At 44.1% G+C, this 68,645-nt stretch overlaps 1 protein-coding gene across 1 annotated transcript; it reads right to left on the bottom strand.

Moving 5' to 3' along the window:
- Positions 1-4,555: 4,555 nt before the first annotated feature.
- On the bottom strand, positions 4,556-57,837 carry SH3GL1 (SH3 domain containing GRB2 like 1, endophilin A2). The gene is made up of 9 exons (XM_069741380.1): positions 57,452-57,837; positions 39,318-39,386; positions 32,662-32,734; positions 27,710-27,853; positions 23,162-23,295; positions 19,552-19,710; positions 18,522-18,750; positions 5,495-5,551; positions 4,556-5,397 (listed from the first exon to the last, which is right to left on the bottom strand). Exons 1-9 carry the CDS (start codon positions 57,494-57,496, stop codon positions 5,201-5,203), a joined length of 1,107 nt encoding a protein of 368 aa, XP_069597481.1. The 5' UTR covers positions 57,497-57,837; the 3' UTR covers positions 4,556-5,200.
- Between the last annotated feature and the right edge of the window lie 10,808 nt (positions 57,838-68,645).

Consider the following 68,645-nt stretch of genomic DNA (forward strand, 5'->3'; position numbering starts at 1 on the left):
TCATGAGGCAGATGAAGTCACTTTGGACTGGTTTTTGTTCCAGCAGTGTCCTATCATTTTATACGTATTTTTAGCACACAAGTATGGGTGACCAACTGACCAAAGATCTTTGAACGCCTAAAAAGATGGATACCACCTGAGCAGATGCCAAACGGAGTCCAAAGTGCCTCCATCTGCCTCATTATGGTGGGTGGTTCCGTTGGGGGTTTTGTCAGAGTTGCATTTTTTGTGGGATTTACATGGAAAAATATTATGTACCTTAATTTATCCCATACAAAACCAGCCCCCACTCAGGTCAGTCATCTGCCACTGGAAAAATAGGAGGTCCCAATATACTGCTACAACAAAGACTCCAGAAAAATGACAAGGCTCCCGCCCCCTCAAGTAAACTCCAGTGAATTTTTCCTTCTGAGCCTTACTCTGCCTAAACCTCAGTAAGCAGCCATGTTTGGCATTATTGTAATGGAGAGAAGGCACGTACCGTATATACTCGAGTATAAGCCGAGGTTTTCAGCCCATTTTTTTGGGCTGAAAGTCCCCCTCTCAGCTTATACTCGAGTCATACCCAGGGTCGGCAGGGGAGGGGGAGCGGGGGCTGTCTAATTATACTCACCTACTCCTGGCGCGGTCCCTGCACGTCCCTGCTTCTTCCAGTGCTGCATCTTCTTCCTGTAGTGAGCGGTCACATGGTACCCCTCATTACAGTAATGAATATGCGGCTCCACCTCCCATAGGGGTGGAGCCACATATTCATTACTGTAATGAGCGGTAACTGTGATCGCTCAGTACAGGAAGAATATGCAGCGCCGGGAGAAGCAGGGACTGCACCGCGCCAGGAGTAGGTGAGTATATGGGGAGGTGGAGCGCAGTGCTGCACGATATTCCCCTTTCCTCGTTCCAGTGCAACTCAGTCTTCAGCGTCCTCTGGCTGTGACGCTCAGGTCAGAGGGCACGGTGACGTGGTCAGTGCGCGCCCTCTGCTGAACGTCAGTGCTAGACAGTCGCACCCGAACGAGGAGCAGGTGAAAGTGCCGGGGTCCTGAGCGACGGAGAGGTGAGCATGTGATTTTTTTTTTTTTTATTGCAGCCACAGCATATGGGGCAAGTGACTGTATGGAGCATCTTATGGGTTCATAACTATTGTGCAGCATTATATTGGGCAAATGTGTATATGGAGCATCTTATGGGGCCCTTATTACCCTTCATGCAGGATTATATGGGGCATATTTTAATATGGAGCATTTAATGGGGCCCATCAAACTTTATGGAGCATTATATGGGGCTCCTGATTCAATATGGATATTCAAAAACACTTATCCTACTGATGTCTCAATTAATTTTACTTTTATTGGTATCTATTTTTACTTTTGACATTTACCAGTAGCTGCTGCATTTTCCACCCTAGGCTTATACTCGAGTCATTAAATTTTCCCAGTTTTTTGTGGCAAAATTAGGGGGGGGGGGGGGGAGGGGTCGGCTTATACTCTAGTATATACGGTAATTTACGAGTGCGTATTGCCAGACGCACAAGCTGGGTACAACGTATGGGGGCTGTACACTCTATGGGGGCACAATGTATGGACACTAAACTGGCATATTTGCAATTCTCCAGAAAAAAAGCATGGCATGGATGTTACAAAATAATCATTGCAGCCTTATATAAATTTATTGAGAGGTGCAGTTTCTACAATGGGGTCACTTTTGGGGTTTTCCTGCTGTTCTGGCACCTTAAAGGCTCCACAAATGTCACCCGCAAACTATACTAGCAAAATCCTCAAAAATCCAAATAGCGCTCCTTCTTTCTCAGCGCTGCCATGTGGCCAAACAGTAATATCTGACAACATATGGCGCAGCACAGCCTTCATGAGAAAATTGTGCAATAAATTGTGGAGTCTAGTTTCACCTATTAACCCTTGTGTACCTGCCAAATTTGCAGCAAATACAAAAATTACATTTTTACAACTAAAATGTCATATTTCCATGTCTCAATGTTATAAAATTCTGTTAGGCACCTATGGGTTCAAAATATCCACTACACCCCTAGATGAATTCCCTAGGCAGTGAGGTTTCCAATATGGGCAATATGGGGTCACGTGTGTGTGTGTCTGTGTGTTCTACAGTTCTGCCACCTCAGGGTCTCAGCTAATTAAGCCCACACTCTGTTCAAACAGAATCTACATTATAAAAGCCAAGTAGCGCTCCTTCCCATCCGATACCTGCCGTGTGCTCAAACAGTAGTGTACAACCACATATGGGGTACTGCCATATTCGGCATAAATTGTGGGGTCCAATTTCCCAATACCCCTTGTGTAAATTATAAATTTGCGGCTAAAACAGTATTTTAGTGGAAGAAATGTAACTTTTTGTTCTCGCATCTAAATGTTATAAAGTTTTGTGAATCACCTGTAGGTTAAAAATTCTGAGTACAACTCTATATGAATTCCTTGAGGGGTCTAGATTCCAAAATGGGGTCACTTGTGGGGGGTTTCTATTGTTTAGTCACATCAGGGGCTCTCCGAACGCAACATAACTCCCGCAGACCATTCCATCAAATTCTGCGTTTCAAAAAGTCACTCCTTCGGTTCCGAGCCCTACTGTGCGCCCAAACAGTAGTTTTCCTCCACATATGGGGTATCTGCATTCTCAGGAGAAATTGCACAACACATTTTTGGGGTCCATTTTCTTCTGTTACGTTTGTGAAAATAAAAAAAAATGGGCTAAAATATATTGTTGCAAGTAAAATGTGATTTTTTTATTTTTACAGCTCAAGGTGCTCACAACACATCTAGATATATTCTTTGAGGGGTCTAGTTTCCAAAATGGGGTCACTTGCGGAGGTGGGTTCCACTGTTAAGGCACATCATGGACTATCCAAACGCAACATTTTTGTGTTGAAAAAGTCAAATTGCACGCTTTCCCTTCGGAGCCCTGTGCCCAAATAGTAGTATCCCCCCACATATGGGGTATCCGTGTACTCAAGAGAAATTGCACAACAAAGTTTCAGGTTCATTTTCTCCTTTTACCCTTGTGAAAATAAAAAATTTGGGGCCATAGTAAAATTTTTGTGAAAAAAAGTTAATGTTCATTTTTTCCTTCCACATTGCTTTAGTTCCAATGAAGCACCTGAAGGGTTAATAAACTTTTTGAATGTGGTTTTGGGCACCTTGAGGGGTGCAGTTTTTAGAATGGTGTCACTTTTGGGTATTTTCTGTCATATAGGCCCCTCAAAATCACTTGAAATGTGATGTGGTCCCTAAAAAAAAAATGGTTTAGTAAATCTTTTTTTGAAAAAGGAGAAATTGCTGGTCAACTTTTAACCCTTATAACTTTCTAACAAAAAAAATTATGTTTCAAAAACTGTGCTGATGTAAAGTAGACATGTGGGAAATGTTATTTATTAACTATTTTGTGTGATATAACTGATTTAAGGGCATAAAAAATTAAGTTTGAAAATTGCTCAATTTTTGCCTAATTTAATTTTTTTCCACAAATAAAACGCAAGTCATAATGAAGAATATTTACCATTATCATGAAGTACAATATGTCACGAAAAAACAGTCTCAGAATCACCGGGATCCGTTGAAGAGTTCTAACCTCATAAAGTGACAATTGTAAAATTTGCCCTGGTCAGAAAGGTGCTAACAGCCTTGGGGTGTAAAGGGGTTAACCTTGCAGGGAAACCTAACCGCTACGATTGAATGTGTCCTTAAAGTTGTTTTTCACAATGTTGATATTGACGACTTATATTAAGGATAGATCATCAGCATCAGACTGGTGGCAGTCGGACACCCAGCAACCCCACAGATCAGCTGTGACCAGCTCTGGCAGCAGCACTGCGCAGCGTTGTACACTGTTTAATGGCAGTTGCGGAGAATTGCAGCTTAGCTCCTATTTAATTCCTAGCTGCTGTCATAAACCCCTCTCAGCATCTCCTGTAACATCATTCTTTTATCAGGGTTGTTTTTGGCGTCCCACCCTGTATTTTGCAAAGTGCATTGAGGAAGGATGATGTCCAGCTACACAACCATTAAAGGGGTAGTGCACTTTATTTTAACAAATGCATTGGGCACCATTTTGTGGCACTTACTAATATATCAGTCTAACAAATTCTCCTCCTTACATACTGTACTGCTCTGCTGTTCTCAAAATGGCTGCTGACGGAGGAGCATGTGACCAGACCGGTCCATCAGTCTCCACCAATTGAAAAACACGGGATATGGAAAAGCTATTTCTTCATTGAAAATGGGTCATGGACCGGCCTGGTCACATGCTCCTTCATCAGCAGCCATTTTTTTGTGAACAAGAAAGCTGTGCAGTCTGTGAAAGCTCCTATGATAATTACAGAAGCCTGAAATACACGTTTGTAAGAACTAAAACATGTCCTTAGCACGCACATTTGCTTAAAGAAAAAGTGGACGATCCCTTTAAGCTCTTAGGAAAAAGGCACATGAGATTCTGCGCACTTACTGTATGTATAGTTAGTGTGCGATGTGTACACCTTTTTATTTTTTTTTAAGATATCCATTAAAAATACATTCTGAACTCCGAGGAAATATCAGATTTTGGGTTCGATAAAGTATTTATTGCAAGTAAATGGGACACATGAAATGTTGTGTTAGCCCTTTTAGAGTAGAAAATGAAGCATAGATGTTGGTGTTCTTTAATACAAGATTTTAAGTCACATTTTGAAAGCAGTCATCCTATGCTATTGAAAAGGATGAACGTACAAAGAGAATATACGAAAAATAACATTTACAGTAATAATACAAGTAGTAACGTGTATATATAGGCTGCATGCAGTTGTATTTATATAGGTCAGGATAAATTCTTTTTACGAGTAGCAGATTAAAAAGAAATATAAAAAAATACCCTCACATAGAAAATACAAGCCCCTTAGAGGCTATCTTATTGACTGGTCAATACAGTTACTGTGCTAAGTAGTGTTTACGGGTTAGGCCATGAATCTCAAGAGTTGTCCATAAAGGGTTATAACAGAAGTTATATGGGCGGCATCATGGTTATACCTAGTGTTCTGAGGTGAATCCACCATAGCAATAAAGCATTATCAACTTTCTGTTCAAGAAATGGGGGGCATTCTCCTACTCAAAAGAGTTGATGCAGCCAGCACCCCAAGAATTTGGTCCTTCTTTAGGCTAAAGGCTGGATAATGGCTACCACCGCCAAAAGAATAATTCAGTCTTCACTGAGGTAATGGAACCAGAACCTCCACGTAGTTCAGGGGGAAAAATCCAGACATCCCACTGATCATTCCTTCATACCAGTTTTCATCAATCTGATTGGTCAGAGTAATAATATCACCTTCACGAAAGCCAAGCTCTCCATCATTTTCAGGGTCAAAATCATACAAAGCTTTGCAACATGGTTGGTCCAATGGTGCTGCAGGTAGAGATATTGACAGGAAATATAAAAGTTAGCAGAAAAAGATAAAGTTGGACAAAACGGACTATATAGATCAGGCACGTCAAGAACTTACTGGAGCTGCGGTTGCTAGTTGTTCTGGCGGGCTTGTCTGAGCGGAAGGAGGATGAAACTAAGAAAAGAAAAACGGAATATAGGAACAAATAACGGTATTATGGCATGTGTAGTATCCAAAATAGGAGGCATAATACATATTCTAATTTTACCACATCAGTGATCTTTAGAGCAGAATCCTTGCTCTTCGTCACACTACCATCGGTGTATTCATCCAATGATGCTGCTCTGAGTCCTACAGAGACCAATGTCGGCCGACAATATTGTTCCGAGTTTCCAAGAATAAAGGCGTTGAAAACAAAATAAGTGTAACACGCAGCACAGCAGCTTCAACCCAACCATGGGTTTCGCCCAAACTGCTTCCACCTGGGGTGGGCCGACCGGTAACACCCTTCGGGTAGAAGCTGGTGTCGCATGTTTGACAATATTGGTGGTGACTGCTTGTGGGAGGACAGATAGCATCACCACTGGATGAATACACAAATACTCAAAGTGTGATTAAAAAATGGGTGGATTGTGCTCTCGAGATCTGTTATCGGTTTTCAGTGTGAAGCACGTTATACCGCTTTATTGACCTTTGCTTTGATCTCAGCGGTTGCCTTGTAGCGGAAGGAGTGCCCAGTGAAATAATACATGTTTTATTGCGCAGAAGTAGAGTCATATTGGTGGAATATGGGAGAAAGCGCTCTCTTCACATATACAGGTTCTGAAATATTGGGATGTTTTTGCTAGAGGCGGGAACAACAGACTCCAGGGCTGCTTGTCATTTACATACTGAAATATTGCATTTAAAAGGAAAATCAGGCTAAGGCCATGTTCACACAGTGTGTTTTTTACCGCGGAACCGCGGCGGTTTTGCCGCTGCGGTTCCGCAGCTGTTTTCCATGCAGGGTACAGTACACTGTACCCTATGGAAAACAGGACACACTGTGCACATGGTCCGGAAATTGTAAAAAAAAAAAGACGCGCTGAATAGCTCCCGGAAAAAAGAAGGAGCATGTCAATTCTTTTTCCGGAGCCGCAGCGGTTCTGCACCCATAGACCTCCATTGTGAGGTCCAAACCGCAGTAAAACCCGCAGATCAAAAATATATCTGCGGGTTTTACTGCGGTTTGATGTGCAGAACCGCTGCAGCAGGAAGTGCGGGGAGCGGGCGGAAGTGCGTGGGCGGAGTGTGGCTGCCCCCCCCCGTGTTCCGATCCCGCCCCCCCGTGCTCCGATGCCCCCCCCCAGTGCTCTGATGCCCCCCCCGTGCCCTAATCTCCCCCCCTTATACTCACCCGGCGTCCCGGTGTCCGTCCGGCCGTCTTCTCCCTGGGCGCCGCCATCTTGCAAAATGGCGGGCGCATGCGCAGTGCGCCCGCCGAATCTGCCGGCCGGCAGATTCGTTCCAAAGTGCATTTTGATCACTGAGATATAACCTATCTCAGTGATCAAAATAAAAAAATAGTAAATGACACCCCCCCCCCCTTTGTCACCCCCATAGGTAGGGACAATAAAAAAAATAAAGAATTTTTTTTTTTTTTTTTTCACTAAGGTTAGAATAGGGGTAGGGGTAGGGTTAGGGGTAGGGTTAGGGGTAGGGTTAGGGGTAGGGTTAGGGGTAGGGTTAGGGGTAGGGTTAGGGGTAGGGTTAGGGTTAGGGGTAGGGTTAGGGGTAGGGTTAGGGTATTTTCAGCCATTTTAACCCTAAAAAAATTCCTAGAAAACACACAGACTCTGGCTAGAAAACTGCATCAAAAAAACGCATCAAAAAACGCATCAAAAAACGCATCAAAAACGGACCAAAAAAGGACCAAAAAAAGGACCTGCGTTTTCTGCCAAGAGCTGCAGTTTTTTAAAAAACAGTCAGGAAAAAAAAAGGATGGAAATCCTGAACGTGTGAACATACCTTTAGTCTTCCCAATCTGAGAGCAGCATAAAAAAAATGACAGACACCTAATCCTAGCACTATGTCACTTACTGGGATTCTTGCTGTAGTTTTGACACACCTCCTTTTTTTCTGTTATATATCTCTAATCATCTCTATGATAAGTTCTAACTAATGTCACCCACACCATTGATTGATTGATTGATTAACACCACCAAAGCGGCCGATCAATAGTGGTGGTGGGTATAGCTGGAGCTCATGGATTTCAAAGCGTACATAGCAGGAGCTCATCATCGAAAGGACTAGCAGAACTGCAGAAGATAAAACACCTTTATTATCAAAACTACAACAAGCAGCCAAATAAGTGGCACATCATTAGAATCTGAGTGAACTAGAGTCTCTGATTCCCTCAAATGGCTCACGATAAAGCTGGTGACTGATTCTATTGAAATAATGTGAAGAAAATAAGATAAATATTACATCTCATCTTTCACTCCCACAGTGGTGTGCATTGTACACATAGGGCTCAGCAAAGTAAATAGCTTCACACAAAAGGTAAGTCAAGCTAACAATGGGCTTTAAAAAAAAAAAAAAAAAAAAAAAAAGCAAACAATGACCATCATATTGCTTAACCCCTAAGGATAGTTCATCACATTATAAAGTACAGGTCGTTTAGTTTTTCAGATTGTATCCCTGTCTGAGAAAGAAAAATGGTTTTTAAAATTAGCTAAAACGTTTTAAATTGCAGTGTTCACTCTGTCATAGTAACCATTAAAATCCATAATACCTCCAGTGAGGGAGCATTCACCCCCCTCCTCTCACTCACAGAATTGTAGGAGAAAGAACTTACAATCAACAAGCCTCCTTGAAGTAGAACCACACGGTAAAATATGGTTAACATAGGAAAGTAAGGAAATTACGTATGGCTGAGAAGTGATAAAACTAATTTAAAATCCCCTCTGAGGCCAAGAAAGCCTGGGTTGACCAAATAATTAACGCAGGATACATAGTGTGGGAATGGACATGGAGTCTAGGAGAAGCAGGAAATCTAAAAGAGATAGAGGTAACTTTTGTCCCCTTCAGAAGAAATGGGACATCTGCAGCTAGAGACACAGGCACCGGTGGAAAGTTATCAATATTGGGGTTTGTATAGATTCGATACTAATGGGACATGCAGTACAAACCAAAAGTTTGGACACACCTTCTCATTTAAAGATTTTTCTGTATTTTCATGACTATAAAAATTGTACATTCACACTTAAGGCATCAAAACTATGAATTAACACGTGGAATTATATACTTAACAAAAAAGTGTGAAACAACTGAAATTATAGTCTTATATTCTAGGTTCTTCAATGTAGCCACCTTTTGCTTTGATGACGGCTTTGCACACTCTCAGCATTCTCTTAATGAGCTTCAAGAGGTGGTAGTCACGGGAATGGTCTTCCAACAATCTTGAAGGAGTTCCCAGAGATGCTTAGTAGTGATGAGCAAATATACTCGTTACTCAAGATTTCCCAAGCACGCTCGGGTGTCCTCCGAGTATTTTTAGTGCTCGGAGATTTCGTTTTCTTCTCCGCAGCTGAATGATTTACAGCTATTAGCCAGCTTGATTACATGTGGGGATTCCCTTGCAACCAGGCAACCCCCACATGTACTTTGCCTGGCTAATAGCTGTAAATCATTCTGCTGAGGCAATGAAAACTAAATCTCCGAGCACTAAAAAAATATTTGGAGGACACCCGACCTTGCTCGGGAAATCCCGAGTAACGAGCATATTTGCTCATCACTAATGCTTAGCACTTGTTGGCCCTTTTGCCTTCACTCTGCGGTCCAGCTCACCCCAAACCATCTCGATTGGGTTCAGGTCTGGTGACCGGAGGCCAGGTCATCTGGCGTAGCACCCCATCACTCTCCTTCTTGGTCAAATAGCCCTTACACAGCCTGGAGGTGTGTTTGGGGTCATTGTCCTGTTGAAACATAATTGATGGTCCAACAAAACGCAAACCGGATGGAATAGCATGCCACTGCAAGATGCTGTGGTAGCCATGATGGTTCAGTATGCCTTCAATTTGAATAAATCCACAACAGTGTCACCAGCAAAGCACCCCCACACCATCACACCTCCTCCTCCATGCTTCATGGTGGGAACCAGGCATGTAGAGTCCATCCGTTCACCTTTTCTGCGTCGCACAAAAACACGGTGGTTGGACCCAAAGATCTCAAATTTGGACTCATCAGACCAAAGCACAGATTTCCAATGGTCTAATGTCCATTCCTTGTGTTCTTTAGCCCAAACAAGTCTCTTCTGCTTGTTGCCTGTCTTTAGCAGTGGTTTCCTAGCAGCTATTTTACCATGAAGGCCTGCTGCACAAAGTCTCCTCTTAACAGTTGTTGCAAAGATGTGTCTGCTGCTAGAACTCTGTGTGGTATTGACTTGGTCTCTAATCTGAGCTGCTGTTAACCTGCGATTTCTGAGGTTGGCGACTCGGATAAACTTATCCTCAGAAGCAGAGGTGACTCTTGGTCTTCCTTTCCTGGGGCGGTCCTCTGTGAGCCAGTTTCTTTGTAGCGCTTGATGGTTTTTGCCACTGCACTTGGGGACACTTTCAAAGTTTGCCCAATTTTTCGGATTGACTGACCTTCATTTCTTAAAGTAATGATGGCCACTCGTTTTTCTTTACTTAGCTGCTTTTTTCTTGCCATAACACAAATTCTAACAGTCTATTCAGTAGGACTATCAGCTGTGCTGTGTATCCACCAGACTTCTGCACAACACAACTGATGGTCCCAACCCCATTTATAAGGCAAGAAATCCCACTTAATAAACCTGACTGGTCACACCTGTGAAGTGAAAACCATTCCCGGTGACTTGTGAAGCTCATCAAGAGAATGCCAAGAGTGTGCAAAGCAGTCATCAAAGCAAAAGGTGGCTACTTTGAAGAACCTAGAACATAACAAATAAGTGTGAAACAACTGAAATTAAGTATATAATTCCACATGTGTTAATTAATAGAAAAATCTTTAAATGAGAAGGTGTGTCCAAACTTATGGGATATATATATATATATATATATATATATATATATATATATATATATATATATATATATATATATATATATATATATATATATATATATATATATATATATATATATATATATATATACTTGTTCACTGGACGTTTCCAATCGAAGTGCTCTTCTTCACTAAGCTAAGCCATCTCTGTGACTAGGGTAGTACGTTGCTTTTGGTTTATTCTTTTATTTTATGCAATTGTATATGCAGTATTGTTTCGTCCCCTTTATAAAAGAATGCGCAAAAGATTTTACAAACATGCAGGAAAAAGCATATTGTCCTCCAGCGATGAATAATTCAGAAAAAAAAAAAATCTTTATTTCAGTATCTATCTATCTATCTATCTTATACCGTATATACTTGAGTATAAGCTGAGAATTTCAGCCCATTGTTTTAGGCTGAAATTGCCCCTCTCGGCTTATACTCGAGTCATTCCCAGGGGTCGGCAGGGGAGGGGGAGCGTCAGCTGTCTAATCATACTCGCCTGCTACTGGCACGGTCCCTGGTTCTCCGGGCGCTGACAGCTTCTTCCAGCATTGAGCGGTCACATGGTACCGCTCATTACAGTAATGGATATGGACCCGACTCCACTCCCATAGGGGTGGAGCCACATATTCATTACTGTAATGAGCGGTACAGGTGACCGTTCAATACAGGAAGATGCTGCCGGCGCCAGGAGAACCAGGGACGTACAGGGACCGCGCTGGCAGCAGGTGAGTATAACGGGGGCAATGCGTGATATTCACCTGTCCCCCGTCCCACCGTCGGCGCCCCTCCGTCTTCCGCGTCCTCTGCAGTGACGCTCAGGTCAGAGGGCGTGATGACGCGATTAGTGTGCGCGCCGCCCTTTGCCTGAATAGTCAGTGCAGAGGACGTGGAATACACAGTGGTACCCAGCGGTGGAACGCAGACCGGTGACTATAGCAAGTGCCGGGGGCCTGAGCGACGAGAGGAGAGTATGTGATTTTTTTTTTTTTTTTTTTAAATTGCAGCAACAGCATATGGGGCATAATAGTCTATGGAGCCATGTGCAGTGTTATATGGGGCAAATATCTCTGGAGCATCTTATGGGGCCATAATCAGCATTTGTGGAGCATTATACGAGACAAATGTGTCTATGGAGCATCTTATGGGGCCATAATCCGCATTTGTGCAGCATTATATGGGGCATATTTTAATATGGAGCATCTTATGGGGCCCATCATGAACTGTATGGAGCATTACATGGGGCTCCTGATTCAATATGGATATTCAAAAACACAACCTTCTGATGTCTCAATTAATTTTACTTTTATTGGTATATTTTTATTTTTTACATTTATACTCGAGTCAATAAGTTTTCCCAGTTTTCTGTGGCAAAATTTGGGGTTTCGGCTTATAAGGTAATATATATATATACACACACCGTATATACTCGAGTATAAGCCGACCCGCGTATAAGCCGACCCCCCTAATTTTGCCACAAAAAACTGGGAAAACTTTAAGACTCGAATATAAGCCTAGGGTGGAAGATGCAGCAGCTACCGGTAAATTTCAAAAGTAAAAATAGATACCAATAAAAGTAAAATTAATTGAGACATCAGTAGGTGAAGTGTTTTTGAATATCCATATTGAATCAGGAGCCCCATATAATGCTCCATACAGTCCACGATGGGCCCCATTAGATGTTCCATATTAAAATATGCCCCATATAATCCTGCATAAAGGGTAATAAGGGCCCCATAAGATGCTCCATAGAGATATTTGCCCTATATAGTGCTGCACAAACGTTATGGCCCCATAAGATGCTCCATACAGTCACTTGCCCCATAAAATGCTGCACAAGCGTTATGGCCCCATAAGATGCTCCGTACAGTCACTTGTCCCATATAATGCTGCACAAGCGTTATGTCCCCATAAGATGCTCCGTACAGTCACTTGCCCCATATAGTGCTGCACAAGCGTTATGGCCCCATAAGATGCTCTGTACAGTCACTTGCCCCATATAATGCTGCACAAGCGTTATGGCCCCATAAGATGCTCCGCACAGTCACTTGCCCCATATAATGCTGCACAAGCGTTATGGCCCCATAAGATGCTCCTTACAGTCACTTGCCCCATATAATGCTGCACAAGCGTTATGGCCCCATAAGATGCTCCGCACAGTCACTTGCCCCATATAATGCTGCACAAGCGTTATGGCCCCATAAGATGCTCCGTACAGTCACTTGCCCCATATAGTGCTGCACAAGCGTTATCATAAGATGCTCCATACAGTCACTTGCCGCATATAATGCTGCACAAGCGTTATGGCCCCATAAAATGCTCCGTACAGTCACTTGCCCCATATAATGCTGCACAAGCGTTATGGCCCCATAAGATGCTCCATACAGTCACTTGCCCCATATACTCACCTCTCTTCGCTCGGGACCCCCGGCACTTTCAATAGTCACCTGCTCCTCGCTCCGCTGCGGCTCCGTCTTCAGCACTAACGTTCAGCAGAGGGCGCGCACTGACCACGTCACCGCGCCCTCTGACCTGAGCGTCACAGACAGAGGATGCTGAAGACGGAGCCGCATCGGAACGAGGAGCGGTAAATACCGTGCAGCGCTCCCCTCCCCGTATACTCACCTACTCCTGGCGCGGTCCCTGCTTCTTCCACCGCTGCATCTTCTTCCTGTATTGAGCGGTCACAGTTACCGCTCATTACAGTAATGAATATGCGGCTCCACCTCTATGGGAGGTGGAGTCGCATATTCATTACTGTAATGAGAGGTACCATGTGACCGCTCAGTACAAGAAGAATCTGCCCCGCTGGAAGAAGCAGGGACGTGCAGGGACCGCACCAGCAGTTGGTGAGTATAATTAGAGAGCCCCCGCTCCCCCTTCGCTGCTGACCCCTGGGTATGACTCGAGTATAAGCCTAGAGTAATCGGCTTATACTCGAGTATATATATATTATATATATATCCCCTTCCCTACCCATGACGCCACGTAGGCGTCATGAAAGTCGGTGCCAATCCGACCCATGACGCCTATGTGGCGTCATGGAAAGATCACGTCCCTGCAGATCGGGTGAAAGGGTTAACTCCCATTTCACCCGATCTGCAAGGACAGGGGGAGTGGTAGTTTAGCCCAGGGGGGGTGGCTTCACCCCCCCGTGGCTACGATCGCTCTGATTGGCTGTTGAAAGTGAAACTGTCAATCAGAGCGATTTGTAATATTTCACCTATTATAACGGGTGAAATATTACAATCCAGCCATGGCCGATGCTGCAATATCATCGGCCATGGCTGGAAATACTAATGTGCCCCCACCCCACCCCACCGATCGCCCCCCCAGCCCTCCGATCTGCCCGGTACACTGCCCCGCTCCCCTCCGTCCTGTGCTCCGCTCCCCCCGTGCTCTTGTCCACTCACCCCCGTGCTCCAATCACCCCCCGTGCTCCAATCACCCCCCCCGCACTCCACCCCCCCCCGTACTCCGTTACACCCCATGCTCCGATCCCCCCCCCCCCCCGTGCTCCCCACCCCACCATACTTACCGATCCTGCCGGGGTCCGTCCGTCTTCTCCCTGGGCGCCGCCATCTTCCAAAATGGCGGGCGCATGCGCAGTGCGCCCGCCGAATCTGCCGGCCGGCAGATTCGTTCAAAGTGCATTTTGATCACTGAGATATAATCTATCCCAGTGACCAAAATAAAAAAATGATAAATGACCCCCCCCCCCCTTTGTCACCCCCATAGGTAGGGACAATAAAAAAAAAATAGCATTTTTTTTTTTTTCACTAATGTTAGAATAGGGTTAGGGTTAGGGTTAGGGTTAGGGCTAGGGCTAGGGTTAGGGCTAGGGTTAGGGCTAGGGTTAGGGTTTTGGTATGTGCACACGTATTCTGGTCCTCTGCGGATTTTTCCGCTGCGGATTTGATAAATCCGCAGTGCTAAACCGCTGCGGATTTATGGCGGATTTACCATGTTTTTTCTGCGCATTTCACTGCGGTTTTACAACTGCGGTTTTCTATTGGAGCAGTTGTAAAACCGCTGCGGAATCCGCAGAAAAAAGTGACATGCTGAGGAATGTAAACCGCTGCGTTTCCGTGCAGTTTTTCTGCAGCATGTGTACAGCGATTTTTGTTTCCCATAGGTTTACATTGAACTGTAAACTCATGGGAAACTGCTGCAGATCCGCAGCATTTTCCGCAGCGTGTGCACATACCTTTAGAATTAGGCCATGTGCACACGGTGTGGATTTGGCTGCGGATCCGCAGCGGATTGGCCGCTGCGGATTCGCAGCAGTTTTCCATCAGGTTTACAGTACCAAGTAAACCTATGGAAAACCAAATCCGCTGTGCCCATGCTGCGGAAAATACCGTGCGGAATCCGCAGATGAAATCCGCACAAAAAACACTGGAAATCCGCAGGTAAAACGCAGTGCCTTTTACCCGCGGATTTTTCAAAAAATGATGCTGAAAAATCTCACACGAATCCGCAACGTGGGCACATAGCCTTAGGGTTGGGGTTAGGGTTGTGATTAGGGTTATAGCTACAGTTGGGATTAGGGTTACGGGTGTGGGGGGGTTAGTGTTGGAGTTAGAATTGAGGGGTTTCCACTGTTTAGGCACATCAGGGGTCTCCAAACGCAACATGGCGCCACCATTGATTCCAGCCAATCTTGTATTCAAAAAGTCAAATGGTGCTCCCTCAATTCCGAGCCCCGATGTGTGCCCAAACAGTGGTTTACCCCCACATATGGGGTACCAGCATACTCAGGATAAACTGCGCAACAATTACTGGGGTCCAATTTCTCCTGTTACCCTTGTGAAAATAAAAAAATGCTTGCTTTTTATTTTCACGGCTCTGTGTTGTAAACGTCTGTGAAGCACTTGGGGGTTCAAAGTGCTCACCACATATCTAGATAAGTTCCTTGGGGGGTATAGTTTCTAAAATGGGGTCACTTGTGGGGGGTTTCTACTGTTTAGGCACACCAGGGGCTCTGCAAACGCAACGTGATGCCCGCAGACCATTCCATCAAAGTCTGCTTTTCAAAAGTCACTACTTCCCTTCTGAGCCCCGACGTGTGCCCAAACAGTGGTTTACCCCCACACATGGGGTATCAGCGTACTCAGGAGAAACTGGACAACAACTTTTGGGGTCCAATTTCTCCTGTTACCCTTGGGAAAATAAAAATTGCAGGCTAAAAGATCATTTTTGAGAAAATAATTTTTTTTTTTTTTTCATGGCTCTGCGTTATAAACTTCTGTGAAGCACTTGGGGGTTCAAAGTCCTCACCACACATCTAGATTAGTTCCTTTGGGGGTCTAGTTTCCAAAATGGGGTCATTTGTGGGGGATCTCCAATGTTTAGGCATACAGGGGCTCTCCAAACGTGACATGGTGTCCGCTAATGATTGGAGCCAATTTTCCATTTAAAAAGCCAAATGGCGTGCCTTCCCTTCCGAGCCCTGCCGTGCGCCCAAACAGTGGTTTACCCCCACATGTGAGGTATTGGTGTACTCAGGAGAAATTGCCCAACAAATTTTAGGATCCATTTTATCCTGTTGCCCATGTGAAAATGAAAAAATTGAGGCTAAAAGAATTTTTTTGTGAAAAAAAAGTACTTTTTCATTTTTACAGATCAATTTGTGAAGCACCTGGGGGTTTAAAGTGCTCACTAGGCATCTAGATAAGTTCCTTGGGGGGGGGGTCTAGTTTCCAAAATGGGGTCACTTGTGGGAGAGCTCCAATGTTTAGGCACACGGGGGCTCTCCAAACGCGACATGGTGTCCGCTAAAGAGTGGAGCCAATTTTTCATTCAAAAAGTCAAATGGCGCTCCTTCCCTTCCAAGCCCTGCCGTGCGCCCAAACAGTGGTTTACCCCAACATATGAGGTATCAGTGTACTCAGGAGAAATTTGACAACAACTTTCGTGGTTCAGTTTCTCCTTTTACCATTGGGAAAATAAAAAAATTGTTGCTAAAAGATAATTTTTGTGACTAAAAAGTTAAATGTTCATTTTTTCCTTCCATGTTGCTTCTGCTGCTGTGAAGCACCTGAAGGGTTAATAAACTTCTTGAATGTGGTTTTGAGTACCTCGAGGGGTGCATTTTTTAGAATGGTGTCACTTTGGGGTATTTTCAGCCATATAGACCCCTCAAACTGACTTCAAATGTGAGGTGGTCCCTAAAAAAAAAATGGTTTTGTAAATTTCGTTGTAAAAATGAGAAATCGCTGGTCAAATTTTAACCCTTATAACTTCCTAGCAAAAAAAAATTTTGTTTCCAAAATTGTGCTGATGTAAAGTATACATGTGGGAAATGTTATTTATTAACTATTTTGTGTCACATAACTCTCTGGTTTAACAGAATAAAAATTCAAAATGTGAAAATTGCGAAATTTTCAAAATTTTCGCCAAATTTCCGTTTTTATCACAAATAAACGCAGAATTTATTGACCTAAATTTACCACTAACATGAAGCCCAATATGTCACGAAAAAACAATCTCAGAACCGCTAGGATCCGTTGAAGCGTTCCTGAGTTATTACCTCTTAAAGGGACACTGGTCAGAATTGCAAAAAACGGCAAGGTCTTTAAGGTCAAAATAGGCTGGGTCATGAAGGGGTTAAGGTCAAAATAGGCTGGGTCAAGAAGGGGATATATATATATATATATATATATATATATATATATATATATATATATATATATATATATATATATATATATATATATATATATATATCTTGCAATACAATTGATTATATATGTATTGCTAATAATTTTTTTAGTTTTCTGCCATACTCATGTTTATTTTTATTATATCTTTTTTTTTTCTGTGCTTTCTTCATATTTCAAAGTGTTGTTATATGTATTTCTTTAGCCCTGTCATCTTGCTGTGGCTTCTAGGATTTAATCCCAGAAGCCACGGCAAGACGCCTTGGAGCTGAACATCTATAGAAACCTTACTCTCATCACTGTTACATACCATGTAAGGCTTGTAGCTGAAACGCGTCGGTTATGTACACTGGATTTCTATGGTGACCAGTAGATTTTTTTCTTTTTAATCAATGAAATATGTTTTTATTACTTTTTTAAATGAATTAATCATTGCTGGAGGACAATATTCTTTTTCCTGCATGTGGAGTTTGGTGGTGGCAGCGAGTAGTTACTTGGGTTATTGTGGATTTAGAAGTGACCGTACCGGCGGTATATACACATATTCCATGAGCTGGAATCGGAGGTATATATTCCATATGATTACTGTTAAGTTTCCCAATAACCAGCTTTAGTTGAAACAGCCGCAGCTTCCTCCATTAATCGTCAATCAATTGTGTGATAGTCCTGGTGATAGGGGGCAGCAGAGGGCTGTTTGTGACAAAAAGATAACAGCATGGTAGGTTTAGCGCAACCCTCTTGACTGATTTTTGACACATGCCTTTATTAATTTTCAGATCTCCTGATATGCTGTTCTAAATCAGCTTCTCATGGGGCCATGTCTCCTCAGTAACACAAGACTGAAGTTCTTTGTACCTAAAGGGTCGTTCATATGTGTGCTTTCCTTCCTTACTCCAGCCTGTGTGATCTACCCTCCGCTTAACACTTGGGGGCTTCTTCCCTCTCCGCACACTGTTCGGCCTAAACACAACTTTCTCTGGTAGCTTCTCAACAGAAAGGGAAGAAGGGCAGAGAGCTATACAACCAGAACCAACTGTACTGTTGGTTGTACATGAGCTTTGCAGATGATGACATTTGTAATGAAGATCATTTATGTTACTTTGGTGTTTAGGAAGCAAAAAACAAAACAAAAAAGGTCTCTTGCCTTCAAAGGTTTATTAAAGAAAACAAAAACAACAAAAAAAACACATGTTTAATATTAATAGTTGGATAAAGTTTTTTTTTTTTATGTAAAAACAGGAGCGATGAAAGTTTTAACTGTTTACGATCAACCCACAAAAGGCAAGTGATTTACTGCAGCAGTCACATGAATCAATAGAAAATGTAAAGGTGATTATTGTTGTGTTTATTTTTGTTATTTCACTGTTACAAATGCCTTTTACCCCACCCCAACTCTCTCAACCCCCTTGAGAATATCTTACAAATCTTACCTGTTGGCTTGTTTGGAGGGTTACAGGAAATACCTCCATTGGAATGGTCAGTTTCACCATAGTCATAATTTTCATGGGTCTTAATTTTTATTTCTCTTTTGGGCCGGGAGGAAGCTTCACGGACGCTAACCTTGAGCTTGTCCGACAGTTCTTCCAGGATTTGAACGGCTTGCCTGTGATAATCCACCTGAGCTTCAACTAATGCCGAAAGCTGACTTACTTGCTCCACCTGCAAAACGGTACAAAACATACGGTAAGAGAGGTCGGCTACACTCATCCTTACATGGCCTACAGGCTAGGGTAAAAAAATATATATATAAAACCTGTTTTTACTTCTATATTTGTACTGTAAAAAGATCAAATGTAGATTTTACTCTGAGGTTTTATTTTTCATTGGCATGACCCCAGACTCATGTTTGTGCTCACCCTTTCTTCTCCAGACAATCATACTATCATACTTCCAGATGTCCAAAATATTCTGAAGGAGGCTTCATCAGAGAAAATATATTTACCAGAGTCTTCTGCAGTCCAATGCCTGTACTCGCTGCAGTTGTTTGCTCTGATGAAGCCTTCAGACTGCTTGGGACATCTGGAAGAATGACAGTCCGGAGAAGAAAAAGATGAGCACTACCAGAAGTCCTGTGTCATGCCAACAGTTATACTGAGACCATTCATACGTGGGGTTGCTGTTCATCCAAGGGAGTGCTCATCACTGCCATGAATAAAAAATGGCATCTAAACATCCTTCCAAATCATAGATAGTTACTGATGGACAATGCTTTTTCCAGCATGTTGGAGCCAATATTGACTTGAGGCTTTAATCGCTGGTATTTTGAGAGTACGTGACATTTTGGATCACTTTTAAGGCTAGGCTTACAGTTATCCTGTGCTCTACATTGAGTATTTCCAGCAGTTTTCCATGGAAAATCTCTGAAATACGTGATTCAGACAAGACCCCCTAGTGATCCATTCACTAGAATATATAATACACATTTTTATACTAAAAAAAAATAACAAATTTTTGTCTTACATCTGTATCCAGAAGATTGAGCATACTTGTTTCTGCCACTTCTTTAGACTCTACGAACTTCTCCAAGGCTTGCCTCAACTCTTCGTCTGGGATCTTTCCTTGGCGTTTTTTTTTATAATCATAATCCAGCCTGCGACCTTCTAATTTCTTCAGATGGTGCTGAAAGGTACAAGAGAGGAAAAGATCACCCATGAAGATGGAACGACCAGTAATGGCTGAACGTGGGCAAAGTAATGTCTGTTAAAGAGAACCTGTCGGCACAGAATTTCCTCTCTAAGGGTATGTTCACACGTTCCTGATTTCCATCCTTTTTTTTTCAGGACTGAAACCGCAGGTCCTTTTTTTGGTCCTTTTTTTGTGCTTTTTTGGTGCGTTTTTTGATGCGTTTTTTGATCCTTTTTTTATGCAGTTTTCTATGCAGAGTCTGTGTGTTTTCTAGGAAGTTTTTTTAGGGTTAAAATGGCTGAAAATACCCTAACCCTACCCCTACCCCTACCCCTATTCTAACCTTAGTGGAAAAAAAAAAAAAAAAAAATTCTTAATTTTTTTATTGTCCCTACCTATGGGGGTGACAAAGGGGTGGGGGGGTGGGGGGGGGTGTCATTTACTATTTTTTTATTTTGATCACTGAGATAGGTTATATCTCAGTGATCAAAATGCACTTTGCAACGAATCTGCCGGCCGGCAGATTCGGCGGGCGCACTGCGCATGCGCCCGCCATTTTGCAAGATGGCGGCGCCCAGGGAGAAGACGGCCGGACGGACACCGGGAGGCCGGGTAAGTATAAGGGGGGAAAATTAGGGCACGGGGGGGGGGGGGCGGGGGACATCGGAGTACGGGGGTGGGGCATCGGAGCACGGGGGGGGGGGGGGGGGGGGGGTGGGAACGCTGCGGTTCCGCAGAAAAAAACGCACTGTGTGAACATGGCCTTAGGCAGTGCGGTACAGGGCTTGTAATGCAAGGCCGAAAGCATAGAACAATGTAATGTCGCGGTGTCCTGCTCCGTTCAACTCATCGGTGAGTAGTGGGATCTGCGTTATCTACAGGATACAGGTGTTAGGTATCATTATCATTATCTTGAAGTAAGGGCAAAGACCCTGATTCCAGCAATGTGTAAGTGTACTGAGCAGCTTGCTGTCATATCAGTAAAATCCCCGCTTTATCTGCTGCAGATCTAACAATTCTCAGAATGCCGAGCTCTGTATAACCCCGCTCACATCACTAATTGGCATCTTTGTGTTCACTGTGCATAGGCAGAAAACTGAAAATCAGTGGCAGGGGCGGAGTTATACAGAACTCATGAATATGGAGGACTGCTAGTCCTCCAATGATAATCCTCTGCTGATCGTTTGTTTAGTTTTGATAAAAATCAGTTTTAAAGTAGTCATGTAAGTGACACATCACTGAAATCAGGGTCTTTGTCTCTACATTACACTGCTCTAGATGGCAAAACCCGGTGACAGGTTCCCTTTCAATAAAATGTCATCAGAAAAAAATCTTTTGTAACATGTTTTTGTGTTAAATGTATATTTTTAAAATGGTTTTCGTTTTTTTTTTTTTTTTTTTAATTCAATATCAAATTACATGTTTAAAAAAAATTATAAAAATCTCATAATTTTCTCTCTGGCCTCTAAGCTTAATATTGGGCTAATTCTTGCTGATCTGTGCAAATCCCTTTTAGTCATTTCATAATTACAGGCAGGAATATACTGAAAGATGACACCTCTCTCTACAGTAGCTAACACAAGATGACAATTTACAAAAAGTCAATGGTTACAGCTCAACCTTGCCCCCCAAGCTTTACAATGGCCCATGCCGAGATCAGAGCATGCCTAGAAAAGACTTTTATAAAAGTCAAAAGCAGTCATGGTCAACATATTACAGGCCATGGTCCAGGCAGCCCCTATCGGATTTTTCTGTATGCTGGCTTGTCTTTTTGCAGTCTTCTAATGACTCCATTTCAGCTACAAAATAAACTACCGAAAAATGGAGGGAAGAAGCAGAACGATGAAAAAAACAAAACAGCAATTCTAAATTTGCTTTTGGATTTTAGCTTACACAGAATTCACTGTTCTGTAAAAAAAAAAAAAAAAAAAAATGACCTAACTTTATTCTGCAAGTCAGTAAAATTACGGTAGTACTAAATTCATATATTTTTTTTAATATAAAACGGTTTTGCGCTGCCATATTCTGAGCGGCATTAATTATTCATCTGTTCACCAATGGGGCAGTGTGAGAGCGGTTATTGTTATTGGCACCATTTGGATACACATACAACCCTTCTATCCCTCAGAACGGAGGTGTGAGGTGCCCAAAACTGTTTCATGACCTTCACCATGCAGGATATATGATGTACTATAATACTAGTTCTGTCTTTTACAAATGCCAGCATGCAATTCGTTTTTTTTTTTTTATCTAAAAGTGCGTAGATGAAAGAATAATGCACTAAACCCCCAAATCCAAAGAGGACACTAGGGATGGAAAACCCAATGGGATTTTACTGACTCACGTGCCCACACTGCAAATACAGGGGCCTTCAGTAGACGAATAGATGTGATTTGATCCCTTGTTTGATCCCAGTATTTTTTTGTGGACCCAAAAAAAGGAATTTTGGCGTTTTTGAATTTTCTCAGTTGACGGGAGTTTACCGATGTGGTTCATTATTTTTACACTTTGATAGGTCTGACTCTTCTGAATGCAGCGATACCAAATATGTGTATTTTTTTTTTATTACCGGTATCTTCATTTTTAATGGGGAAAAAGGGGGGTGATTTGAGGTTTTGTGTTTTTTTTTTTTTTTACTACTTTTTCAAATATTTTTGCTTTTTCTTTCCATAGGACTTGTTAGTCCCTTAGGGGAACTGAGGCTGTGATTGTCTCATCGCTTGTGCTATATACAGAGATGCCACAGCACTGCATATAGTGAAAATCACAGACTACTTTGAAGCTGCGCTGCTCCAGCAATTGTAAAGAGGCAGGTCCTGACTGTAACGCACAGCCGTCACCTGCCGAGCATGGGCTGGGCTCACCCTTTGAGCGCGCTCAATACACTCGCTCAGATTTCCGCCATACAAGTCCAGCACATGTCGTGAAGGAGTGCTGGCATCACCTATTTTACACAGCCCGCACCCACGGACTATGCTCCATATACCTGCACACAAAACAGCTTGCTGCGTATTTCGCTTGCAAAGGCTTTTCAGGAGTAACGCGCGTCAAGGTGTTTTCTACAACCCTGTTCATGCTCGCCATTTGGCTGCATCACGAAACCCAAGGATAAGCTGGCGTTGGTCCTGTATCCATCCCCGGTATATAATGTGATATATTTATCAGGTTTTATAAATACCAATACTTGGACAAGTGCTCTTCTCTACTACTTCTATATAATCATAGTTTGTACATGATACGGTTGACATAGGTAATAGATCATAAAATATCAAAACCTGGCCCGCTGAATCTTTATGTAGACCCTACTGACCAAAATAACTCCACAAAAGGCCATAAAGCGAAGACATACTCAAAATTTGATGCAGACTCCCAATCAATCATCTGGCTGCAAAGTTTCAGCGAAAAAAACAAACAAACACGTGCGAAAGAAACACTATTATCCAACCTGTATTTCTTTGAGGTCCTTGTCAGCAAGGTTTTGCATGGGATCCAGAAAGTTTTGTTTTACATCTATGTCCAGAGAATCTTTCACTTCTGCGAGTCTTTTCATGGACTCTCCGGCATCCAACAATGCGCTGCCTGTTTAAAAGCAAGAAATAAGAATATTAGACCCGATTGTTGCCATTTGTATTATGTATTCAGTTTCTAATGAGTAGGACGATTGATTGTTCTTAGTGGAAGATACACTGTTTCTGGAGCAGATTCCATATATGTTGGAGTAAGGCTACGTTCACACTAGCGTTTTCTGCAATCCGTCACAATGCGTCGTTTTGCAGAAAAAACGCATCCTGCAAAAGTGCTTGCAGGATGTGTTTTTTCCCCATAGACTTGTATTGACGATGCATTTGCGACGGATTGCCACACGTCGCATCCGTCGACGCTACATGTAACGTTTTTTGCTCCTGACGGACCGCTTTTTCCGACCGCGCATGTGCGGCCGGAACTCCGCCCCCACCTCACAATGGGGCAGCGGATGCGCCGGAGAAATGCATCCGCTGCCTCCGTTGTGCAGTACGTTAAACGCTAGCGTCGGAATCTCTCCCCGACGCATTGCGACGGGGAGATTCCGACGCTAGTGTGAAAGTAGCCTAAATCAGAAAGACTTGGCATACATTTATTCCTGTGTGGAGCAGATTTATGTTCATAGACCCATTGGTGTTTTTGTGATTTGAACTTGCCTTTTAATATGAAAACGTTCATATTGTTCATGTGGTGTCCTGGAGCACAGAAATGTTAAGCTCCAGGTAGAATATTTTTTTAAATCTGTAATCGTGTGGCGAGGAGACCTCATCCTTGTGCTCAGTTTCTGTCCTGTTTAACTAACAGAGACTATCGATAGGACAAATAGTTCCTTGGAAGAGGAACATGTGACTGAGTTTCAGTGAAGATTTTGTAATGAAAGTTAGATTATTAACCTCACTTATATGTTATGCGTCAAACAATGTCCTGTTTAACTCAAACCAGTTGATGCAAAAAGGAATACACCACGCATTAAAAAATGACTACATATAGTATTGTGTGTGACCTCCATGATTTTTAAAAACCGCATCAGGCCTTCTAGGCATGGAATCAGCAAGTTGGTGACACATGGCATCATCTCTTTTCCCGATCTTCAAGAACGACCTCTTTTAGAGCCGGGATGCTATAAGGAAAGTGATGCTCAACTTTTCTTTTGAGAATTCCCGATGGGGAGACATACTTGGCCACTGAATCACTTTCACTCTGTTCTTCAGAAATGCAACAGATGTGAGTTTTGGATCATTGTCATGTTGGAAAAGTGCTTGTCTACCAAGGGCACGGAGTGATGGTAGCATCTTCTTCAATACAGAGCAGTACACCTGTGAATTCATGATTTTTCTAAATTCATTTTTATAAATGCATAATGCCTACAGTGAAACATGGTGGTGGCAGTGTCCTTATGTGGTGCTTCATGAGTGCTGTAGGGGGCTAGACTTCATTGCTGGTATCAAATTCACAGATGTACTGCTTTATATTGAAAGAAAATATGGCGTACAATCAGCAGCACACAATGTAATATCTAGACTTTACTATTCTGACTGAGAACAAGGCTGGTGGGAGGTGCTCAGAGTGCAAACAGTATAGTACAGTGTGCTTATGGGAAATTTAGTCTTTACTACATCACATGCTCCTTGCTGCAGGACCTTGCACATATGTTTTTAGCCCCTTATGACCTTGTGATTTTCCATTTTTGGGCTTTTGTAATTTCCTGCCCTTATTCCAAGAGCCATAACCTTTTTATTTTTCCATAGCCGTATGAGGGCTTGTTTGCTGCGTGAGGAGTTGTACTTTGATTTACACTGTTCATTTTATCATGTGATGCACTGGAAAGCAGGAAACAAATTGTGAGTGAAATTGCAAATTTTTTTTTTTTTTTGTGGGGGGGGGGGGGGGGGGTTTAATTTATCATGTTCACTATATGGTAAAATTGACAAAGCAATATGATTCCTCAGGTTAGTACGAGTTTGCAGATACTAAACATGAATAGTTTTTTTTTTGGGGGGGAAATTTTTAAGATATTTTTTTCCCCTTATACCGTTTTCGGAGACCTGAAACTTTTTCATTTTTTGGGAACCAGGGCTGTTTAATACATTTTTATCAATACCATTTTGGTGTACAAAAAATGTTTTGATTGCCTATTATTGCAATGTTGCAGCAGGCAAAAAAAAAGGTAATTCTGGCGCTTTGATTTTTTTTCTCATTTCTCTGTTTACCGATCAGTTTAATTTATTTTATATATTGTTAGATTGGACTTTTGTGAACGTAGCCATACCAAATGTGTGGGGTTTTTTACCTCTTGCAAAAGTGAGAAACTTGGGGCTAAAGCAACATTTTAATGGTAAAGTTTATTTTTTTTTTTTTTGCATTAATCTCTGTGTAGCAACAAAAGGGTTAAAAAATTTCCTGACAGGAATTTTGAAGTATTTGAGGGGCGCTGGTTTTCCTAATGTTACCACTTTTGGGAAGTCTCCAATGTACATAGGCCCCTTAAGGTCCATTAAAATCTGAATAGGTCCCTAAAGAAACCGGTTATATAAATTTGTTGAAAAAAGAAAATTAGAAATTGCTGCTCAACTCCTCTAACATCCTAGCAAAATAAAGTGACGCTTGAAAAATGATGCAGAGGTAAGACAGAAATATGGGAAATGTTAGTCATTAACTATTTTGTACAGCATGACTACCGGTAATTGGTTTAAGGATACACAAGTTGAAAGTTTAAAAATTGCAAGTTTTTGTAAGTTTTCTACAAAATTCCAATATTTTAACAAACGTAAAACACTTTGATCCAAGTTCACCACTAACAAAGTACAATGGTGTCACATGAAAAACAATCTCAGAATCAGTGGGATTCGTTAAACCCTTCCAGAGTTATTACCGCATAAAGTGACACGTCAGATTTTTAAAATTTGGTCTAGTTTTTAAGTTAAAAATTGGCTCCGTCACTAAGGACTTAGTGTTTTACAGTAAAGATGGCCACTTGGTAATAACCATTTAAAAGGGGTATTCCCATCTCCAAGATCCCAATGTGTAGTAGGTGTAATAATGTTGGCAAATATCTGCAATTAGAAATGTAGTATAGTTCTTCTGATTCACTGTCGCTTACCTCATGTGCAGGTATTGCAGTAGCTTAGGTATCCATAATTACGACCAAGGAGGAACACATGGGCTACCCGCACAGTGAACAAGGCTGTAGGAACATGCTCACACATCACCAAGAAACCTGAAGACACAAAAGAGCACAGTGAGGTCAAAAATACTCAGTTTCAAAAAATCACAGTAACCCGCAAGTGCTAGTAAAAAGATGTAAAAAACAGGGTATTTGGTTGATACGTTTTTTGCAAAAAATGTATACTAAGCTGCTCCACCAGACGTCAAGGTATACCCATATCAGAGCAGTCCTAACTGATGTATGCAATCCTATCTGACTCTGCATGTCCACATGGACTTTTCCGCTCTGAACCCTGTTCACACAGGTAATATACAAATGATCAGGTTTTTAAATACATCAGATAGGGATTGCATACATCAGTTAGGAGTGCTCTGATATGGGTATACCTTGACGTTTGGTGGAGCAGCTTAGTATACATTTTTTGCAAAAAACGTATCAACCAAATACCCTGTTTTTTACATCTTTTTACAAGCACTTGCGGATTACTGTGATTTTTTTAAACTGAGTATTTTTGACCTCACTGTGCTCTTGTGTGTCTTCATGGTTACGACCAATCATATAGTGACAGTTAGTTGATCGTAGTTGTAACCATGGATACCTAAGCTTGTGCAATGCCTGCACATGGGATAAGCAATGTAGTGAATTGGAAGAACTATACTACATTTCTAATTGAAGATATTTGCTAATATGATTATTATTATTATTATTATATTATATTATTATTATTAATACACCCACTACATATTATTATTATAGCACCATTTATTCCATGACACTTTACATGTGAAAAGGAGTAGACATATTAAAAACCAGTACAATAATCATAAACAATACAAGTCACCAACTGGTAGAAAAAGGAAAGAGGATATTGGGTAGCTTCTTGGAGATGGTTATACACCTTTATATTAACAAGTCATTTTTTCCCCTTTTTCATGCAGAAAAAAATGCTATCAAAAAGTTGTATTTCAGTCAAAAAGGTGCCAATAAAAGCTACAGCTTGCACCACAAAAGGCAAGAAGAAAAAAAATTAATGGTGGCAATATTATATACCTTGAAAGGCAAAAGGGCATTAACCTGGAAAGCCCCATTCACCCAGTCAATGGTAACAACGTTAAGTGGGAGATCAAAACTAGTATTGACCTTGGCAATGTAACCAATGACAATATCTGCCACTGCTGGAAGTCTCCCCAATGTTCTCCGTGAGGCTCCAAGGGGCTGAAACGTTAGACTGAGGCCTGACAATGGCCTCTGGGTCTGCCATCTACTGAAGCTGGCCAGGCCCTGCAAAGGAGGCTTAGGACTCACCAAACTTGGATTCATCTCCCAGCTCTCTTCCATAGCGTACCATGCATTCTCCCAGAAGACCTTCTGGCTGAGGGTATCCTGGATTTTTTACTTGCCCCCGAATTTTGGACACCGTGTTCAGCATTGAAAGCTTGGCACGAGAAGCTGAACAAAGGAGAAATAAAGATAAGAATTTTAAGATGAGCCAGGTTTACCAGTAAGAGAAGAAATGATTAACCTAGCAGATATTATGCCATTTTAATGGCTAACAAAAAATATCAAAGGCAAATTAAAATATATAAATACATCAATATATTATTTTCACATGTAGAATTTATGAAATAAAAATTAAAAGGACAGTGTCGGCGGACATCTGGTCTGAGAGAATATTAAGGAGCAGCAACTGCTATCTGGCTGCAGTGCTCATGGGATCACTGATCAGCTGCAGCTCATCAATATTTCATCAGCCCGATGTTGGTGAGTGGCCACTGGTTGGCTGGAGCGATGATATGACAATGTCACACGAGTGATGGGAAACCCCAGCACCAACAACAGAACATCTACAATGTGGGAGGAGAGTAGAAGGCTATGTTCACATGTTGCTTTTTTGCTTGCTGCAGCCTAAAGGCTTGGCAGTAAAAAACCTGCAGACAAAACTCAAGATTTCACTGGCTTTTTTGCTGCTTTTCTTGTTGTGTTATGGCTGCGTTTTTCAGGATCCCAAACTTCACCTTTGCTTTCACCATACAAGCATGAACAATACAAGATGTTATGCCACCAGTGCATGACATGTCAAACCATAAACCATTTTTTTTTTTTTAAAAAAGGGCAATTTCATCGAATGTCGGAAAAAATAGTGACTATTCAGAACAAAACAGTTCCAATGTAAAAATAGAGGGAGTGATGGGGGTTAAACTGAATAGGCATTGTTTATCTAAGACATTGGCAGGGCACTCCATTGGTCGGGAATTGTTTACGGTCACACTTTGGGAGTGTCACTTGCTCAGACATTGTTTACTTGCACATACCATTACTGGCACGCTTACATTTGTTTCTGAAGATGTTGTACAGAAATGAAAGTGTAGAAAAGTTATATCCTCAGGATTTTTAATTAGTGGTCCAAAGTAATACAACAATAAAACATTGTTTTTTTAACTTACATGTTGCAATTTCATTGAAGAAACATTATAAACAGCATGTGCATCAATAAAGGCACTGCCAATGAATACTTGGTTGCACACCCTTTGGCATGGATGACAGCCTTCAAACGGTTCTTGTAGCCATCAATAAGTTCTTGTGCTTTTCAGATGGTATTTTCTCCCACTCTTCCTTTGCAGGCTCTTGAAAATTTGCAGGGTTCTTTTTCCCAATGGCAGATTTCAGCTCACCCCAAAGATTTTCAATGGGATTGAACTAAGAACTCTTGGCCATTTTAAAACAGTCCATGTTTTCTTTTTCAACAATTTCTGTGTACTTTTGGATGTGTGATTTGGGGCATTGTCTGCCTGGATGACCCATGATCAAAACAAGTTTTCTTATATTGGGTAGGACATTTCGCTGTTAAAGCTCATCATAATTCTCTGATTTCATGATTTCTGAGATACGGTCAAGGTCTCCAGTACCAGACACAGCAATGCAACCCCACAGCATTTCGGATTCTCCACTAAGCTTCATTGCGCGGTCTGTAAACAAACTGCTGCTTTGCCTTGACAAAAAGCACTATTTTTGTTTTATCTGTATTCAGAACATTTTTCCTGAAGGATTGTGGTCCGTCAAGGTACTCTTTGGCAAGTATCAGTCCATCCTTTTTTTGTGTCTTTTCTTCAGCAATGGCTTCTTCCTTGGCCTTTCCCCATAAAGTTCTGCTTGGTTTAGTGTGTGGCATATGGTACTTGTTGAAACCATGACCCCAAACTGTTCAAAGTTGGCCTTTGGATGTTTGACGTGGTGTTTTTCCCAGCATTCCCATTAACCTTCGAAGACATCCCTTTTCAATTTTCCCTTTTCCTCCAGATCCAGGGAAGTTCTTGACAGTACCATGCTTGGCAAACTTCTTAATAACATTGCGCAATGGTGAAACTGGAATACCAAGGTCTTTGGAGAAGGCCTCACAACCTTTGGAAGTCGTGTGTTTGGTAATAATAGCAGTTCTGATGTCCTCAAACAGCTCTTTTGTCTTCACCATTGTGACAAAGGAACAAGGCCTACCATGTGGCTTTTCAATGCACTGAAGTCGTCATTCATTGGCTCATTCATGTGACATGCGCACCGACAATTAATCAGTTGATTCTCATTTGTGATTTACCACAGGCAAATCAAAATGTGTTTCCATACTAATTTAATGTAAAGGCTGCCAATACCAGTGTCACTGCAAGCTTTAGGTTTTTCTATTTTTCCCTCCCATTGTTTTGGGTTTTAAATTATTGTTTATCATTTGCTCTTTTGTATTTAACATGAGTGCTCTATACAAAAAACTGTTTCAATTGAGTCATTTTTTTCCAGGAGATATGGAGTTCAAGTATATAACATGTAATAGGTGCCAATAACGATGAGCAGGACTATCACTACTTTAAACTGTATAATACAACATTCACGCTCATGTGAGGATACCAAAACATTATAGTTTAGTCTTGGGGGTGGAAATCACAAAAATTGATTTCACATCCTGATGTACCATTTTTTTTCTTTTTTACACCAAAAACGCTGCTAAATGGCAATATTCTTTGCTGATTTTTGCCCTTACTCATTGTACTCTATGGGTGAAAAATCGATGAAAGTAGTGACATGCTATAGCGCTCACATTCAGTGAGGAAAAAAAAAAACAAGCTTGTGAATGACATTTCTGAAATCATAACTTTTCTGCTTGGTGTCGGTCATCTGGCCACTATTGATCCGGGGCTTCTAGTCAGGTGGCACAACCACAAAGCAAAAAAAAAAAAAAAAGAACCTTAAAAATAGCTTTCATTTGTATTCATTAAAAATACCACCAGAACCCTAATTATAATAAATCGGGGCGGTAGAGAGTCATAAACAAGATATTAGCTTATGTCACTTACACAAGAAATGATCTAAGGGAAAGAGACAGCAGAGGTTGGCACCTTAGAGATTGGACATGGTGTTCCCGCTCAACGTAGGCTATCACTATGTCAAATCTCTAGGGTGCAAAACCTCCGCTGTCAGGAAGGGTCAACTAAGGGTTAGACATTTTCTGTTTCTATTAGATTATTTTTTGCATTAATGATATAAGCATTTGCTACACCCAGCTGATCTAGTATGCTGTTGTCTATGACCCTCTACTACCCTGATTTAATATACCGTAATTAGGGTTTTAGAGATGTTTTCACGGTAAAGATACGGTGAGAACATACGCTGAAAGGAGCCATTCGCTCTCTGAGCACCATTGCTTCAGTACCGTATATACTCGAGTATAAGCCGAGATTTTCAGCCCCCAAAAAATGGGCTGAAAGTGCCCCTCTCGGCTTATACTCGAGTCATGGAAGGCGGGGTGGGTCGGTGGGTGAGGGGGAGCGACGCCTGTCAAATAACAACCTGCTCCCAGCGCTCCTGGTGCGGTCCCCGCATGTCCCACGGTCTTGGGGCGCGGCAGCTTCTTCCCCTGTTCAGCGGTCACTGGTACCTGGTACCGCTCATTAAAGTTATGAATATGGACTCCACTCCCATAGGGGTGGAGTCGCATATTCATTACTGTAATGAGTGGTACCATGTGACTGCTCACTACAGGAAGAAGCTGCCGCGCCCGAAGACCGTGGGACATGCGGGGACCGCGTCAGGAGCCCCGGGAGCAGGTGAGTATTTCATATTCACCTTTCCGCGTTCCATCGCCGCCTCGTCTTCCGCGTCATTTGCAGTGACTGTTCAGGTCACGGGGCGCGATGACGTATTAGTGTGCGCGCCGCCCTCTGCCTGAACAGTTACTGCGGAGAGACTGGACGCTGAGGAGTATGTCATCTTTTTTTTAGTGCAGCAGCAGCATTATATGTGGCACAATGCTATATGGAGCGTCTATAAAGAACTGCATGGAGCATTATATGGGGCATCTATGGGGCCATAACTGCATGGAGCATTAATGGGGCATCTATGGGGCCATAAAGAACTGCATGGAGCATTATATGGGGCATCTATGGGGCCATAAAGAACTGCATGGAGCATTATATGGAGCATATATGGGGCCATAACTGCATGGAGCATTATATGGGGCATCTATAGGGCCATAAAGAATTGTATGGAGCATTATATGGGGCATCTATGGGGCCATAAAGCACTGAATGGAGCTTTATATGGGGCATATTTGTATATGGAGCATCTTATGGTGCTATAATGAACTGTATGGAGCATTATATAGGGGCCTATGTTGTATGGAGCATCTTATGGTGCCATAATGAACTGTATGGAGCATTATATAGGGGCCTATTTTGTATGGATCATCTTATGGGGCCCATCAAGAACTGTATGGAGCATTATATGGGGCGTATTTTGTATGGATCATCTTATGGGGCCCATCATGAACTGTATGGAGCATTATATGGGGCTCGTGATTCAATATGGATATTCAAAATCACTTAACCTACTGATGTCTCAATTAATGTTACTTTTATTGGTATCTATTTTTACTTTTGACATTTACCGGTAGCTGCTGCATTTCCCACCCTAGGCTTATACTCGAGTCATTAAGTTCTCCCAGTTTTTTGTTGCAAAAAAGTATATACGTATATACGGTAAATAGATGCATTACCAATCAGTCTGGAGCGTCTCTACGTAGAGCTGATCGCTGCCCCCTACCTGTTACTCCTAGAAATGCTCCGTGTTACCATTAGCAGTAATTCATATAGGAATACCAGTAACTGTGAAGCAGAGTTCAAGGATACAACGTATCATATGTAAGGGGCATGCAAATATCCACTAAAGCAGACGTCAGCTGTGATATCAGGTTCTCTGCAAACACAACATTGTACCTGGGTTTGGTTGAAGATATTCAGTGGTCTTGGCCAGCACTTCAGACACTGCTTTACTGGTAACATCCACCTTCTGCAAGAACACAAAAGAATACAAAAAGAGTAGTAGTTGTGCAAAACAATATAAAGTGCAGTTTCACCCAAAACCAAAAGTAATGGCATTGTCTTGCTGCCCTTATACCCCACGCGTACTTCGGGGGCAAATACCAGTCTAATGGAACCATTCATACACTTATTCTTTAACTTGCCATTCACTCTGAGCGGGAAGTTCCCAGTCATCAGCATTCTGCCAGTACCATAGGTGCTGGAAATTCCTTTTTCCTCACTTTCTGCATGCCTTTGTCCAATAGGTTGTGAGTCCTGACCTGAAAGCCCACAACTGTTATGCCAATATGCCGATTGGGACTCTGATCCTGCTCTCCTGCATGTCACCCAACCCCACACAATCCGTCTTGACACCTTTGCTGAAGATGAATTTCATTTGAGAAACTGAACAGCATGATAGCGAGTTAGACAGAAAAAAGCCCTCTAGTGGCCGGCAGCTGCTAAGGCACAGTTCTCGGCTGTGGCCGCTAAACAATGAACAATTCCATTCAATGTTTACATCTCACCACTAGTGATGAGCGAATATACTTGTTACTCAAGATTTCCCGAGCACGCTCGGGTGACCTCCGAGTATTTTTTAGTGCCTGGAAATTTAGTTTTCTTCTCCGCAGCTGGATGTTTGACAGGTTTAATATACTATACCATATCCCATTAAAGGGAACCTGTCACCCCGGTTTTTCAGTACGAGATAAAAATACTGTTAAATAGGGCCTGAGCTGTGTGTTACTATGGTGTATTTTGTGTACCCTGATTCCACCCCTAAGCTGCTGAAATAACTTACCAAAGTCGCTGTTTTCGCCTGTCAATCAGGCTGGTCAGGTCAGATGGGCGTGGCGACATCGCTGGTTCTTCCCCCAGATGAGATGCGAACTCGGCTTCAGGAAAATGGCCGCCGCGACCTCCATCTGCGCACGCGCGGCATCCCGCGGCCATTTTCCGGAAGCCCCGGCCTCAGGAAGATGGCCGCACCCACAGATCACCAGGGAAATCGCGCCGATCGCGCGTTTTTTTCTTCTCCAGCCCAGTGAATTCAGAAGATGGGCATGCGCAAACCACTACGCCACCAACCCAACGGAAATACATGCAAGATCTGGGGGAAGATACAGCGATGTCGCCACGCCCATCTGACCTGACCAGCCTGATTGACAGGCGAAAACGGCGACTTTGGTAAGTTATTTCGGCAACATAGGTAGGGAATCAGGGTACACAAAATATACTATAGTAACCCACAGCTCAGGCCCTATTTAACAGTATTTTTATCTTGTACTGAAAAACCAGGGTGACAGGTTCCCTTTAATAAAGACTTTTACAGTTTATATCTCCCACACATTATTGGCAAATCTAAATCATTTGGCTTCGCCTACATGCAGATTACACTGATCTAACAGCTCTTGTCCCTTCCCCATTTCTATATAGTTGTGCATTTAAATTTAGGGTATATTTAGCAATAGCAGCCGCTTTTCACAACATGCTTAATTACATTTAGGCTGTGTGCACACGTTGTGGTTTTTTCGCGTCTTTTCCCGATAAACACGCTATAAAAACGCAAAAAAACGCATACAATAAGCATCCCATCATTTAGAATGAATTCCGCATGTTTTGTGCACGTGATGCGTTTTTTTCCGCGAAAAAAAACGCATCACGGTAAAAACCGCAGGATGTTCATTAATTTTGTGGATTTTTTTTGCGGATTTCCCACTACAAAATTGGGAAATGTCCGGAAAAAAACGCGGCAAAACCGCATGCAGATTTCTTGCAGAAAATGTCCGTTTTTTCTCAGGAATTTTCTGCGAGAAATCTTGAATGTGTGCATATAGCCTTAAAGGTAATCTGTCATCAGCTTTTTGCCATGCAATCTGAGCAGCATACTGTAGAGATAGGGACCCAGATTCCAGCGATGTGTCACTTACTGGGCTGCCTGCTATAATGCTGATAAAAATCACTGTTTTATTAGCAGGAGATTATTACTAGAGGACTAGTAAACTTTACCCCCATCTTCAATGCTCTTACTGAGGAAAGGAGGTTGTTGGCCAAAATCTCGAGATACATGACCCCATCCATCTTCCCTTCATTACGTTGCAGTCATGCTGTCCTTTGCAGAAAAGCACGCCAAAGGTATGATGTTTCCCCCACCATGTTTCATGGTTGAGACAGTGTTCTTGGGGTTGTACTCATCCTTCTTCCTCTCGGTGAGTGGAGTTGATACTAAAAAGTTCTATTTTGGTCTCATCTGACCACTTGACCTTCTCCTATACCTCCTCTGGATCATCCAGATGGTCATTGGTGACCTTCAAACGGACCTGGACATGTGCTGGTGTGAGCAGGGGACCTGGCGTGCCCTGCAGGATTTGAATCCATGACGGCGTATTGTGTTACTAATGGTAATGTTTGAGACTGTGGTCCCAGCTCTCTTCAGGTCATTGACCAGGTCCTCCTGTGTAGTTCTGGGCTGATTCCTGACCTCTCAGAATCATCCTTAACCCACGAGGCGAGATCTTGCATTAATCAAGGAAAATTGGCATTCATATTGCGTTTCTTCAATTTTCTAATAATTGGGCCAACATTTGCCTTCTCACCAAGCTGCTTGCCTACTGTCCTGTAGCCCATCTCAGCCTTGTGCAGGTCTACAGTTTTGTCACTGGTGTCCTAAGACAGCTTCTTAAAGAAAAACTAGCAGGTCTGTGAGAGCCAGAATTCTTGCTAGTTGGTAGGCGACCAAATACTTATTTTATGCAGTGAAATGTAAGGTAATTATGTAAAAATCACAATGTGATTTTCGGTTTTTAGTTTTAGATTCTGTCTCTCACAGGTGAAGTGTACCTATGATAAACATTGAAACCTACAAGAGAAAAAAGTAAACGAAAACCCTGATGTAACTAAAGGCTGAGTCACACACAACAATATCGTTGCAACGTCACGCTTTTGGTGACGTAGCAACGATCCCGCTAACGATCTCGTTATGTGTGACATCGACCAACGATCAGGCCCCTGCTGGGAGATCATTGGGGAATGATCAGGACCATTTTTTGGTTGCTGATCACCTGCTGTCATCGCTGGATCGGCGTGTGTGACGTCGATCCAGCGATGTGTTCACTTGTAACCAGGGTAAATATTGGGTAACTAAGCGCAGGGCCGCGCTTAGTAACCCGATATTTACCCTGGTTACCATTGTAAAAGTAAAAAAAAAAAAACTAAACAAAAAAAAAAAAAAACAGTACATACTGACATTCCGATGTCTGTCACGTCCCCCGGCGTCCACAGGGTTAAAACTGCTTTTGGCAGGAGCGCTGCTAATGCACGTGACGTCACCGCTGTGCTCTGCTTTACGGCTGGCGCTGACAGTCAGTGCAGGGAAGCTGACGGCGGGGGACGTGACAGACATCAGAATGTGAGTAAGTAGGATTTTTTTTTTTTCCCTAACTTTTACAATGGTAACCAGGGTAAATATCGGGTTACTAAGCGCAGCCCTGCACTTAGTAACTCGATGTTTACCCTGGTTACCCGGGTGCTGCAGGGGGACTTTGGCATTGTTGAAGACAGTTTCAACGATCCCGAAGTCGTTCCCCTGGTCGTTGGTCGCTGGAGAGAGCTGTCTGTGTGACAGCTCCCCAGCAACCACACAACGACTTACCAACGATCACGGCCAGGTCGTATCGCTGGTCGTGATCGTTGGTAAGTCGTTTAGTGTGACTAAAGCATAAGTAAAAAAGCAAAAGTGCATTTAAATAAACACAGAGTTTTTAGTAATACTGTTTTTTGATTAAAAAAAAATAGCACAAAAGTCATTATGATAAACATTACAGACCTCTCCATTTGTAGGTGTGAAAACTTGCAAAAGCGGCAGTGTATGAAATGCTTATTTTTACCCCACTGTGAATTGTGTGTGCACGCACACTAGGGATTTACTCTCTCAGGTGCACATTAGGTAGCGTTCACACAGGCAATGCAGTTTTGGTCTAAGCGTGCAGATTTATTTTTGCTTTCCACAGGTTGCTCAGCATCAAAACAAAATCATTGACATAAATCCCTTGTCCATGCGCTGACTAAACAGAGTAATCCCTGGCTACTCATACACGGCTGAGCCAGTCCAAGCTATTGTCCATAGCCACCACTGATACTTGTGGTTCTCTGCACACGACCTGTGCATTTAATCATGATCACATATGTCAGTGTGGGCTCACCCTAACAGACTACAGAAGAGACAATCCCGCAAGCTGCGGTATCCCCTTCAGCCTGAGCTCTGCCAACTTCAAGAAGTGTTCCACTCCGGGCACCGCTCACACTGAACAGGCTGTAGCTTTCACTTGTTACTCTGCAGCTCACATGCAGAAACTGCTTAGCACATTCTCCATTCAGAGAGACTCCGGCATGTCTCACCTACAGCTCACATTTTGGCTGGTCACTCACCAGTAGCTTCATTCAGCAGACTAACACCTAGTGAACACAGGCCCTGGTTCTTAGTTAAAGTCTGGTGCATCTAAATAAGGCTTTGAAGAGCTGGGACTTAACCCTGTCCTTCACACATATACTAATATATAGATTTACATGTTTATAATATCAGACGCCCACTCAGTGAAATCATGATTTTTTTGGCACTTTATTATAGATTGAGATCAAGGCATAAGGCACAACAACAGAAGGTTATTTTCCTGATGTAGGGGGCTACTCCTTATCTTTGTACCAAGACAGCAGAGTTTCTGGTCAGTAGTCAGTTTGCCTATATTGGATGGCGAGCAGCAGCTGAGTATACTTCCTGCATGAATAAAATGTTGTGGTCTTTCCTCAACACACGAAGGTAAGAGCCATTCTTGAGGAGGTTGGCATCACACTATCGACTTTTACCTTTATGTAAAAGGTGTTGTCCTATGTGCATTATTTTTTACATCTCTCCTTATATGTTGGGTCACTCTCGAGACCTTGCGTGCATCCAAGTCACCAGATACAATAATGTCTAATTTACACCTGGTTGCGTCTTGGCCATTATTTCTGTAAATGTGGGGGATGAATCAAAGAATACCTTGTAAAAAAATTCTAGTTTCTTCTGATTCTGCAGCTTTTCTGTTTAATGCTGCGTCACTTCATTGCAGACATATTTACATTGGTTTCTTCTGGAGCACAGTATGTGAAATCTCTACTTGTAGTTCAACCATGCGTTTGTTCAGAGTCTTCTCTGTGATTATGTGTTTTAACCTATCCTACTCAGACACTGCCAATTACCGATCGTCAGCATGTAAGAGACTGCTCGATCAGCTGGCGAGCTGTGATTGGCAGAGTCAGGAAAGGAGGGATTAAAACACATGCCACGTTACACACAAACAGAGATTTTGCATATAACAAAATCTTTGCTTGCAATGGAGCAACACGGCACTAAATGGCAAAGAGCAGCAAAGTTAAATAAACTCAGGGATTTTTACAAGGTATTTGAAGGAACTGTCAGCACATAATGACTGTTCAAATGAAATACAGGTGCTCTGTGAACCATGGCGTGGCCAAACATTTACGTGCGCCTTCCCACCTGCTTGTTTTCCATCTATCTCCCACTTCTCTCAATCTAAGGCTGGCTACACATATCCTGATATTTTCAGTACCAGAAAAACAGTATCTGAGATATCAGTGTCTGTGTGTGTAATACTTGTGGCACACGTGTGGCTACCGTGTGCCACATCAGTAGTACATGTACCGGGGCCTGGGAGGCTGCGGTCCTGTTAGCGCTGTTCTCTAGCGTCGGGTGCTGAAGACTGCTCTCATCGTTATCCCCTGCTCACGCTGCGATTAATGCTAGCAGGGGAGAATGTTGAGAGTTATATTCAACTGAGAACAGCGAGAGCAGGCGTCAGCTGATGGGACTACTACTACCAGTCAGTTTTGCCTGGCTGATTATCAAAAATACAGAGGAACCCACGCAGTTTTTTTTCATTTATATATGAAAACTCACAAGCTGGCACCTGCTTTCACTGTTATTAGCAGCAGCAGGTGTAGGCTGATGGGAGTAGTAGTCCCATCAGCCGCCGCCTGAGTTTGCTGTTATCAGTTGAATAGAACTCATCATTCTCCCCTGCTTGCGCTGATTGCCAGCAGAGCAGGGGAGAATGATGAGAGCCGTCTTCAGCACCCGGCGCCGGGGAACAGCACTAACTGTAAAGATGCTTCCCAGGCACCGATACGTGTCACACAAATTTCTTCTGTGCATCATCAGTGTGCACGTGTGAGGGACGTTTTGTGGTTCGTGCTGCTCTTAAAAAACAGCCATGTTAACATATTTTGCCAACGGTCTGTGGAAACACACTGACATGTGCATGGACCCATTCACTTGAATGGATCTACGTGTGTACGTGTCTCCAGCACATGTGAAAACTGTCACCACACATCTTGAACACTTTGACTTTATGCCTGTTTACACTACACTTCCATAGGGTTGTTTTTATTATTATTTTTTTTCAACTTAAATCCCTGCTCCTATCAGATTATTTAGCTGGACAGTGTTCTACATTTAGTGAGACAATTTTACTAGTTATGTACAGTATATATATATTGTATTTAACATATCTTACCTTTTCCATTTCCTTAAAGTCTTCATCTAGTTTAGTCCCTTCTGCTCCTCCAACTTTTTCACTTACAAGCTAAAACAAAATAAAAAAAAAATGTATGAGTCAGAAGCTTCATCAGAAGCATTAGTTTCATATTAAATGGAAGTCCATATATCCATACATGCAAGTTTAGAAGTAAGGCAGTGTAAATAGAACCCCTAATTAGGCAGGTAATTAAGACATTTCATCAAAAATGCTATTTGACAAATGTATTCAAAGTAACCTGTTATCAGGATTTTAGACCTCCAAACTAATGACATGTCCCTATAGTGCTGACTAAATCCTCTTTGCTGTTTCAGAGAAATCCATAGTGAAATCTTCTGCTACTGAGTCACAAGTGCACTGCACTTCCAGCTCTCCTGCCTCTCCCTCTATTCCCCGCCCTCTTCCGGCCTTGTGCCTCTGATCGACGGGTCGCTCTTCTGTCAGTGATCTGCTGCTGTTGGCGAGATCTTCCGCCAGCACTGTTAGTGGGGAGATTGGCGTAGGTGTAGATTTATAGTCCAGCTCTCACATCGTTATCAAGACCTTAGTGCATCGCCCCATGCAGTAACTGCACTTGCTCAGGATTTTGCTAGGAAAGCAGGACACCGAAAGAGTGACCTGTCAGTCAAAGACAGGAGGCGGGAAAAGAGCGGGTAGTAGGGTTGGGAGCTGTAAGTGTAGTGCCCACCCTGCTGCTCTTTTGACTCATTTCCAAGAGATTTTAACAATGGATTTCTCTAAAATGGCAAAAGGGATTTCTACAAGAAAGTTACGAACTTAATCAGCATTAAAACAACTTTTATACACATGCCATTATTTAGTGGTATGAGAGCCTGATGACGGGATGCCTTGTAATAGAAGAAATCATGGATTGCTTAATCTTAGCTATGCCCTGGGGCAGAGATTTATTTAGTGCCCAGAATAGGTTTCAGATCCAGTCCTGGGAAGTCAGGAAAATCTGTTTTTCTGTACATTAAGAGACATCTGTATAACACCGCATTGCATGTGGATGTGAGGGTAAGAGCAGTATTGACCCTGACACTATTGGGGTGCCTTCACAAAGCAATGTCATGTATGGGAAATAATGGTCTTGAATTCTCAATGTTCCAGTCATACACTTGCTATGGGTGGTCTGATGTGCAAATATACTGCCAGACACAAGTGCTTGAAAATGTGGGAACTAAAACGGAGCAGCAGAAATTTACACTGGACTGGGAGCCACCCAATTTCAGCACCTGGCAGGCACTGGGAGACTAGCTGCAGACCACACATGGGACAACTAACCACTTCTCACCGCAGCCAATTTATTCCTAGCTTTCTAGGAGCCACAACTTTATATATATATATATATATATATATATATATATATATATATATATATATATATATATATATATATATATATATATATATATATTTTTTTTTTTTTCTTCGCATCAACACAGACATGAAGGTTTTTGTCGAATGATTTGTACTTTTGAATGCCATTTATTTTAAAATATATTGTACTGGAAAATGAGAAAAAAATTCAAAATGCGAAGAAATGGCCCAACAACATGCAAATGTTTTACCGTGTTTGTTTTTACAGCTTTCATTTTGCTGTGAAAATTATCTGGCCATATCATTATTCTCATCAGTAGGATTATTGCAAACCCAACTTTATAGTATATTGCTATAAATATCAGAAATTTGTTAAAAAAAAAAAAAGTTTTTTTTTTTTTTGTTTTACAGCGTTTACCGTACAGGATAAATAATTTCAATGGATCAGACTTTAACAGGTGCACGGATATCAAATATGTTTTATCATTTATACATATATATTTTTTAGTCACTCCTTGTGTGTGTTTACATGAGCAAGCCATCTTCTGAGGATAGTGCAGGCTTAGCACATGAGCCCGCTACATGCACCCATATCTAGCGTGTGACGTATATCTCAGGAAGAAGATAAACCAACCAGCATTCTGAAATTTGACACTATCTGGGCTACTTCACTAATGGGTACATTTTAGCCATGTATCAATCTTTGTAATTTTGTAATCTTTGTATTATTCATTTGTTTATCAGAAAATTAACTTTATTGCCCCAATCCCAAAACTGAAAGCCTCAGATGGAGACAATGACCTGTGATGACGTAGTGGTCTCATGAGACAGCTATGTCATATGGGGTCATTTCACAAGGCAGCACTGGGAACGGGAGACGCCGGGAGCATCACGAGCATCGGGAAGGCTGCAGGGGACGTTGGAAGGTGAGAATATCACAATTTATTTTTTTTAATCATTTTTAACATTAGATCTTTTTACTATTGATGCTGCATTAGGCAGCATCATTACTAAAAAGAGAGAGAGAGCGAGAGAAAATTTCCCTGACGGGAAATTCTTCCGCCCATGCTCAGTTTCAAAAGACGGCATCCATCGCTGGATTCCTGCTTTTGACGGTCAGTGACGGATCCTGCGTCCATAGGCTTCCATTATAGCCAACGATGGACAGCGCAGAATCCGTCACTTAACGATTTTCCGACGTACACAAAAAACATTCCTCTGTGCGTTGTTCTTGCCCAAAGGACAGCCATTTTCAATGGATCCAGCGCACGACAGATAAAACTGATCACCATCCGTCACAATCCGTCGCTAATACAAGTCTATGTGAAAAAAAAACCAGATCAAGCCGAAACATTTGCTGGTTTTTTTTTTTTTTCACAAAACGATGGATTTTGACGGAAACAAAATGACGGAAGTGTGAAAGAGGCCTAACACTACAGAGGATGAGTGTGTACACATACAGTGGAAGTGCGTACGTGCGCTCATTCCGCTCTTATGTCAACCCACTATTGTGTGACCCTGTGTGCAGCGAGTGGCCGAAGCAGACAGAAAAAAAGGGTCGGCGCGAGCCCGCACTGATGCTATGTTTGCTCTTGGCTCCTGCAGTGTCAGTGTGTGCAGACCGCAGCCAATCAGCGTAAGTTGAGGTTCAGAGGTTGCTAATTGAAGGGGGTGGAATGAACCCTTGGCCATGTCATGGGAGCACTGAGGACCCCTCATTTATGTACGTAACAAAACATTTTTTTAGATTTAAAAAAAAAAAAAATTGTGAAATCTATATTACAGGTATGATTTTCTTATGGACCCAGTCTGCTATATGAATGTATAAGTGGTTTAATTTGAGTTTTAGTAGTGACGACTCCCTTTAAATTTCTCCAGCAGTTACAATTTCTTTCTAAAGAAACGGACCCCCTCAACTTCCTCTGTGAAACTGCAGAATAAGACAAGCAGATGTTATTACACGTAGGGGTGGAAAAAGGCAGCAGTCCTGCGATACGTGGAAATTCATTTGCTTTGGCCTTATTTTATGAGAGGCTCCAGCTAAGGCGAGGTCCCCACTTGATAAGATATGCAGCTTGTACTACTTCTAGGAGGCGGATTATCGCCCTACAAACCAACAGTAGAAGCTACCAGGAACTCTACACCATATTAAGGTCTATAACTCCTACAAAAACTCACGGAGTACTGTCCGTACTTGGTGAATAATAAAAATACATTTTATTAGTCAATATATAAAAAAAGTCAATAATACCTAAGACTGGCACTTTATTGTATGCACTTTTGTGATACTACCGGATAGATCCCTTCCTGTGAGCCAGCCTTTACAGAATTTCAGTGTTTGGTTGTCCTTGTGGCTTAACGCATAAAGACCCCCTTTGTGTGTGCCCTGTCTACGATAAGCTGTTTTTTAAAATGTTATCTTTGTGCTATCTGTCTGTATTATTGACTTTTTTGATATATTGACTAATAAAATGTATTTTTATTATTCACCAAGTGCGGACAGTACTCCGTGAGTTTTTGTAGGAGTTCTGTATTTTGGAGTGTCCGTGATCAATATGATCATGTCCTTGTCATAATGGCATTGTACCTTAATTGATGTTGAATATGTATCAGTGGATATTGCTTATATTTTTACCATATTAAAGGTCTGCAAGGAAATTTGAGATTCCTTAAGACATGGCCATGTATAACTAATTCTGCAGATTTAGCCATCAGGACAATTAATACTCCAGGATATGTTAAAAAAACAACAAAAACACAGACCTAAAAATTAGCTTTTATTTATACCTCTAAAAAAGCTCTATTCAATAAAAAGCACGAATCTTGATGAGTGGATCAGACAGTGGTTCTCATACACCAGGCTAAGAAAATCTTTCATGAAAATAGTCTAGGGGAACAGATATTAATACTCAGTTTCCCTACCTGGCAGCGGAGGTTGGCACCATAGGGGAGACATTGTGGTGCCCCCATTCACCGTAGGCTCATCCTGCCTGACCCTAAAAGGAAATCCCTCATCAAGCCGTCACCAACACCCATACCTGACTGTAAATGTATTATGTAGGTGACCAGATTATACATTAACAGTATGCTCACTATTTCAGAGTAGTAGGTGAAGAGTGTCTGTTGTCTGGCTATAGTATTGTGGATAGAAATAACAAACCTCTGAGGCGGATACACTAATTCACCAAGTAAAGAACTCAACCGTCAAAAGGCAAATAAATACACATGTGACAACCAGTATATCACCGTAGCCACATAAATGTGTCACTCTTAGTGAGCGTAGCAGACAGGTTCAATAGCAGATGTTGGGAGTTATAATAAACCTTTTACATATATCCATTGACATTAAGATGAAACTGTATCCCAAGCCGACGCATTCCCCCCCTTCTTTAATGGACTAAGGGGTTCATCAGGGGATTCAGAAGTGAGGTGCTCCAGTCAGCACCCGGTCACTCTCACCACAAGTACAGGTTCTGCCAGTGTGTGGACCCTCATGTGGTAGCATTAAGCCTTATATACAGGCATCGCTGGTAAAACCGGAAGTGATGTTCCCATCATATGACTGCTCAAAGCCTGATGTGGTAATATGGTGACACGCACTGCGTTCCACGAGGCCAGAAATGATAGAGTGGAACTCTCAGTGTGAGCGAGAGGCCGATCTGAGCACTGGAGACTGGATATGATAAGGTGGTGGAGAGCATCGCGTACCAACAAGACGCCAATACATGGCATGGCTGTGATGGAGCCAGATGTGCCCATATTGAAAAAGCTTGTTCATGGCTGTGCCGCAGCCTTTCAACAAGCTTTGGGCTGCCAAATCCAAACAGTAACACGGACCTCAGTGAGAAGTCCTTGCTTGCAGTCCATGTACAGACACTAGGTGTCCGGCACGGTCTCCAAACTTTACTGTTCCCCCATCGCTAGTCATGTCCTCTTCAAGGCGCTGGGCTTCTTTTCAACAGTTAATTTGTGCTGATAGACTTTCCTTAAGCAAGGGACAGAGGTCACAAAACGATGTCTTCTACTTGCACACTAACGGCAGCTAGCCAGTGATGGCTAGTACAGGAAACTTCTGTAACCACTTACATTTCCAGAGTAAGAAAGTCCTCCGTGACAGGACACAGGGGGGTTTCCCAGATCTGTTACTAGTAGGGGTATAGGCATCTGATATTTAAGTGTACAGTCCAAGTCCATTGTAGCTTCTTCATGCTTACCCATGGAATGGCTTCTGCCAATATTACATCTGCTTAGATCAGCCTGATATATGATAAGTAAGATTGTGTTCACCGCTACAGCAGAAAAACAGAATTCATAGCGGTTACCTAGCACTTGCATGACAGATACCAATACTGCCCAGGAGAACCCACTAACCCTAATGGCATCTGTCTGCTTCCCATGCACTATTGTTTCCAGAATTTGTGAGAGTGGCTCTTGGAACCCAACTGGTTAATGCCTTTTTGCTATCAAAAAGCAAATACAAGCCAATGTCAATGTGAATGCCGAGCTACTGGTACATATTGGCACAAAATGTTATTTGTAGATCCGGTCAGTGTATGTGTATTTCTTTAACCCTTCTGACCAAAACAAGTTCTGCATTATACAAGAGCTTTTCCGACATTGGAAAATATTTGTTTACAGGGCGTAAATGACATAAAATAAAAGAACCATTTCTCATCTGATAAACCCATAGCCGAAACAGAACTGGTACTACTTTACAGGACTTTGCAGGCTTGTGGGTCAAGTCTGCAGTCACATAGACTTGGGAATCCTCAAATCGTGCACAGTGCTCGCAGTCTTCTCCGATGCTGGTGGTCATGGGACCGCAAATATTCCATTTGCAGACTAAGTATCCGTCCTCGCTGCAATCGCCTACTTACAGTAACGCACCCACCCGTCCCCAGCACTGGAAAATCCTGACAACCTGAACTGGAAGGATTCACAAGTCTACAGGCACACAGAGAGACTGCAGACTTGAGCCCCAAGCCTTGACAACCCCTTTAACCCCAAAGCCTCTTTTCACCTTCTTGACCAGGCCAATTTTTACAATTCTGACCACTATTAATGAGGTCGTAACTCTGGAACGCTTCAATGGATCCCATGGATTCTTAGACTTTTTTCGTGACATATTGTACTTTACGATAGCATTAAAATTTCTTGATATGACTTGTGTTTACCTGAAATTTGGCAAAAATTTGCAATTTTCAACCTTTTAATTGTTATGCCCTTAAATCAGAGTCGTGTCACACAAAATAGTTAATAAATTACATTTCCCACATGTCTATTTTACATCAGCACAATTTTTTTAAACAACTTTTTTTGTTAGGATGTTATAACGGTTAAAAGTTGACTAGCGATTTCTCTTTTTTTTTTTAACAAAATTTGCAAAACCATTTTTTTTTTTAGGGACCACATCACATTTGAAGCCACTTTGAGGGGCCTGTATGAAAGAGGATACCCAAAAGGGCCCCCTTTCTAAAAACTGCTCCCCTCAAGGTGCTCCAAACCACATTCAAGAAGTTTATTAACCCTTCAAGTGCTTCACAGGAATTAATGGAATGTGGAAAGAAAAAAAACGTTCAACTTTCACAAAAATTTTCCTTTAGACCTATTACTGGTATTTAAACTTTCGCAAGGGTAACAGGAGAAATTGGACCACACAATTTGTTGTGCAATTTATCCTCAGCATGCGGATACCCAATATGTGGGGGAAAACAACTGTCTGGGCACATGGCAGTGCTTGGAAAGGAAGTAGCGTCATTTGACTTTTTGAATGCTGGCATAATTAGCGGACGCCATGTCCCGTTTGGAGAGCCCCTGATGTGCCTAAACAGTGGAAACCCTACACACGTGACACCATTTTGCAAACCAGACCCCTTAGGGAACTTAGGTGTAGATGTGTACTGAGCACCTTGAATCCCCCGATGCTTCACAGAAGTTTATAACATTAAGCTGTGAAAATAATAAAAAAAAAAAAATAAAAAAAAAACATTTTTCCCACAAAAGCCAAGTTTTGTATTTTCACAAGGGTAACAGGAGATAATGGACGCCAAACTTTGTTGTACAATTTCTCCTGAGTACGCCGATATCCCATATGTGGTTGAAAACTAAACTTTTGAGGCACAGTGCCAAGCTCAGAAGGGAGGTAGCGCCATAATAAAATAAAATAATAAAATATCCACAAGTGCCGGCAAAAAAAAAAAAAAAAGTCTATATACGGTATATATATTTTTTTTTTTCATCGCCTTACTCAGAGCTATAACTTCTTCATTATTCTGCTAATGGAGCAGTGTAATGGCTTGTTAATTGAGGGACAAGAGCAGTACCATTTGTATCTATATTCATCTTTTTGGTCACATTTTATTGCGCTTTTTGTTTAGCGGTGTGGTGATAAAAGCATTATTTTTTGCCTCTTTTTTATTTACCGTATTTATTTTTACAGTGTTCAATGAAAGGGTTAACTACTCGGACAGTTTTAGAAAGTGCGTCGTTCCGGACGCAGCGATAACAAAATGTGTCTTTTTTCTTGTTTACTTTTATTACGTACATTAAAGTATTTATTGGAATAATATTTTCTTTTTTTTTTTGGTTCTTTATTTGGGTTTTTTAAATATATTTTTTACACTTTAATAATGTTTTTTTTTTACGCTGTACAGTATCACACTCTGCACTGCAGAGTATCACATCAGCATCTGACAGCAAGGGAAGGAGGCATGTCAGAGCCTGCTCTCATCAGGTGCTCACAAGCCACCTTCCCTGCAGGACCCTGCAGCCATCTTGCGGCTGGGGGTCTCCATCACGTTGACCAGATGGAAGCATGCTGGGAGCCCACTCCCTGTGCGATCTCCTCGATGTTGCTATCATTATTGACAGCGGAATCAGAAGTGTTAAATGCCCTCAAGTGGTGCTTGCACCGATCGTGGGCATTACTGCAGGGTGTCCGTTTTCACATAGAGCGGACACCCGCACCTGATCGCGGAGGCGCTCAGCATGAGCCCCCACGATCGTGGTGCCGTATACGTGCTGTGCTTTGCGGGACCAGAGCTCCGCATGTCGGGAAGGGATTAAGGCTAAACTCCCACTATGAGCATTTGGTGTTTTTTTTCTGCTGCTTATTTTAGGGTGCAAAGAACGCAACGTCTTACAGCGGAATAGGAATCTCATGCCCACAGTGCTTTTATTTTTGCTAACGCAGTGTAAACGGACCTGCGGTGCGCGTTTGAAGTCAACAACATGTTAATTTCTCTGGTGGAAAATAGGTGTTTCGTTTGCAGATTTTGCCCGTACACTTTAATAAGATGAAGAAAATCCACAGATAAAAAATGGAAATGCAGTAAATACGCACGTAACCCAATTATGACTATCAATAAAGTTTTATCAAACAAAGCAGCTTTATTTAAAACATTGCATACCAACAAAGACAAGAACGCAAATAACCTAACAGGTGAAGAAATGTCTGCTACAACTAAAACGCACTAAATACTCATTGTGGGAATGCAACCTGCGGGCCCAAGCAGACATTCCTGAAACTCGGCCCGAGCATGGGATACAATGCACAGACTGGAACTTCAGGCATATATGAGGTTGTCAAATTCAGCTTGGGAGGAACACAGACAGTCGCGCTTGGACCGGTTTTCAGTAATGTCTGCATGAGCCATTTTTGGTCAATGACTAGCCTCAGCAGTCTCCTGCCATACACCTAGCGGGCGCGAACACTACTGGGAACCACCATCTGTTAGTGTACGATCACTGGTCCTGTATGTACTACAGGGGTATGACACCAAGTCTAAGAACATGTCCTGTTCAAAACGCATATGGTGAATATATGTCCTATTTTCCTCCCAAGAATCAACAACAACTGGAACACAATTGTGAAGTTGGAAGAAATTGGTTATTTTACATTTTTGTGGAAATTCAAAATCTGATAAGTGGAGCGTGCAATATTATTCGGCCCTTTTACTTTCAGTGCAGCAAACTCACTCCAGAAGTTCATTGTGGATCTCTGAATGATCCAATGTTGTCCTAAATGCCTAATGATGATAACTATAATCCACCTGTGTGTAATCAAGTCTCCGTATAAATGCACCTGCTCTGTGATAGACTCAGAGTTCTGTTTGAAGCACAGAGAGCATCATGAAGACTAAGGAACACAACAGGCAGGTCCGTGATACTGTTGTTGGTAAGTTTAAAGCTGGATTTGAATACAAAATGATTTCCAAAACTTTAAACATCCCAAGGAGAAATGGAAGGAGTATCATACCACTGCAAATCTACCAAGACCCGGCCGTCCCTCTAAACTTTAATCTCAAACAAGGAGAAGACTGATCAGAGATGCAGCCAAGAGACCCATGATCACTCTGGATGAACTGCAGAGATCTACAGCTGAGGTGGGACAGTCTGTCCATAGGACAACAATCAGTCGTACAATGCACAAATCTGGCCTTTATGGAAGAGTGGCAGAAGAACACCATTTCTCTAAGATATCCATAAAAAGTGTTTAAAGTTTTCAACAAGCAACCTGGGAGACCAAGAAAGACAGAAACATGCTATATAGCAGGGACCACCACTAATATATAACAAAGTCAATTTTATTTATCAAGATCAACCAAAAGAAAAACACAAATATAAAAACATTTAAAAACCAAACATTTTATGGATCCCAAAACGGGATCAACCCCCTGGACATTGCAGCACAGAATACCAAATGTTGGATGATGGATGGCTATTTAATAGTTTGTGCTAAACAATAAAGAGATAACAAAACCTGCTAAGCTGGCAAGTGTGAAAGCCAGAGTGGTATCTCAGCATGCTAGAGTTCTTAAAGGATCCTCGAGGAATTGGTTAATATGCACTTAAAAGACCAAATAAGCCATGAATAATAGAGATCAACTGAGAACATACATAAATAACATTGCTATAAATACTTAAAGTAGAAAAAAATACTACGAATGCAATATAAAGATGCATATAACCCTAAATAATGACGTAAGGAATGGTATCCTATAGTTCTCCTAAAGGTTTATAGGACAAGGTTTACATGAAGGCAAAGTTCCATGGATGAGGGTTGGCTCAAAATATACAATGCCCCTTAGATATGCATGAAATAATCAGAGTAGAGCACAATACCTGCAGAAATATTGCCAAAAGGACCTGTGATGGAGAACTAATAAATAATTGTATAAAAATGGCAAAGTAGCCAGATGTAATCAATACCAAAAGGAACCGAAGACGCCAACAAACCGCCAATAATGATGGAAATAATGAAGCTTACTGAGCGAAGCCACCAAACATATTGGCAAACCAGAGGTCCAGGGGCATGAAGAGCCAAACGCGTGTCGCCACAAAGTGGCTTCGTCAAGGGAAGACATCTGGGATACACACCAAACATGTGGAAGAAGGTGCTCTGGTCAGATTAAACCAAAATCGAACTTTTTGGCAACAATGCCAAACGATATGTTTGGCGTAACGGCAACACAGCTTATCACCCTGAACACACCATTCCCACTGTCAAACATGGTGGTGGCAGCATCATGGTTTGGGCCTGCTTTTCTTCAGCAGGAACAGGGAAGATGGTTAAAATTGATGGGAAGATGGATGGAGCCGAATACAGGACCATTCTTGAAGAAAACCTGTTGGAGTCTGCAAAAGACCTGAGACTGGGACGGATTTGTCTTCCAACAAGACAATGATCCCAAACATAAAGCAAAATCTACAATGGAATGGTTCACAAATAAACGTATCCAGGTGTTAGAATGGCCAAGTCAAAGTCCAGACCTCAATCCAATCGAGACTCTGTGGAAAGAGCTGAAAACTGCTGTTCACAAATGATCTCCATCAAACCTCACTGAGCTCGAGCTGTTTGCCAAGGAAGAATGGACAAGAATGTCAGTCTCTCCATGTACAAAACTGATAGACATACCCCAAGCGACTCGCAGCTGTAATCGCAGCAAAAGGTGGCGCAACAAAGTATTATAATAATCTTTATTTTTTTATATAGCGCTAACATATTCCGCAGCGCTTTACAGTTTTTGCACACATCATCATCACTGTCCCCGATGGGGCTCACAATATAAATTCCCTATCACTATGTCTTTGGAGTATTGGAAGAAACCTGAGCACCCGGAGGAAACTCCACGCATATTACGTTAAAAGGGGCCGAATAATATTGCACGCCCCACTTTTCAGTTTTGGAATTTCCACAAAAATTTAAAATAACCAATACATTTTGTTCAACTTCACAATTGTGTTCCACTTGTTGATTCTTCACCAAAAATTTACATTTGGTATCTTTATGTTTGAAGCATGATATGTGGGAAAAGGTTGAAAAGTTCCAGGGGGCCGAATACTTTCACAAGGCACTGTATCTATAATAAATTAGTATGTAGATGATTTATATGCCTATACGAAACTATAGGGCGAGGTGGGCGTGCTGCAGTACGGGTGTGCCTCATCATCCCGGCATATGTGCGTTGGGATTGCTCAGCGGGTGCTGACAGTGTGCGGAGATGGCCTGGTGACAAGTTTTTTTTCTAGTTTTCTAATTCAAAAAAGGTTATATTCCATATCCAATACATTATCTATTAACTAATACTCATTTTGTTACAGATATGAGTATTCCCACATTGCACAGTAATGGCATACTCACAGGGATGTCACAAACAAGACATGCATCTGTTTCGCTGTTATTGGAGATGGCCAAAATTAATAATAATAATAATAATAATCATCATTGTAGATTGTGAGCCTTCACGGGCAGGGTCCTCTCCTCCTGTACCAGTTGTGACTTGTATTGTTTAAGATTATTGTACTTATTTTTATTATGTATACCCCTCCTTACATGTAAAGCACCATGGAATAAATGGCGCTATAACAATAAATAATAATCTTTATTTTTATATAGCGCTAACATATTCCGCAGCGCTTTACACACATTATCATCACTGTCCCCGATGGGGCTCACAATCTAAATTCCCTATCAGTATGTCTTTGGCATGTGGGAGGAAACCGGAGTACCCGGAGGAAACCCACACAAACACGGAGAGAACATACAAACTCCTTGCAGATGTTGTCCTGGGTGGGATTAGAACGGCTGCGGTGCTAACCACTGAGCCACCGTACTGCAGAATTCTGGCTCGCTAAGCACTAGCAGTCGTATCATTTTTTTTTTTTTTTACTTTTGACAAAATAAAATAATTCTTATTCCGACACAACCCCAAACTGAACATGTACAAAACAGTATTCATCATCTTTGCCCCATCTCACTCTACCAGACCTATCCATCAATGTCTGCTCACTTTCCCCAGTCCCGCATGCTCGGTGCCTCGGGGTGATCCTCGACTCAAAAATATTTCCCGAACCCGGGCATTCCTTGACCATGAAACCACAAAAACATTAGTGCATGCCCTTATCTCCCGCCCCGACTACTGCAACCTCCTACTCTCCGGCCTCCCCTCTTCCACTCCAATCCATCCTACACTCTGCTGCCTGACTAATCCACCTGCCCCCCCCCCCACTATTCCCCAGCCTCTCCCCTATGCCAGGCCCTTCACTGGCTTCCTATCGTCCAGAGACTTCAATTCAAAACCCTTACTATGACGTACAAAGCCATCCACATCATGTCTCCTCCATACATCTGTGACCTCGTCTCCCTGTACTTTCCTGCACGCAACCTCCGATCCTCACAAGATCTCCTACTCTACTCCCCTCTTATCTCCTCTTCTCACAATCGCATCCAGGACTTCTCCCGCGCTTCCCCCGTCCTCTGGAACTCTCTACCCCAACACATCAGGCTCTCACCTACCACGGAAACCTTCAAAAAGAGCCCGAAGACCTATCTCTTCCGACAAGCCTACAGCCTGCAGTGATCCTCAACCTACTGATCTGCCGCACGACCAGCTCTACCCTCTCCTAGTGTATCCTCACCCATCCCCTGCAGACTGTGAGCCCTCGCGGGCAGGGTCCTCCCTGCAGAAACTCCGGACCGTGTACACATACCCTATTTCACAGCACCATTAAAAAGCAGCGTAGAAGAATAAGTACCCTTAACTGCTGCCGATAAAATGCGTATTTATTGTTGTATTATGCCACATGGACCTTAAAGGGTTTGTCCAGTCTAAGGCTATGTGCACACGTTCAAGATTTCTCGCAGAAAATTCCTGAGAAAAACCTGAAATTTTCTGCAAGAAATCCGGAAGAAATCTGCATGCGTTTTTGCCGCGTTTTTTCCAGACATTTCCCAATGCATTTTGTAGTGGGAAATCCGAAAAAAAAAAATAAAAAAAATAATGAACATGGTGGGTTTTTTACCGCGGTGTTTTTTTTCACGGAAAAAAAACGCATCATGTGCACAAAACATGCGTAATTCATTCTAAATGATGGGATGCTTATTGTATGCGTTTTTTTGCGGTTTTATAGCGTTTTTTATTGGGAAAAACCGTGAAAAAACAGCAACGTGTGCACACAGCCTAAAATTACGTTTGCAGTCACTGTGTGCTGCGAGGATTCGCAGCTTTCTGGGCCGAATCTAGAGGGCACGGCCTCACTCAATACAAGTGTAGGGAGCGAGGCCATAGCCACCAGTCAGGCTCTGGCCATGAGTATGTATATTGCATATGTACCTGCCGGTCACGGCTCAGAAACCACCAAATCCTCGCAGCGCACAGTGCGTGAGCTGGGGGGGGATTCATAACTGTCCAGTCACGCAGTAACTGCAGAGTTATCAATTTAGACGGGACAACCCCTTTAAATGAGACATGGATTTCTCTTTTGCCTGGATTGTTTCATTATTTTGCTATTCATTAAGTTACAATGGTTCTTTATTGGTTAATATACACTATGTTTGATGGTATATAAGGATGGCTTTTGAAATAAAATTGCTTATCTTGTACTTTTGCTATATAACTGCAGGGTGACGCCCCCCAAAACTGATTTTTCTCTGGTGGGCCCAAGGTACTAAAAAAATCTAGACTGCAGTTTGCCACAATATACACGAGTCTAAATACTTCTGGGAAAGAGTTTCGTAGACAGATGAGACCAACATAGAGTTTTTGGTAAAGCACATCATTCTACTGTTTAACGAAAAGTTTCGAAAACAGAACGAGGACCATAAAGAAAAGAATACAGTACGTACAGTCAAATATGTTGGAGGTTCAAAGATGTTTTGGTGTTTTGCTGCCTCTGGCACCGGTAGCCTTGACTCTGTGCAAGGCATCATAAAATCTGAAGATCAAAGGATTTTGGGACGCAATGTAGTGCCTAGTATCAGAAGGCTGGGTTTGTGTCCTAGGTCACCCAGAAATGGATGGAAACAAAGCGCTGGAGAGTTCTGAAGTGGCCAGTAATGAGTCTAGGTCTATGCCCCATTGAACATCTGTGAGAGATCTTAAAATTGCTGTTGGGAGAAGACATCCTTCAAAATGAGAGACCTGGAGCAGTTTGCAAAAGAAGAGTGGTCCAAAATCCCAGCTGAGAGGAGGAAGAAGCTTGTAGATGTTATAGGAAGCGATTGATTGCAGTTATTTATTCCAAAGGTTGTGCAACCAAATATTACGCTGAGGGTGCCAACAATTTTGTCCTGCCCGTTTTGGGGGTTTTCTGTCAAATTATGTCCAAGTTTTCCTTTTTTTTCCTCTAGTTTTTTTTTCTGTTGTTCCAATACACACAATGTATGTAGTACATGTTCGCTGTGTCCAAAGCGCTGCCGGCTACTGAACGCAGGTGATTCGGCATGTGTTCATTGAAGCGTGCGGAATCACCGCGCCCAATACATTGTATTGGTGAAACCGTGTATAACACAACATGTGGAACTGCAATCATTTTCTGGGAGAAATACTGCATTTTCGGGAACAATTTCAGGGAAATTATGGTTCTCCATGAGGCAGCAATGGGGGTCTTCAGCTGGCCCCCGAATGCCATGACAACTCATCGGTTCCCGTTGATTCTGGGGTTCTCATGGGAGGGAGTGAACAAGCGCTGGCCATCAGGCTACTTAGATGCCGCCGTCAGAGCGCACTATGGTCGCTGCGGTGTCAGATGGCGGCTGTATAACACAGCTGGCGCCTGCCTGGTGTGCGGTGGGCTTAGATCCAGAGCCCGCCAGGACGGCTTGCCATGGGGTTAAAAGAACTGAACTGCTGTTTTTGGCAATTTTTAAAATGATAAAAAGGCTAAAGAAAAAAACCTACATACACTTTATCTCCACAACGGTGCCGACCCTCAGAATGAAGCGAACATTTTACTTCTATTACCAAGTGAACATTAAAATAAAGTGAAAAAATAAACTAAAAAGGTGGATTTTTTTTTTTATTCCATTTTACAAATATTTGTTTTCAGTCTCCAATACATTATTTAGTGCATTAAAATACACAACTGATCCCCCCCAAAATAAGCCTTTTTATGTGATAGGGGTCACCGTGGCCTTTATTCAAAAGGTGTTTTTTTTTTCCTTTCTCACTTTCAGATACCATTTTCATTTTTTCCCCCCTCAAACTTTTTTTTTTTTTTATATATTTTAATTGGTGATAAAAAATATAGGAAAAAATAGCAGAACTCTGTAAAAATTGCATTTTATTTGTGTCACTATTTTTTTCTGAGACTCGCAGCTTTCAATCACCCCAATCATGGAAGCTTTTTAGGCTATGTTCACACCTTGCGTCGGGTCCCTGCGGGTTCTCCCGCAGCGGATTTGATAAATCTGCAGGGCAAAACAACTGCGGTTCTCCCTGCAGATTTATCGCGGTTTGTTCCGCGTTTTCTGCTGCGGGTTTCCGCCTATACTATTGATGCTGCATATGCAGCAATATGCAGCATCAATAGTAATGTTAAAAATAATAAAAATTGGTTATACTCACCCTCTGATGTCCGGATCTCCTGGGCGCTGCACCCGGCGGTCCGGTTCCTAAGATGCTGTGGGAGAAGGACCCTTCGTGACGTCACAGTCATGTGACCGCGACGTCACCGCAAGTCCTGGTCGCACAGCAACTCTGACCGGACGGCCGCGTGCAGCGCCCAGGAGCTCCGGACATCAGAGGGTGAGTATAACCAGATTTTTTATTTTTTAACCCCAAATATGGTTCCCAGGGCCTGGAGGAGAGTCTCCTCTCCTCCACCCCGGGTACCACCCGCACATTATCCGCTTACTTCCCGCAACGTGGGCACAGCCCCATGCGGGAAGTAAGCGGTTCAATGTATTCCTATGGGTGCAGAATCGCAGCGATTCTGCACAAAGAAGTGACATGCTGCGGGTTGTAAACCGCTGCGTTCCCGCGCGGTTTTTCCCGCAGCATGTGCACAGCGGTTTACGGTTTCCATAGGGTTTACATGTTACTGTAAACGCTATGGAAACTGCTGCGGACCCGCAGCATCAAAATCGCGGCGGTTCTGCGGTAAAAACCGCTAAGTGTGAATATAGCCTTATAGGGCGCAGTCAGGCGGATGGAGAAACCAGACCGAGAACGGAGCGCGGTGTACGGACTGGCTGGCGGCTCGCCCCACCTGAGCGTGGTAGCGTCACGTATTTCTGTGCAGTGGGGAGGGCTGCCGGACAGTCCGTACACTGCGCTCCGTTCTCGGCCCTAGGATTATACGCCTGAAAATGTCACCAGCATACGCCATCACCTCCTGTAGCTGTAGGGCTGCCGCCATCTCTCCAATGTCACCAACATACGCCATCACCTCCTGTAGCTGTAGGGCTGCCGCCATCTCTCCAATGTCACCAACATACGCCATCACCTCCTGTAGCTGTAGAGCTGCCGCCATCTCTCCAATGTCACAAGCATACGCCATCACCTCCTGTAGCTGTAGGGCTGCCGCCATCTCTCCAATGTCACAAGCATACGCCATCACCTCCTGTAGCTGTAGGGCTGCCGCCATCTCTCCAATGTCACAAGCATACGCCATCACCTCCTGTAGCTGTAGGGCTGCCGCCATCTCTCCAATGTCACAAGCATACGCCATCACCTCCTGTAGCTGTAGGGCTGCCGCCATCTCTCCAATGTCACAAGCATACGCCATCACCTCCTGTAGCTGTAGGGCTGCCGCCATCTCTCCAATGTCACAAGCATACGCCATCACCTCCTGTAGCTGTAGGGCTGCCGCCATCTCTCCAGACCCTCATGTGTTATCAATGGGTGGATGGTTAAACTGGACCTAGAACGGAGCGCGGTGTACGGACTGGCCGGCGGCTCTCCCTACCTGAGCGTGGTAGCGGCACGTATTTCTGTGCAGTTTGGAGGGCTGCCGGCCAGTCCATACACCGTGCTAGGATTATACGCCTGGGAATGTCACCAGCATACACCATCACCTCCTGTAGCTGTAGGGCCGTCGCCATCTCTCCAATGTCACCAGCATACGCCATCACCTCCATCTCTCCAGACCCTCATGTGTTATCAATGGGCAGATGGAGAAACCGCTGACGGCTCCTTATCTCACCGAGAACAAAAGGATACAGCAAAGAAATCCCCTCTGCCCGGCCAGCATCCTCTGTGGGTGGGCGAGGAGTCTGGAGACCCCCATACACGGTTATTGGGGGTGGCTAATGTGTATGGGAGCCCTTAGGGCACGTTCACACTAGCAGAGGAAGAAATGGCAGGAGAACCACACTACTGTTACTACTGGGAGAAAGGAGGCGCGTTATTACCAGCTGCGGCCCCGCCATGGTGTGCGCTACCGACACTCCGGGAACAGCTGGGACGCCCCGGACTCCGGCAGGAGCTCAGCAGCACGTCCAGTGACGGGACATCCCCGGCCACCGCAGGACGGCCGGTCCGGGTGAGGCAGCGCCCCGGCACGGCTCTTACCTGACTGGCCTTGTAGAACTGCTTCTTCAGCCCCGCTACAGACATGGCGCCGGCCTGGGGAACTCGAGCGCGGATCCAGAAAGTGGAGGTAGAAAAAAAAACCAAAAACCAAACTTAGAGCCTTTCGGGGCTCCCGGCTCAGGAAATTACATGGCAAGCGCTCACTTCCGGTATGGGAGAGGAAACGGGGGAGGGTGGAAGCAATCACGGAGCGTGGGGCCAGAATGTGACCGAGTCCTGAGGGTGGCACTGTCCCGACAGTGTGACCGTGTCCCGACAGTGTAACCGAGTCCTGAGGGTGGCTGTGTCCCGACAGTGTGACCGTGTCCTGAGGGTGGCAGTGTCCCGACAGTGTAACCGCGTCCTGAGGGTGGCAGTGTCCCGACAGTGTGACCCGAGTCCTGAGGGTGGCAGTGTCCCGACAGTGTGACCGAGTCCTGAGGGTGGCTGTGTCCCGACAGTGTAACCGAGTCCTGAGGGTGGCAGTGTCCCGACAGTGTGACCGTGTCCCGAGGGTGGCAGTGTCCTGACAGTGTGACCGAGTCCCGAGGGTGGCAGTGTCCTGACAGTGTGACCGTGTCCTGAGGGTGGCAGTGTCCCGACAGTGTGACCGTGTCCCGAGGGTGGCAGTGTCCTGACAGTGTGACCGAGTCCCGAGGGTGGCAGTGTCCTGACAGTGTGACCGAGTCCCGAGGGTGGCAGTGTCCTGACAGTGTGACCGAGTCCTGAGGGTGGCAGTGTCCTGACAGTGTGACCGAGTCCTGAGGGTGGCAGTGTCCTGACAGTGTGACCGAGTCCCGAGGGTGGCAGTGTCCTGACAGTGTGACCGAGTCCTGAGGGTGGCAGTGTCCCGACAGTGTGACCGAGTCCTGAGGGTGGCAGTGTCCCGACAGTGTGACCGAGTCCTGAGGGTGGCAGTGTCCCGACAGTGTGACCGTGTCCTGAGGGTGGCAGTGTCCTGACAGTGTGACCGAGTCCTGAGGGTGGCAGTGTCCCGACAGTGTGACCGAGTCCTGAGGGTGGCAGTGTCCCGACAGTGTGACCGTGTCCTGAGGGTGGCAGTGTCCTGACAGTGTGACCGAGTCCTGAGGGTGGCAGTGTCCCGACAGTGTAACCGAGTCCTGAGGGTGGCAGTGTCCCGACAGTGTAACCGAGTCCTGAGGGTGGCAGTGTCCCGACAGTGTGACCGAGTCCTGAGGGTGGCAGTGTCCTGACAGTATGGCTGAGTCCAGACAGTGTGACCGTGTCCTGAGGGTGGCAGTGTCCCGACAGTGACCGTGTCCTGAGGGTGGCAGTGTCCCGACAGTGTGACCGAGTCCTGAGGGTGGCAGTGTCCCGACAGTGTGACCGAGTCCTGAGGGTGGCAGTGTCCTGACAGTGTGACCGAGTCCCGAGGGTGGCAGTGTCCTGACAGTGTGACCGTGTCCTGAGGGTGGCAGTGTCCCGACAGTGTGACCGTGTCCCGAGGGTGGCAGTGTCCCGACAGTGTGACCGAGTCCCGAGGGTGGCAGTGTCCTGACAGTGTGACCGAGTCCCGAGGGTGGCAGTGTCCTGACAGTGTGACCGAGTCCTGAGGGTGGCAGTGTCCTGACAGTGTGACCGAGTCCCGAGGGTGGCAGTGTCCTGACAGTGTGACCGAGTCCTGAGGGTGGCAGTGTCCCGACAGTGTGACCGAGTCCTGAGGGTGGCAGTGTCCCGACAGTGTGACCGAGTCCTGAGGGTGGCAGTGTCCCGACAGTGTGACCGTGTCCTGAGGGTGGCAGTGTCCCGACAGTGTGACCGAGTCCTGAGGGTGGCAGTGTCCCGACAGTGTGACCGAGTCCTGAGGGTGGCAGTGTCCCGACAGTGTGACCGTGTCCTGAGGGTGGCAGTGTCCTGACAGTGTGACCGAGTCCTGAGGGTGGCAGTGTCCCGACAGTGTAACCGAGTCCTGAGGGTGGCAGTGTCCCGACAGTGTGACCGAGTCCTGAGGGTGGCAGTGTCCTGACAGTATGGCTGAGTCCAGACAGTGTGACCGTGTCCTGAGGGTGGCAGTGTCCCGACAGTGACCGTGTCCTGAGGGTGGCAGTGTCCCGACAGTGTAACCGAGTCCTGAGGGTGGCAGTGTCCCGACAGTGTGACCGTGTCCTGAGGGTGGCACTGTCCCGACAGTGTAACCGAGTCCTGAGGGTGACTGTGTCCCGACAGTGTAACCGAGTCCTGAGGGTGGCAGTGTCCCGACAGTGTGACCGTGTCCCGAGGGTGGCAGTGTCCTGACAGTGTGACCGAGTCCTGAGGGTGGCTGTGTCCCGACAGTGTGACCGAGTCCTGAGGGTGGCAGTGTCCCGACAGTGTGACCGTGTCCTGAGGGTGGCAGTGTCCTGACAGTATGGCTGAGTCCAGACAGTGGGGTGGCAGTGTCCCGACAGTGTGACCGTGTCCTGAGGGTGGCAGTGTCCCGACAGTGTGACCGAGTCCTGAGGGTGGCAGTGTCCTGACAGTATGGCTGAGTCCAGACAGTGTGACCGTGTCCTGAGGGTGGCAGTGTCCCGACAGTGTGACCGTGTCCTGAGGGTGGCAGTGTCCTGACAGTGTGACCGAGTCCTGAGGGTGGCAGTGTCCTGACAGTGTGACCGAGTCCTGAGGGTGGCAGTGTCCCGACAGTGTGACCGAGTCCTGAGGGTGGCAGTGTCCTGACAGTGTGACCGAGTCCTGAGGGTGGCAGTGTCCTGACAGTATGGCTGAGTCCAGACAGTGTGACCGTGTCCTGAGGGTGGCAGTGTCCCGACAGTGACCGTGTCCTGAGGGTGGCAGTGTCCTGACAGTGTGACCGAGTCCTGAGGGTGGCAGTGTCCCGACAGTGTGACCGAGTCCTGAGGGTGGCAGTGTCCCGACAGTGTGACCGTGTCCTGAGGGTGGCCGAGTCCTAAGGGTGGCAGTGTCCTGACAGTATGGCTGAGTCCTGAGTGTGGCCGTGTCCTCAGTGTGGCAGTGTCCCGACAGTGTGGCCGAGTCCTAAGGGTGGCCGGGTCCTCAGTGTGGCAGTGTCCCGACAGTGTGGCCGAGTCCTAAGGGTGGCCGGGTCCTCAGTGTGGCAGTGTCCCGACAGTATGGCCGAGTCCTGAGGGTGGCAGTGTCCCGACAGTGTGGCCGTGTCCCGGTGTGACTCCGGGGAGTCGTTGCCAGCGGCCGGCGCCTACTGCCCGCTCGGTTACTGAGCACAATCCTGCTGACAGGTTCCCTTTAGTAAGAATACAAAATTCAGATAACACTGTTAATAACCTTATACTGACAGAAGGAAAATGCCGTCTAATCTGCAGGCTCCATGTAATGGAGCGGGGGGAGGGGGAGCAGATTGATATACTGTATAGTTTTGTGGGAAAAAAAACAGACGCACATAAACATTAAAACAAGAAGAATAAGTCTGGAGACAAATCTGTCTATAAGAATGAGCTGAAGCTCAATTGCTCATTTAAACCTGCCGGGGTCACGGTATCAAGCACCGCGGTCCAACGACATTCTCTTTGAGCTAGTACACGTTTTGTATCGCCTCCCCTGATGCCGGCGTGAATCCTATCAATTCCCCAAGCTCGTAAGTTGTCTGGATTGCAGTTGTGTTTAAGTCTAAAATGCTTTGAAATCAGCTTGAGGGAACTCACATCCTCCACGTCCCGGGCGGCCGCAATATCCCTAAGGCTACTTTCACACTAGCGTCGTGTGACGTACGTTGTTTTGGAGAAAAAAACGCATCCTGCAAAGTTGCCCGCAGGATGCGTTTTTTTCTCCATAGACTTGCATTAGCGACGCATTGCGACCAGTAGCGTAGCTACTGGGGGGGCAGAGGGGTCTTTGCCCCAGGCCCTGTCACATGAAGGGGCCCACTGGGAGCCGGAACTGCCACTTCCGTCATGAGGCACAATACAGCACAGGAGGGGAGAGTGCAAAATGCCTGCTCCCCTGCCTGACGGAGATTCTGCACGCTGGTAGCACAGTGGCCTGTTGCAAATCTCCCTCCTGCACTGTATTGTGCTGACCTCAGGAGCTTCTCCGGGCCGCAGGTTTCTTCCCTCTGTGTGCACGCTGGGATTGGCTCAGGGCAGGCACGCTGGGTCCTAGTGCCTACCTGCATTTCACTCAGACACTTCCTGGTCCTGCTGCAAACGTCATTGGTAAGTGGGGATAAGGCTACTTTCACACTGGCGTTTTTTGCAATACGTCGCAATGCGTCGTTTAGGGGAAAAAACGCATCCTGCAAAGATTTTTGCAGGATGCGTTTTTGCCCCATAGATTAACATTTGCGACGCATTGACACACGTTGCAACCGTCGTGCGACGGTTGCGCCATGTTGTGGCGGACCGCCGGGAGCAAAAAACGTTACATGTAACGTTTTTTGCTGCCGATGGACCGCTTTTTCCGACTGCGCATGCGCGGCCGGAACTCCGCCCCCACCTCCCCGCACCTTACAATGGGGCAGCGGATGCACAGGAAAAATGCATCCGCTGCCTCCGTTTCACTGCTAGCGTCGGAACCTCGGCCCGATGCACTGCGACGGGCCGAGTCCGACGCTAGTGTGAAAGTAGCCTAACTGTTAGCCCTAACATGTATTAGATTGATAGGCATGTCATAGTCACTGGGGGATAAATGTGAGAGGATGGGGGTATTGTGGGGCTTAGGAGGGGGACAGGGCACTGGGGGGTGAATGTGAGAAGATAAGGGTATTGTGAGGGGTGAGGGGGCGACAGGCACTGGGGGGCTGATTATTAGATGGTTACCAGATTATATGCACTCCATCACATGTAATAGTTCTCTGGGATGGGGAGGGGGCTTGTTATACTAACCAGCTGGGTAAGCCATAAGCTACATCACATTTAAGCATCACTCCAGCATTTTTTTTATTTGACTGCTGGATTGGCGCAATAAGGGTATGTGCACACATTGTGGATTTGGCTGTGGATTCGTAGCAGTTTTCCATGCGGTGTAGAGTACCATGTAAACCTATGGAAAACAAAATCCGCAGTGCACATGCTGCAGAAAATTCCGCGTGGAAACGCTGCCGTTTATTTTCCGCAGCATGTCAATTCTTTGTGCGGATTCCGCAGCGTTTTACACCTATTCCTTAATAGGAATCTGGAGGTGTAACACCGCAGGTGAAATCCGCACAAAACCAACAAAATCCGCAGTAAATCCGTGGGGAATCCGCAATGTGTGCACATACCCTAAGAGGCGCAGTTACAGCTGCTGCTCTATACTCAGAGCGGTGACTGAAACCTTGCCAGCGCCGCCCACTGCACCCCCGAGGCTGCAGTGAGGAATAAAGCTAATTTCCTCCTGGCAGTGTGACTCTCAGTGCAGGAGACACACAGTGTCAGAACACTGTTAACTATTGTGTTTTGGGGGACCAATGGGGACATCATTCTATGTATAGGGGAACTCTAATGGACATCATACTGTATGTACGGGAGCTATGGGCCCATCATACTGTGTATAAGAGTGCTGTGAGCACACCATACTGTGTATAGGGGAGCCGTGGGGGCATTATACTGTGTATAAGGGAGCAGTTAGCTCATTATACTGTGTACAGGGGAATTGTGGGGGACATCATACTGTTTATACAGGAGCTGTGGGCCAATCATACTATGTATAGGGGAGCTATGAAGGCATTACACCGTGCATAGGTGAGCTGTTGGCCCATTATACTGTATATAGGTGAGCTCTGGGGGGCATTATACTTTCTATAGCGGAGCTCTGTCAGCATAAAACTGTATAGGGGAGCTGTGGGCTCATCGTACTGTGTATAGGGGAGCTGTGGGCTGATCATACTGTGTAGAGGGGAGCAGTGGGGCTCATCATACTGTGTAGAGGGGAGCAGTGGTGACATACTGTGTATAGGGGAGCTGTGTGATCATATTTTGTATAGGGGAGCTGTGGGATCATCCTATTGTGTATAGGGAAGCTATGAGCTCATCATACTGTGTATAGGGGAGCAGTGGTGACATCATACTGTGTATAGGGAAGCAGTGGGGACATCATACTGTCTATAGGAGGGCTGTGGGCTAAAAATATTGTGTATAGGGGAGCTGTGGGGGCATTATACTGTGCATAGGAAAGCTGTGGGCCTACCATACTGTGTATAGTCAAGCTGTACACGGAGGCTACTTAGGGGACATTATTATATGTTAAGTGGGAACTTAAACATTATTGTTATATGGGCACTCAGAGTACTGAGATCATCAAAATTTCATGTGTGGTATTATTACTTTTTAGGGACAAAATGTGAAGGGCACTATCACAGGGCATTAATGTTTTCTAGGGGTGAATTTTATTATGTAGAGGGCACAAATGAGTCATTATTACTATGTAAGGGGCACAGTGGTGGCATTACTATGTGGGGCGGCACCATTATTGTACCACACAGCAGGTGCTGTAGGACACATACGGCAGCAGCGGCTCAGGATTAGAGTATCAGCAGAATGAGGAGTTTGTGCAGGTTGGGGATAGATGGGGACGGGGCTGGAAATGTGAGAAGTCTGATGTGTCATAATTTCTGCAGACGAGTCCTGGGTGGAGAAGTTTTCATGTCGGTCTGGGCCAGATGGAAAAGACGAGAAAAGTGAACGATTCCATCAGAAAGAACGTCATCTGTAAGTTATTATCTGTAACTGTGCTGTGATCTCTTATATGGTCTGTAGGACTGGTATCTACCAATATATGGTCCTCATATAGTAGTATCAATGTTTATTTTTGTATATAGATATATTTTCTTTTTCAGTCACAGTGCGGTCAACTACTGATATTCCCCTATGCTCACAATTAGGGTGCACCATGTAGCAGGGGTACCTCGTTAGGGGCCCACTCAGATTTTTCGCCCCCCCCCCTAAGCTGAAACCGTAGCTACGCCTCTGATTGCGACATATGGCCACACGTCGCATCCGTTGTGCGTCGGATGCGTCATGTTTTGGCGGACCGTCGGCACAAAAAAAGTTGCATGTAACTTTTTTTGTGGGTCGTGTCCGCCATTTCCGACAGCGCATGCGCGGCCAGAACTCCGCCACCTCCTCCCCGGACCTTATGATGGGGCAGTGGATGCGTTGTAAAACTGCATCTGCTGCCCCCATTGTTCATTTTCTTCGCAGTTTGCGTTGGGCCAATGCTAGTGTGAAAGTAGCCTAACATGCTCACGAATACATAATTCATATGAAGTCAGGCCGATGTAAATCAAACCACAGGGAAACACCGCATAGTAGACCACAAATGTAGTACAAGTGATGTTTTCCCTGATCTTGTACTCCCTATGGCCATCCGAAGACGTGAAGGACATGGCTTGCTTCAAATTTTTGCAGGCCAGACAATCACCGCATGGATAGAAACCTATCCCAGGTTTCCCAGCTTTTAAATATAACTTGGTGCCTGCAGACTGGACGGCATTTTCATGGTGACGGGTCCATTTTAGGCTGGGGCTGCATGGTAACTTTGGCCACAAAACCTGTCACACGACCAAAGTTCTCCAGGTGTCGCCATTCACTTGTATTGAAGCAGCGACACCTAGGAAACTTTGGTTGCCTGACAGGTTCTGTAGCCAAAGTCACCTAATATCACACCCGATTGCTGCATATTAGCCAGAATTGTACATAGGACAGTCTAGTAACATCGTAGCGTCAGCAGTCCGCCTACTGTTTCCATCATTTTGGCTGCAGACTTCATTGGCAGTAGGCCTAGTGCTCTTTGTGTCTACAGATGGGGACATTAGGGTTGTGGTTTGGGGACATTTTGACACTCGTTACTTCCTATGTTACATCATACTGCCACCCCTTGGCAACATGAGCAATGACGTGTGGTTATCCCTCACGTGTCCAATCTCCAGCAGTCAGCATAACATGGTGTGCACGGTATGTAGAAAATTCTAAGTATTTGACATCCGCCTGCGTGCCTGTGTTCAAGCATGATTGTCTTTGCCTATGGACTCTAATATATTAAAAGGATTGTCCAGGCTGGAATGAAAAGTCTGCAGTCACCCAATGTGACTACGCAGTGCCGAGTCTGCGCACACGATTCCCCTGACCTCATACTTGTGGTTGCACGCTTGCCAGATTCATCTGGCTGTTCTCAATTCTTTTCTATTGAGATAAGCCAGATTGCACACATACAGTGAGCGGCCACCTGCCCTGGGGAAACTTGACTGACAGTGTGCACATTGCGCACTGCTATAATTTAGCATTCACATAAAGTGACTGCGGACTTTTCATTTTAGCCTGCACAACCTCGAAGGTCTTCACTTAGATTTCTTCCCGGATACATCTAAATTCTAATACAGGCATAATCTTCTGAAAATAAACTTGCCGGAGACTATTCTGTGTCTTTTTCACATTACAATTTTCATTCTGCAACATTAAGAAAACTGGGTAGCAGTGATGAGCGAGCATGTGTCCTAATCAAGTATTTTCAGCGTGCTCGAGTCCCCGCGGCTGTATGACAGCAGCAACACATGCAGGGATTGCCTGTTTGTTACAGTAGCTAAACCCTGCATGTGGCTGTCAAACACCCCTGAGACATGCAGCCGCGGGGACTCGAACGCCGAAAAAGCTTCATTAGGACACGATCGTGCTCGCTCATCACTACTGGGTAGTCAGAATGCTCACTCCACCCTTAGATGAGTAGGTTTATAGTTTACAAAATGGGGTCAGTCAATTTTGGGGTAGTTCTACTGTAGTAATACCATAGGGGCTCTGTGATAGTGATATGCCAACTCAAAACATTTACAGCAAAATTTGCAGTCCAAAAACCAAATGCTTCTCTCTCCCGTCTGAGCCTTGCCATGTGCCCACGTTGTACAATTGCATCTAGAGTAGTGCCGCACTCACGAGACATTATATAACAAATTACGGCTATTTTTTCCATATAACAAATGTGTTTTTTTATTTACAAAGCCCAGTGGGACACAAATCTGTGAAACCTTTGGAGGTAAAAATGCCTAGGGTCCTCCGTTTTAATGTGTATTGGCAGTCGTTAAGGGGTTAATGATCTTTAGCACTGGGAAATGCCACTTGACGTTTGAGTTGAGACTATTTAGATTCAATGTTACTTAAAGGAAATCTGTCAGCAGGTTTTTGCTATGTAATCTGAAGACAGCAGCAGATTGAGGCTGAAACACAGAATTCAGGGATGTGTCACTTGTCAAAGTGTACGCTATTGTTTACTAATTGTGAAGGTTTTATCAGTAAGAGATTAACATTGGTGGACTACTATAGTCCAGCAACACCCCCTCTTCCTGTGATAAGCAGCTCACTATCTATAGACTATGTACATACAGAGCCTGGTGTGGGCGGGGTTAGCTTCCTCAGCCCTGCTTCATTGTAAATCTACAAGCTCTGCTTCAGAACTGCTGCGGATGAGGTAGCAAAAACCTGCTGACAGATTCCCTTTAATCACGTTGATTAGAAAGGAGAGAAGATGGCAGATGTCATGGTGATGTCCATCAAGAAGAAGCCCTTTAGGTCTACCAGGCTACGCAAAATAAAAATATTCACACAACCATGGAAGAAAAAGAGAATGATATTAGGGCAGGGAAACACAGACAAACTGTAAAGAGAAAAAAAATTATGTATTCAGAAAACATTACTCCAACAAGGAATTTGAAATACTGGGCTAAGTACAATAAGAAGATACAGTAGAATGCTCTGTTCACCAAATTTCACTAAGGGAGATAGTTAATATTTTCATAATTAAGGGGGGGTGGGACTTAATCTTTTTGAAGCATAACCCCTAGGCAGCATTCCCACAATAAATATACCAAGGAAGGTGACGGGCACAAGGGGGCATTCTTTGCGTCTGGAGGAGAGAAGGTTTTTCCACCAACATAGAAGAGGATTCTTTACTGTTAGGGCAGTGAGAATCTGGAATTGCTTGCCTGAGGAGGTGGTGATGGCGAACTCAGTTGAGGGGTTCAAGAGAGGCCTGGATGTCTTCCTGGAGCAGAACAATATTGTATCATACAATTATTAGGTTCTGTAGAAGGACGTAGATCTGGGTATTTATTATGATGGAATATAGGCTGAACTGGATGGACAAATGTCTTTTTTCGGCCTTACTAACTATGTTACTATGTTACTATGTAATAAGTTTTAGAAGATACTCTGATACTTTTAAAGAACAGGAATTCATCCCGGAGGACAAATGCTGGCTTTTTCTTCAGTTGCATGTAAGTAAGGGTTACTTGCGCTTTAATTACATGCGTTTTTTTATCATGTTTTTCACGTCGCAGTTTGTCTCTTTTTGGCATGTCATTAACCACTTAACGACCGTTGATATGACTTTTAACAGCGGCAGTTAAAGGGAACCTGTCACCCCGTTTTTTCAGATTGAGATAAAAATACTGTTAAATAGGGCCTGCGCTGTGCGTTACTATAGTGTATGTAGTGTACCCTGATTCCCCACCTATGCTGCAAAATACATTACCAAAGTCGCCGTGTTCGCCTGTCAATCAGGCTGGTCAGGTCGGGTGGGCGTGGTCACAGCGCTGTTTCTTCCTCAGCTTTACGCTTTACGAGATGTAAACTCGGCTTTGGGAAAATGGCCGCCGCGATCTCTTCTGCGCACGCGCGGCATCCCGCGGCCATTTTCCTGAAGCCCCGTGCAGCAGAGCACTCCATCTGCGCACGCGCGGCCCCAGGAAGATGGCCGCCCCCACCGATGACAGGGGGTAATAGCACAGATCGCGCGCTGCTTCTTCACGTGCGCGTAGTGGATTCGTCACTGCGACATGCGCACACCACTACGCCACCAACGTAAAGCTGAGGAAGAAACAGCGCTGTGACCACGCCCACCCGACCTGACCAGCCTGATTGACAGGCGAAAACGGCGACTTTGGTAATGTATTTCGCAGCATAGGTGGGGAATCAGGGTACACTACATACACTATTGTAACGCACAGCGCAGGCCCTATTTAACAGTATTTTTATCTCAATCTGAAAAAACGGGGTGACAGGTTCCCTTTAAGGGTACTTATTCCTCAGCGCTGCTTTTTAACACCACTGACAAATAAGGTTATAGTGCCCCCAGCGTTATAAAATCACCGGAGTCTCGGCTACGAGGGGTAGCTGAGATCCCGGAGAACATGATTCGGTTCGGTTTTTACTGTCCCCAGTGTTGCGATAATAACGGTGAGCGGAAAAAAAAAGTCAGATTTCCCATTTATTTCTCCTCTGATACGATCTAGCAC

The sequence above is a fragment of the Ranitomeya imitator genome, chromosome 1 (genome assembly GCF_032444005.1).
Source record: "Ranitomeya imitator isolate aRanImi1 chromosome 1, aRanImi1.pri, whole genome shotgun sequence".
In the NCBI taxonomy this organism is placed as follows: Eukaryota; Metazoa; Chordata; class Amphibia; order Anura; family Dendrobatidae; genus Ranitomeya; species Ranitomeya imitator.

Coding starts and splice junctions, on each gene's coding strand:
- SH3GL1 (XM_069741380.1), bottom strand. CDS start 57,496: ATGTCTGTAGCGGGGCTGAAGAAGCAGTTCTACAAGGCCAGTCAG. Junction 27,854..32,661: donor ATATCTTCAACCAAACCCAG/GTACAATGTTGT, acceptor TCCTTTGTTCAG/CTTCTCGTGCCAAGCTTTCA. Junction 5,398..5,494: donor AACTAGCAACCGCAGCTCCA/GTAAGTTCTTGA, acceptor CTCTACCTGCAG/CACCATTGGACCAACCATGT.